Consider the following 72,089-nt stretch of genomic DNA (forward strand, 5'->3'; position numbering starts at 1 on the left):
ACTTGAGGCATGGCCATAAGATGGTGACGGTTTGGAGCAAGTAAATTACCTCAGGGACCAGACAATGTGTTAAGCACACTGTTATGAATTTCTTACAAACTATATCAAAGTCCTGCTTAGCCAAATCCTTCCCTCAGGTGGCGTCCTATTGAGATGCATTAAAATGTAAGAGCCCACATTTAGGGGTGAAACGAACATCTCAAAGGAAGATATCAATAATTTCTGACTGCTGATGGTTCGCAGAATTCATGCAGCTGTCACATATGGCTGAAATATGCCTTGCATGGCATATGACAGCTCGCATGTAAAGCTGATTTAAGTGGAAATCCACCTTAAATCAGAATTAACATTTGATGTTTTTAAAGCCTATGAACCAGGCTGCTGTAGTAGAAAAATGTTGTTTTAGGGTGGATTCCTCCTTTACTGTTGGCATAAGAGAGCAGATTGCAACTTTTGACATTTATCTGACATTTAAACCTGGAAGTAAAAACTAACTGACAGCACTTTGCTGCACAAATACATCTTTACAGAACAGACTATGGATATTTTTTTAACCAGTGACATCTGAAGTCTTACAAATAGCTGGTTAAGCAAATTTTACAGCATCCTGTAGTTTTATCGTGTACCTTTCATGTAGTTTGAGCTCCTTTGTGCTAAGATCCTTCAAACAGTTTCGCACCAGTGAAGCTCACAAAAATTTGCAGTGAGGTATCATTTATGAAGCCTTTATAAGTTTTAACAGCTTTATAAAAATTTTAAACCTGCATTTATTCTTCTCCTTCTTTTGCTTGCTCCTTTTAGGTGTACACATAAACCCGTTATTAATGTGTTATAAATCTTTTTATAACAGGTTTTTCTTCTGCCTACACTTCCTTGGCTACACTTGTTTAAAAAAAATAATATTTATAGTATTGGTGACTAAATTATTAGCAAATATAAACCAAAAGCACAAATGAGAGGATACTTTTCACAACCTGGCAACCCCAAACTACATCTTATCAATGTCTCCTAATTCGGTTATTCAATAAATCTGTTTTGAGCTTTAATAAAGCTATGCAGTGTCTTAATTGGTCATCATCTCATGATAAGTTGAAAACAAAGTGTGATTTTAGAGGATCAACGGTTGGGGCGATTTTAAAGTGACACATTAAAAGTAAATAGCACCATTTTTTAGTACTGCTTGTTCAGATTTATAATTTCATGAAATCTGCGAGGTGATTTTCAAGCTTGTTGTCTTAAAACCTTCCTGATTGCCACATTTTTTGCATATTTTGAAGCAGCATCGAGCTCTGTGGCTGCCACAGCTTGATGTAAACAAGGTTAACAGTGTGACTACACCACTCACTCCTGTAGCCACTCTTGTAGTTTAGCATGGCTCCAGTGAAGCCCAGCAGGACTCCCCCTTTCCCTCATGACTGTGTGTAAAGCCGTGGGAGAGAACTGGGAACATTAATCCCTTCAAAGGAACAGATCTAATTCAAAATCTGCCGCTCCAAACTAGTTGAGAGGACAGTGATTGTTTCTGCAGGGAAGCCAGATAAAGATCAGAGAGTTGAACTACAACTTCCATTTTTTTCCAGCTCGGCAAAACATTTAAAAAGAAGTTCCGGATGTTATCTTATGAAAACTGCATACTTTTGCCTTCATTAAATGCTCTGAAACAAAAAGGATGCAGTATTACAGGATGTGTTAGCTCAGGTTTCTTTTTTTTTTCTTTTCGAGAAGCTGCAGTGGATGGGATCATTAGTTTCTTTCTGGTTTTCGGGACCTGTTCAGTCATAAAGACATAAGAAGAAAACATAATTGAGATGTCCACATTTTAAGTGCTACCTTTGTCACCTCACTTATCTAACAAGTTAAAAACGTTCATTTAAATTACCTGCTGGGAGTTTTTTTTTTTTTTTTTTTCCTTCAGGCTTTTAGTTTGGGTTGGGAAAGAATGAACTGGATTGAGGTTCTGATAAAACAACTGATTGAAATGAGTGAAGGGGAAATAAGTATTTAAATAATTCAGAGAGGGCATAATTAAGTGTTTCAGTTCAAAGGCACAACAAAGATTTTTTTTTTTTTTTTTTTTTTTTGTAATTTAAGCTTGAAATGTAAAAGAGACGCAGATTCTTCAGAGATGAGAACTTTGTGTTGAGTCACTTGATTTGGTCTCTTTCCTCCATCAAACAGTGAGGCAACGCTCTTGGAGATCTCCAGAGATAACAATGTCACATTGTCACATAGGGTTCTGCTACAAATCCTTAATTACAAAAAAGAGGATCAGATGACTACAGCATCCAATACTGGGGTCTCCAGGCGGCATGGGGGTCTTTGATCAAGAAAATCCAATTATTTGTGTATATACATTTCCCACATAGTGATTACTTCATTAATTGTCCCGCCTTTATCTCCTCCCTTCCCAGCCCCCCTAATAATCAGCTCCTTTATCCAGACCAACAAACACACCATAGGAGCTTTGTGGATTCAAAGGATTTGCTTTCCCCTCTCAAAGAGCCGCTATTCTTTGATGATTGGGCAGCGGCAAACTTCAAAGTAATAAATCTTATTTCTGACTGGCTGGCGGCCCACCAAAGTCCTTATCAAATTCTAAGAAGTGATCCCTCACTCTTCAGATAGACCAAGGATATATCGGAGAGAGGAAGCACTGGAGAGTGACGCCCTGCTCGACAAGATATATTTTTTGTGTACCGCGAATGAGCATATTTGTCTAAATTAGTGCTTTTATTTTTTATTCGTCTTTATCGAGCGGAGGAGGACGTTTACCATGGCAGCAGTGGCTGTACTGCGGAATGAAACACTTCAGGCTTTTCTTCAGGTTTGTGCGCAAGTTTCTCTTCACTTTTCACCACTTTTAAGAACTTGTGAAGTTGCTAAATCCAGTTTATGCTCAAAATACGTGTCTTCTCATTTCCGACGCTAATTGTTTGGGGGCTTAATGAGTCCTGCTGCAACATGCCACCAACTTTTGTGTCGCATCATCACGATTGACTTCATCATTTAGATTCAGATTTCAGACCGACCATTTCGTCATAATTAAAAGTGGCATAAATGTGTCATAAATGTGTTAAACTGAGATCATAACGTTAAAAAAATGTGTGTCTCGGTTATCCAGGATCGCACTCCAAACTCTTCCCCAGAGAACTGTAAGCACTCTCCGCTGGCTCTCCTGGCTGCCACTTGCAACAGGATCGGGCATAACCACGGATCAAATCCCGCTGATTTCCTCCAGGTCCCCTACGATCCCACGCTGGGTTCTCCTTCGCGTTTATTTCACCCGTGGACTAACGAGGGAAACCCTCAGAGCAGCCTGGCCAACAACTCTACTTTCGGACTATCCTCCAAGCCCCAGCTCTCTGCGCACATCCAGAGCCCCTTCAGCTCCCACCACGAACTGCCCCTCACCCCTCCGGCGGACCCCTCGTACCCCTATGACTTCTCCCCCGTGAAGATGCTGCCTTGCTCCATGCAGTCCACCTGCCCTCCAACCTACGTCCCCGCCGTCAGCTACGCGGCTCCAGCGCCCATTCCGCCCGCGATGCCAAGTTTTGTCACGGGACCCTCCGGCCTTGTGCACCAGCAGCAGAGACAGTTGTCCCCAAACCCTGGAGAGGATATTCCGTGGTGGAGCCTCCAGCAGGGGAACCACGTAAGCCACTCTTCCTCACTCGGTCCTCACCGCTTCCAGCTGCAGAGAGGCTTGGTTCTGGGACACACGGACTTTGCGCAATACCAGACGCAAATCGCCGCTCTGCTGCACACAAAGTCCCCCCTCGCGACTGCGCGGCGGTGCAGGAGGTGCAGGTGTCCGAACTGCCAGTCCTCCACGTCCAGCGACGAGCCCGGGAAGAAGAAGCAGCACATTTGCCACATACCGGGTTGCGGGAAAGTTTATGGGAAAACTTCTCACCTCAAAGCGCACCTGAGGTGGCACTCGGGGGAGCGGCCGTTTGTGTGCAACTGGCTGTTCTGTGGCAAGAGTTTCACCAGGTCGGATGAGCTGCAGAGACACCTGAGGACTCACACAGGGGAGAAGCGCTTTGTTTGCCCGGACTGCTGCAAAAGGTTCATGAGGAGTGACCACTTGGCAAAACACGTCAAAACTCACCAGAACAAAAAGAGCAAATGCCACGACAAGACATTAGATCACGTGAAAAGAGAGGACACCAGGATGTTGTAACACACCTTATAGTCATCTTAAACAGTAGACTTTAAAATAGTGCAATACAGTCAGTGCTACACTAGTTACAAGTTCACAGTGAGCTGCATTTTTGTAGGGTACTTGATTAATTTTGTTGGTCGATTTCTTACATCCTGACAATAGTTTCTAACATTGCTGGTCTGTGTAGCACATTTGTGTGTGTGTGTGTATATATATATATATATATATAAAGTTTCATAAGTTAATTTGGGACCATGGAGGAGCTCATAAGTTTGAATTCACTGTCTATATCATATCAAGGAAGACAAGTTTTCAACTTGTGTTTTGATCAATGTCTTCGGTGGAAGATTTCACTCCCCTGTAAATGATATTTAATAGCTTTTGTTGAATGAAAGTGTCTGTTTTTGCTCCATATGGGGTGTTTATAAAAGCATGCTCTCCAGAAGATCTGCTATTGTTAATATGACCTAAATGCTGTGTGAGAATAAAAGTTATGACGTTTTCCTCATCTCAGAACAATTCATTTAATATCCCTCAGTTATATGAGTGATGATGAGGCATCCAGGCGGTATATATATTTTTTATTCATATCACCTGGAATAATGTGTGTGCTTTGTAAAATGTTGCAGACTTAATGTTGTCAAAGTTTCCTGCCAGTAAAATCCAGTCATTAATTTTAGACTATATATTTTTAAATACTCGTTATTCTAAATGTAAATGTTTCCATCTTTTGATTACGGTAAAAAAAGAAAAAGTAGCAGGACAGTGATTTTTTTATGACTATTATTAGTATTATCATTACTTTTGAGGCTGTTCTGAAAATTTGCTGCTGTTTTTTAAAACAAAAGCCCAGAAAATTTTAGGCGAAGAGGCGACAGAATTTGATTTGGCGGGGAGTGAATTTTGAAAATCGCCACAGAAATAATGGAAAAATGTGCAGCCACCTTGTCAAGATGTACCTGTGAGTGCTGAAATTAGGCCACCAACTGGGTAAAAAGATGGATAAATAAATATTAAACATCCGTCTTCGTAAAAGGAATGAAAAGGACCGCTTCAAATATTTAATTAAGCTCCAAATTTCTGTATCAGAAGTGTTTTCCAGACCTGTAACACTGTCATGTTTGGGCTATTGCACATAAGCTCATATTATCATGGTTTCTTATTCTCAGACATTCAATTGCAGGAACGCTCTTCAGTATTTATGCACTCTGATAGGTGGTGGATTTGTTTTGTGCCACTGTGTTGGACATTTCCTGTATTGCAGTGTCATTGTAATTGGAAATGTGACCAATCAACAGAAAAACTCTTACTCTGAACATGTGATAGAATAGGTGACCCCGGGATATGCAGCAGCTGGATTTTTATGGCACTTGTGGCATACTAGATGTCACATTTACCACTGTGGTAATGCCTTGCTCAAAAGCATTTCTCTGTTTTACGACTGCATGCTCATGTGCTGCTTTCTCATCAGTTATTTCAAGTGTTTCACTTTGACTTCCTCCGCCCACGTCATCTCTTGGTTGTTGGGGAGTAAAAGTGTCGACCTTCGGAGAAAAAAAAAATCCTGGGTTTCGAACCTTGAGGCTCTTCCTTTTCATACAACTTATCAACACAACAAAAAGTATTGAACTTTTTACAGATCAGATAGTGATACAGATCCAGTCATCTGATTTACTCATTCAGTAAGTAAAGCAGAGCAGCATCACTGCCTGCCAGCAGTCACTCTGTTTGCCTCTATGTGGGATCTCTGAGAATGTCAGCATGAAAAGGAGGGCTGCCATTCAGAGGAGTTTTCAGAAAGAGTTTTCTGCCTCAACAGCGCCCTCTTTTGTAAGTTGCTGTTATCCATAAAAGCAGGCAAATATTATTCTTAGAATTGTAACAATAACATTTGCTCTCACAGATCTTTTTCCCTGTTTTTCTAACGCTCAGAGTGTAGTCACGGACAATTTAGAAAACACGACCTACTGAGCCAATGTTTCAGTCACTTTGTCGAACTTTATCCACCAGTGCACATGCAGCTTTAGCTCTTGTTTAGTTTACTTAATTATTCTGTTGCAAACTATTTTATGTGTTGATTTAAATTCAAGTATTGTTCCTTCACCAGAATTGAAAATTCAGGATGCAAACATGCCGTCATTCTTTAAACTTTAAATTCTTTAAAAGGACAAACCACAAACGGGCTGAATCCAGGTGGAATAAACTTGAAAAAGTTTATTAAGTGGCAGGAATTCATCCCATTAGTTTTAATGAATAATCACATGAAAAATGCTAAATATAGTATGGTCATCACTACTTGAAATGTTCAGGTATATTCAGTACGCCACCAATAATTGTAAACTGGGCCTTAAATACCCAACAGATGATCACAACTGTTGCAGTTCTATGTTGAATTAAATGTTTTAAAAGTGGTATTTAGACCGGTTTTTGTCACTCCCTTATGACGTGTTGTTCGTGTGAGGCTGTGAGTTTCATTAGCCTGCTTCTAGTTTTCCAAAGAATCTGCAGGATATGAACGTATCACATTCGGCCAAAGAAGAAGAATAAAGTAGAAAAAATATCAAAAGCTACCATATAAAGTGTGATTTGACCACTTGAACTGTAAAAGTCTTTATCCAAATTTCATGATCCTATTATAAAACGAAGCCTATGGATGGATGTGTTGATTGCACCCAACCCGGCTCCTCACAATGGCTGCGATTTGGCTGCTATTCTTCGACTCTGCTGGAGGCCATAACGCTTAACCGTTTGTAGTGAGGATATCATATGTTGTGGCTTAAGTTTATCTTCTGAAAGTTGAATGAAAGATTTATGAAGTTTTTAAATTCCATATCACAAATACCTCCTTAAATATGACTGACAGAAAAGCTTCATTAGCTTTGCTGGGATAGGTATAATCACAGGTTAAATGTTCATTCCCATCATTATACTCAGTGTGATTCCCCTTCTTTAACCCACTTTAAGACTGTCTATAAGTGGTTTATAAATATATAAATTAATCATCCAGACAGAAGGATGTTTTTACCCAGTGATATATATTTTTTTATTCTTAAATGGACTGCTTACTTTAACAAATAGACTAAGACGGTAAGCTAAAGATGTGTGTAAAACCTTTTAAAGTACTGGGTCCAAATAACAAGTAATAGTATAAAATTATAAACAGTATATAGTTACATGGTATAGTTAACCCAATCTCAAGCCAAGTAGGGTACAGTTTTAAACTACTGATTGTTGTTGCAACCATAATGAATGACTGACTATAAAGCAGCCGTTACCATATGAGAACATTAGTGAATTTGCCTTGAAAATATTTATAACTGTGTCTGTTTATTCATTAAGTATTTATTCATAAAAGTCCATTTTCACTCTCAGTGACTATTTCACAGGCAAGATCCACTAAAGCTCCAGATACGTTTTGTAAGTGAAACTTCTGCTGATTATGAGTGCACATGTGACCAGATTTATATTTGTGATTGAATCTTTTTTAGCTTTCTAAAAGTTCACTTACTTAACAGCTCTTGACAAATACATCTGTATCTGCATGTTGTGAGTGGTTACATCTTCGTATGCCGCTCCGCAAATGTGAAGCTGCTGTAACTGCAGCGTTAATACAAAAGCTGGGTAAATGATCAAAGAACATTGCTAATACTTTAGTGTAACATTAGGATATTCAAAGCCATCATAGCAGTTCAGCCAGTGATCCTTCCTCACTCTGCAGACGTTCAGAATAAAATGACTGACGAGCAAAAACCTGATACCAGCAACTCTGCTGCAGTCAGTGGAGGACACACATGTACAGCCGATAATCTTACAGCCTTGGAGCTGATGCTACGTTTTAGTTCAGCAAGAAGAGAAAAGGTTTGTGTAGACATTTTATAGGTACTGAGTCTGTAAGCTGAAATCAAGACAGCTATATTTGTCAATAACGCTGGGTTTCCTAGGCAACCGGATTGGCTGAATTGTCCTTGCATCCAGTCTACAGCTACAGAGTGATGCATGATGAGGGAATCACTTCCTATGTGGATGACCCATTAAGCATAAATTATTTTATAGCTATGATTTAAAACAGTTTTCACAGTCAAATAAAAACATTGTCAACATTTTGAAGATTGATGGCTATTGTTTGTTTTTGTTTGTGTTTTTTTAAGAACAGAGAGTAGTGTGCTTTTAGACAGTGGCCTAAAAAAGCTGGAGCCACCGTGATGTCATCTCTCGGTTTTAGACTCCACAGTTTAAAGCTTTAGATCTAACTATCTGTCTGCTGCCATGTTGGCTTCTTTAAGACAGAAGTTAACTGTCATCTTTCAGGGTCTGTGACCACCCAAGTTTAGTATTTAAGTTTTGTTTATTTTGATATTTTCTGTTATTTATATTTTCATATTCAGGCCTTATTGTCTTTTTTTTTCTTTTGGCTTTTTCATGATATTTCCAGGTTGTGTTTTCTTAGTACTTTTAGTAACTATTTATTCCACGAAGTCATTTTTCCTCTCCTTCTGTGTTTGCATTTATGCGTCCTGTGTTTAATCACTTCCTGTTTTAATTTGTTAACTGCTAATTTAGTGTTTTCTTTAGTTTTGTTTCCCCTTGACTTCTTAGCTAGATTCTGTGCACCTGTGTTTTGTTTTACACAGCTGTGTCCCCTCTCCCCAATAACCTAGTGTGTATCTATTTAAGCCCTTAGTTTTCCTCAGCTCTTCATCACATTGTATCGCTCATACTGTTCTCCTGCTGTCTGGTTTCCCTTGTTTGGATTTATGGACATTTGGTTTCTGCTGCTTACCTGAATATAGATTAGTTTTTTCATTAAGTTTGGCCTCAAGTCTTTATTCTGAGTCAAAATTATTCACCAAATATGCCATTAACTTAGCTACATTATAATCAGTGGGTGGAGCACTAAGTTATCAGCTAACACTCGTTAGCTTGGGTAGCAAACAGTAATCACAAACTGTACTACTAAAGCACAAGTAAATGCTGGAATTTCTCTCACTAAAACAGAAGCAAGCCATAAATTAGCTGGGCTCCCGCATCACACACACAGAGCGAAGAGGTCCAATTTAATCACTCAAAGTAGTGGATGAAGCCTAGCAGACACCAGCTGGCTCCAGATACCAATATTGGGATGTCTGTCAATCAAAACAGCCACACCCTTCAGTCAAATATTCATGTGGATGAGTTATAAATACATCCAGCACACTCAGAGTTCATATAATGGGGGGAAAATATCCATAGAAGGTAAAAATGTTTTGTACCAGGATCTAAACATGACTCTTTTTTTTAATGAGGTAAAGTTTTAACGTTTTACATGGGCGTCTAAAGGGATTGACTCCATGTTTGAGCCAGTGGAGGAACTACCACTTTTGTGTTAGCTTAATTTTTAGCTCGGAAGGTTGCCAAGCTAGTCAGTGCTAGCAAGCTACATCCATCCATCAAGTCCTAAGCAAGAAAAGTTTCACTAACAAAAACAGGAGCATATATGGGCTGTACCACACAGCGGGCCAGATCATTTGTTTGTCAGATAATTTCATCAAGATGCTCCAATAAGAAACCAGCACCCCCCAAACACTGTCAAGAGATCCAGTTTAGCGGCCTCCATTGGAAGAACTGCAGTTTTTGGTGCTTCGGTGCTGGAGACAGAAGACTGCAGAGGTTTGTGTTTTCCTCTTTATTGGTGATGTCTTGCAAAGACTGGAGCCAGTAAAAGGCTTTCTGTCCTGTTTATCATTATCCGCATGAATAACACATTTGTGACTGAGCTTAGCTGCTGTTTGTCATTATTAGATGGAAAATATTAAACCTCCTTATTTTAAATCTGAATGCTAGCCTGCCAGCTGAAACGAGGGGCCTTACCTTGTGGTTTCCTTGCTTGGCTAATTTCTGAATACTTGGCGCTTCCCTTTTTGTGAAAAGCAATAGTTTCACATACTGTGAATTTGCGAGGCTTGGATAAAAGTGAGCAAACAAATCATTGAAAACAAATAGTCAGCAAATTGATTTGTAATTTCCGCCCTTATCCTGAAACTGTCTTCATAGGAATGAAAGATGCTTTCTGACACTTTAATCGCTGAGGAAATGCATCACACGAGAAACTCGATTTCAGCTCTTCTATGCATTCACAGCCGAGTGTCCCTAACTGCGAGAAGGAGATTGTGATTTTCATGTCTCACAGGAGGCCCGTTTAAACCGTATTCAGTGGTTAAAAAACGGACTCGATCAGGCGACGGTAGTAAACCTCATATTGTAGTTTAATCAGGATGACCTCATCCCATTTGTAAAGCAAAACAGTGAGAAAGAGAATCAGAAACACGAAAGAAATATAATCCCTATGTTGTACTTCTCCTACATCGCAGATGTCATTGCTGTATGATTATATGGAGACGCTGAGATTTATTTTCCAGTGTGAAATAATTCCTCTGATTGCTACCAGTCATTTTGAGCCATTTACATTTTTATGAGAAAATTAAAGGATTGTACTTTTGTACGTTTTAATTGGCTCTTAAGGGGGAAAAAAGGCTATTGGGTATTTAAACCATGAAAAATTGTTAAATTGGATTCTAACTTTGACTTCTTGCATCGAGACATATAAAAGTGTTTTGATAAAGAGAAAATTTCATGCTAGTTGTGATTAAAAAGGGGGACTCGTGAATGGAGATTTATGTGTAAGAGGTCAGACAGACTGAGTCTCACGCTGGGCCCCATGTTTTATACATCAGTACACAGTGATTAAAATGTAATTAAAACATGTCATTTTCTTTATAACTAATTCCCTTTTCTCCTTTATTGATTACATAAATATGTTTAAATGCTGATAAGCATTTACTCAGCTGCTCAGTGTATGCCCCAGTAACACAATGCAGTGCAGTGACTGGAACCAGCAGCTCCCCTTGGACATGTTTTATTCCCTAAGGAGTCAGGATCTAACAGTGTTTATATTCTGTCCTTGACCCTGTTTAAATTTGACCCACACTGAGGAATTATTTTTCTGTGAACTTCAACTAAAGAAGTAAAAAGCCGTTTTTATTCCTAACAGCTTAAACAGTTTGTTTGTATTGTTTTCTGTATAGTGACTAAAGATGCCACTCTTATGTCTGTACATTAAATGTGTACACTCATTAGACACTTTATATGTACACCTTGCTTAAAAAAGGGTAGTAGCCCCTTTAGCCTTCAGAACTGCCTTAATTCTTTGTGGCATTGATTCAACAATGTGCTGCAAACATTTAGATTTTGGTCCATGTTGACATGATAGCGTTGCAGATTTGCAATAGATTTATCACGTGCACATTCATGATGTGAATCTCCTTTGCCACCACATCCCAAATACGTTTTGGTTTGAGATTCATTTATTTTTTAACCGTCGAGGCCTTTGAGTACAATGAAGTCATTGTTATGAGCAAGAAAGCAGTTTTAGATGATGACAGGAGTGGGAAACAGTGTGGTCTTCTGCTGCCGTAACCCGTCTGCTCCAAGGTTTGACGTGTGGAGATGCTCTCGGAGATGCTCTTCTGTTGTATTGATGTCAGCTTGAAGCGGTCTGGGCATTCTCCCTGACAGCAACAAGGCATTTATCTTTTTTTGTTTTTTTATTTTTTGCCTTTAACGTTCATTGGCAGGATAGTAGAGCAGACAGGAAAGCGGGAAATGATATGTGGGAAATGGCTTTGGCCAAATGCAAATCTGGGCCTCTGCAGTAGCCAACATGTTTTTTTGGCCCAGAGAACTGCAACTCATTGGATATTTTCACTTTTTCAGGTTATTCCCTGTAAACTCTAGGGATGGTTGCTTGGGAAAATCCAAGTACATCAGCAGTTTCTGAAATACTCAAACCAGCCTTTCTTGATGTTTCCATTTTCAGAGTTTCAGAGTTGATACAAACACCTGAAATATTTATGCTTTTTTAACTTAAATTAGATTAAAATGTACAAAATAAACCTCATGTCCTGTTAAATAAGACTTGAAACCATCGACTCAGACCATGAACTAATCAGAAACGTGTTTATTGATGTTTTAAAGCAAGTTAGCAAGTGTGCCCCTCTCCGATGGTATATTTATTTGTGAAAACAGAGAATATGCCCCCTGCTGGCTGGTATAGTGAATTAGGGCATTTTTGCACTGACTTCCTTTTTCAGATGCAGGCTGAATCTGAGCATCATCCTAAATGAACAAAACTCTACTGGGTGCACTTATGGCGCATGCTTAGTTATCATGTTGTCATGTGGTGTAAAGGTAATCATGAATGACTGAGCAAGCAGCATACAGTAGTATGTAAATTTACAGATATCTATCATTTAATCATTAACAGAAGATGTCTTTAAAGTGGATCTGTTGTTTTTTTCCTTCTTTTTTGTCAGAGATTATTATTGTTATTATTATAAAGATCACAAGTTTCAGATAATGAGGTTAGTGCAGATATAACCAATACCTGTGAGCCACAAGCTTGGGCTTCAGTTTCCCTGATGAGAGCTGATTATCTTTAGCAGTAAGCCCCACCCACAGTCTGTCCAAACCTTCTGTTTTCACAGGACAGCCAATCAGGTCAAAGATGGCTTAAATATAGAGGGCTGCACAAAGGCCTTCTATAAGTTAATTTTTGATTAAGCTGTTCCTCATTGATTCCAAGATAACTACTTAGTATTTTATTTTACATGCTGCATTGTAAACAACTAGCAATTAAATGCTTAATTGAATAATTCTATTTGTGAAAGAAATAAAAGCAGTTTTAAACACTTTCGTTTTGGTTTTGGAGAAGAGGAGAAACTCTGGGATTTGGACTGATAGCTTGAGGTCTTCTAAACATCCTGGCTACGGCCCTGAAAGTTTTATGATTGCTGTTGATGGTGTCATAGTTTCACCTGCTTTAATAAGATCAAACGATGATTTTCACACAGTGCAGTGTTAGCCCATTTTACCCTTAATCCACAGCGCTGAGCTCCAGGTTAAGAGCTGAACGTCACCTTGCTTCGTCTCTCAGCAGGGGTCTGTTCGCTGCAGGCAAAAGAAGAGTTGTTTTTCTGGGTTTAACTGTTAGCAAAAGATGTGACCGTAATGGCAAATGATTAATCTGTGCTGTTTAAATGTAATTTCGTCTCTTGTCTGCATATTGTTATGTGAGAACTTTATAATGTACGACTTGGTAAAGTCATTGATTATAAAGTGGCACTTGAGATCTGTGCAGCCTTGACTCAGAGATGGAAAGACTAAAGTCAGGATCAAAGGAGATTCACTTCCAGCTCCAAGCTCAGGGGGAAGCAACTGGACCCCGCACGGTCTCCTTCTTACTGCCACAAAAACAGAAATGGATAAACAGTTTTCCTCCTTGAAAGCTCCTTCATTCCTCCTTCTCACTTAGCTATATATAGTAGACGCTTGAATTCTGCCCCCTCTTGTGGACAGTTTAAACAGCTTCTGGTGGAGATCAACTTTAACTCTTATTCCTTCTGGTTTTTAATCATTTGTTGTTGTTGTTGTTTTATAATTCCTCCTTTTCAGGTTACACTCTCCCTGTTTAACACTTCAGCAGCTGCTTCTTAGTAAAGACCTCCTGGAAGCAGATAGGTGTATAAAGATGTGACTGAGAAGAAATGCATAAAGCTGGAAGTGAAGTGAAATGATAGCAAATTACTGAATGCTGTACATTTTTTTTAAATAATTATACATTTGCTAAAGCTTGTTTGCTTTTGATATTTGCAAAATATCAATTTTCTTCTGCTTATCCAATTTAGGGTGACAGAGGTGCTGGGGCATATCACAGGACAAGTTTTCAGTCAGTCTCTTGAGGCACCTGTTCTTTTCATTTGGAGCTATATAAATAAATTAAACTGAAATTGAATTGTTTTAGCCCTAACCCAGAGATACAGACAAAGACTCACGTGCATGTCTTTGGTCTTTGAGAGGAAGCCAGAGTGCCCAGAGGGTATCAATGCAGGCACGAGGAGAAAATACAAACTCTACACAGAAAGGACCCCAGCCAATCGGTAGATTCAGAACCAGGAACCTTAAATTATTTGCACATTAGCTATAATTTGTATATAGAAGATTAAAAGTAGCAGCAGCCAAGGCTTCTAAAGCCTTTGTTTTAGCATTTCTGAGTTATGAAACATATCTGGATGAGAGGCTGAAGTGCCAAGTTATGAGTTAATATTAGCAAGCTTGGTTAGCAAAGTGCATCCTCAGAAACTAATTAGTGCTGAGTAGGACACAAAAAAATGCTGCATTTTCCCTCAGAACAAAATGGGACCACTTACAATCTGTTAGTATAATTAAGTACACAGCAGCATCTCAATGAGTGAATCTTGGATATACAAATTATTGCATGTCCCACAGTTTATTGGAGTTATACAGGTCCAAAACTGAGGTCATATTTTTTGGCCTTCCAGTATTAATTGATGGACTGAAGGATAACTTGGGCTCTTTAAGTTCTTTTATTGAAGCACAGATTAAAAACAGATTTTCCCACTTTGGGATGCTCTTGCACACTAATTTGAAATTCGACAGATGAATTAATACTGCGATCAAAAGCTGGTTCTTTGAGCTCAGAACCATCTCCAGACTAAAATCTTTCTTAAAACAATGAGATCTGGAAATGGTTGTATGTGATTTTGTTACATCCAGACTGAACTGCTGTAATGCACCACACTGTGGAGTTAATCAGTCAGCTCTTGCTTGTCTACAATACTCCAAAATCCAAAAGAAAAAGAGAGAGAGATTACATTACTTCAGTGTTGGCAGCCTTGTATTGGCTCTGCGTTACACAATCCAGTATAAAGGGAGACTGTTTGTGTTCATAGCCTTAAATGTTTCCACACCTGCATATGTGGTAGATACACTTCATCCATGCACTCCCTCAAGATCATTAAGGCCTGCTTCCCAGTCACTCTGTCCCATTCTTCAGTCAAAGCTTCTTTTAAAAAAGGGGGTTGTGCCTTTGCTGTCGCTGTACCAAGAATCTGGAATGATCCTCAGAAATGCGTCAACTGTGACTGTCTTTGAACCCAAGCTAAATACATGCCTTTTTGTGTTTCAAGGTCTTGGAAACAGCTGATCTGAACTGTGGTTGGCAGATAAGTTGTTACTGCACTGAACCATTTATTTAACCATAAAGCACTTTGGTTTTAAATATCCTACATAAATAAAATGTACCTACTTACTTATATTCTTGATGTTTATTAGATAATTGCCTTTAACCACAACCACACAGCCACAATCCAAGTTTATCCAATAAATCCAATTATTAGTTTGGCAGAAAGCTTAGTAATAATTTGAAATTCTTAAATGTCATATTTTTTCATAGTATGAGGACTTTAAATTGTACCTTGTAAATCTTCTTCTTTCTTTAAGTCTTGCCACAGATCATCTGCTTCCATCTCACCCAGTCCCTATTACCCCTTCTGCCACACCAGCCCTCTGCATGTCCTCCTCCACTACATCCATGAACCTTTTAGCATTAGCATGATGTAGAGTTAAAGTGGTCAATGATGCTTTAGACATGGACATGTGGATATTGTTAAAGTTCAAGCAATTCAACTTCCCCTGCCTGTAGTTGTAGGTTATTCCGGCCCTGACTGTCTTCAGGGAAGTCAGAGCTGGGCAGCTGTAGGCTTCTTAAAGCCTTTTCCACAGACTGTAATGGAGCTGTCCAGTGCTGAAAACACCACAGTCTCAAAAACAGTTTTTATAGATCGTGACACAGCGTGTGATGTGACCTTTAATCGGTTTCAAGATGATCCATCATCAGAAGAACAAGGATAACAAATCTCCCAGAATCCAGGAGTGGGTGATCTTTGCTCCTGATTGGCCGCCTCGTGCGTGTCCACTCATGTCCCGTGCCTTCACGTATGACGGTGACGTGTTCCAGATTAATGGGCCAGTTTATAATTAGATTCATGGAGTATTTCTGGAAATAGACCACTTGTGCTGGGCTCCTGGAGTACCCATTCTTGGTTTCTCACTGCCACCTTGTGGATTTTTCGCCCGTGTCAGCGCGCCGCTGGTGTCGTAGGTTACATCTTCACCGCTCAGCACCGATCTGTCTGCACAGAAAGTGTGGAAATAAGATGTTTGTGACAGCTCTATGTTCTGCATTTAATCACACGTGGCGTTGGGACTGCTCGGCGTGGCTTCTTATTGATTCCCCGTTCGATGTGCTGAAATAGAAGAATCCCTCGTGGTGTTCGTGGGGTTCTAACAAATAAATAAATAAACAAGAGCAACAAAATGAGTGTTTCAGGCTCGTGATTGTGTCGCTTTGTGTGATGCCCTCTTGTTTTTTTCCACAAGAGCAAAAAAAAAAAAAAAGCAGCGCTCCCCCCTCCTCCCCCCTTTAAAGATCCTGATCCCTCCTCATGCTCACGGAATCAAACTTCAACTCCATGTTCGTGACTAGGATTCAGACCAGAGCTGTATAGATCCGGAGACAAGCAACCCCCCCACAGACCCCAAAAAAGTGGCTCTTTAGGGGGCCGAAAGCGGCGCCATTCAGTGTCACACCTGCAGACTGCTCTGCTGCCTCACAGATATGCTGCACCACTGGAGGTAGCACCGTGAGTCATCCGTGCGCAGTGACAAAAGAAAGACAAAGCTCGCTTTAAATGTCAGCAAATCAAAGTCTCATCAACACAAGCAAGGTCACCTTGTGTCGGATCTAACGGAGAGCCGGGACTCGGGTCTATTGTTTCTTCTTCGTCTTGTTTGAGTGGAAGAGCGCGGCAGGCTCTCGTCCAGGATTCAGTTTAGTCACAAAAAATTTTTCTTTTTCTTTTTTGTTTTTTGGACTGTACCTGTTCACCTGGACACACATAGGCGCGGTAAGTAGCTTCATTCTTCATTTTCAGGGTTTACTGTAGGAAGCCAGCACGCAACAAAAGTCTCCTTTATTGCCATCGATGCTCTAACAGGTGTTTTTATAAAGCGGGAGAAGTTCCTTTGACACTTCTAGGTTTAAATTACACGTTGGCCCAGTTTGCACGCAAATTGCACGTATTTGTATTTGTTATTTTTGAAAAGGTTTCGAATATAAAAATAATATTTGAATATTTAATAACCGCATGGGGGGAGGGAATGAAGATGCACGTCGTCTATTTCCGTGGGTTGACTTTAACCTGGGCCGGTGAGAGGAATGATCACCTTGAACTAATATTTGTCATTGATATTAGTGTGGCTCAAGCTAATGACTGATTACCAATAAGGCCATGATATTAATTGGAGAAAGTATAAATAAATAAATAATAGTATTAATATTATTATTATTATATTATTTGCATTTTTTTTTTACTTTCGGCCTAACATCCAGAAACAATATGGTTAAATGTTTTACATTTTTAATAGCTTTGCCAGAATAATTAGGGTTATTAATAAGCTCTGTTGTGGTAAAAAATAACCATCATTCAGATCTCCTGAGCAGTGAGCGATGTTACTGAAATGATGTGATTCTGTCAGAAAGGGTTTAATTAAATAGTTAACTGTTAGTTGTGCGTAAACGTAAAGTGGTAATGTTTTAGTTATACATTTATTTTTGTAGCTTGGGCTGAGAATTTGAAGCCCCAAATCAACTTGTTAGAGAGACTGTGCCCTTGTCGTCCAGAGTCTCCAAGTTGAGCATCTCTTTCAGTGTTAAAGAGGAAGAGGCACATTTTTGTTTTTTAAGTCATACACGCGGTATTGTTTCTGTTCCCCTGTCATTGGATAGCCCAGAGACAGCTTTGGGAGGGGAATAAAGGAGAAAAAAAAAGTGACCAGGCTTTTTGAGGTGAGGACTTTGGCACAGGGTCTCGGGAGTGATGGCGGCGTCTGCACCCTCCTCTTCTGGCGGCGATCCGGATCCCAACTCGACAAATTTACGGCCACCGGGCTCAAGTAGGTCCATTACAGATAAAATGCTATTTCACGTGTGCTATTTACTTTGTGGGCAATGCCATTAATCATTTTCATCGAGGGAGGGAGAGAAAGAGAGAGTGCGGGTGGTGGTGGTGGAGGAGGGGGGGGGGGGGGGGGGGGTGGAGAAAGAAAGAGAAAAATTCCGCTGCCATTTGCGAGAGAGAGAGAGCTTCCTTCGCCACAAATCACCGCTGCATTTCATTCACCATACGGTCCCCTCACCCCCACCCTCCACCCCTCCCGGCATCTGCGTGGCAGACCAGTGCTGCTGTCAGAAAATGATGTCCTCTACTAACATCACACTGCAGGCGATTAGCCTGGAAGACAAGCCCAGAGGAGCACCACCGGAGAGAGAGAGAGAGAGGATTTATTATTATTATTATTATTATTATTATTATTAATTTTATGTTTTTACTCATTTCTAAATTAAAGTGCCTTCATGGAATAATAGAAATTGCGTCTGAAGTTGCTGTTAAAAGCCTGCCCTAATAAATTGCTCCTAATGGCACACTTGAGCGCTGTAGCCTTCGATAAAGGGCACTGTGCAGTCATTTCACTGGCAGCGGTTATACAAGCACGAGTCTGGGGTCTAAAATCATGTAACAGGTGTAGACGTGAAATAAGCACAGATGCTGGTGAATTTAAGGTTTTGCTGTGTTTCTTCCAGTCCTGTGTGATCTTGGATAACCTGTAGGAATGGCTTTGCGCGTGCAGTATATGTGTCTCTAATGCACTGCGCTGGTTGCTTCACATTAGGCCCATGCATTGCCTGGCTTTTCTATATATCTGCACGTCTGCAAATGTATTGTGTGCTTTTAATCCTATATGAAAATGCTTGTTCAGCCTGTTTTTATTTATTTATTTATTTATTTTTCATTTTTCTATTTTTCTTTTCTCTGTCTCATTTCTACTGGCTTGGGGGGGGGTCTGTTAAAGTGCGTCCAGTGAGCTGAGCCCAGCGATGATTTATCTAATGAGCCAAAGCAAGGGTTAAATTGGGATGTGGGAATGGGACCGATCACCACCTCCTCCTCCTATCTCCCCACTCCTACCACCCCACCCCTGCACTCCCTCCTCCCCTAAATTGCTGTGTTTTTCTTTTTTTTTTCTCGAGGATTTCGCCTTTGCTTCCCATCCAAGGTGCCCCATCCCCTCTCTGGCTGGAAGCACTTGATAACACAGTAATTCTCTATCTGTCACTGGCCGGCAGGCTCATGTCTACCCACGCTTGCATTTTTAACCAGCATCTTTTCACTCAATCAGGCTGGCATGGGATCAAAGAGCTAATTAATTTTAAGTCCTTGCCCAGGTCATGAACGGTGACAGGCGCTGAAAATACAGCACTGCCCACCAGAGTGCGGCTAAATGTTAAAATACTCCAAAGAAACTATTTCTTTTGCTTTAACATTCTTCATCATTCTCATTTTCTTCTCATCATTTATTTTCATGTGTAACTGTTCAAGCTAAAAAATAAATAAATGCATTCAAAATGAAAGAGTGCATTTCTTTCTGTGAGGCCGTCTCTAATAGTTTTCCCTCCTTTAAATGTCAGGTTATGATGCTTGGTGTGGAGTTGCGCATGGCTGTACTAGAAAATTGGGGATGAAAATATGTGGTAAGTTCGCCCTTTTTTTCCAATATTATATTTTTTTCTGAATAAATCTGCATCTCTCAATGATCGAAGCTAATATTCTACAAACATGACTGTAGGCTTCACGGCCTGCATCGTTTTACTCGCGGCTCGTTTGGAAACAGCGCTGATTGCTGCTCTAATTAGATTTTTAATTCCCTTCCTCGCGAAAAAAAACCCCCGCAAGACTAACCAGCATTATGCAGTTTATTAAATTACCCCCACCCCCCAATATCATCTCGCCATTTTACACAAAATGGGAAAAAATGCTTCAGCTGCCAAAAACCCATCAATTGATGCCCGAGTCAGAGCTGATGAAATTAAAGAGGGAATTATGCGGGATGGATTTTCCGATTTCCATCTTCAGAGTCCATTTGAGCCTGACACTAACTAACCAAGGACAGTTACCATACTGGTGAATGACACGCACCAGTGCGCGCTACAATTATTTTTTTGGTATCTTTCACCGACACGTTTTACTGGTTTTTGTTATGGTCATTAAATAGAATCCACAACTACGCGCCAAAATAGAGAAAGAAACACAAAAACAACGATTTCTTATTTAGAATTAAAGTAAGACTGTAAATGTCAGAGGTTTTTAGCTGTATTATTTTATTTGTATTCATATATTCGTATGAATGTATGACTACTTGTGTTCTCCGCTGCACAGTAAAGTGCACAACGTGTCTTAATAAGAATGTACATCCACTAAACGACAGCCATTTGTTTTTGCCTGGCTGGAGTTTGGTGCTGATGTCACTGGCTTCAACCTCCCAGAGAGGTATCAAACCCCACCCGTCCGTGAATAGGACAGAATGGGAGCCTCTTCTCATTCAAAATAAAGGCAGAGAAAGGACAGAGCGAGAGAGAAAGCGGGAGAGACGAGATAAACTGGAGAAACACGAAAACAGAAGTACTCGTTATTGTGCATGTTATAGTGGGGAAAGCTGCAGCTCTCATCATGTTTGGGAAGTGTTTTCATCCTCCGGACTCCCCTTCTTCATATTTAGGATTCCTGCAGAAGAACAACAATCTGGAGGAGAGGAGCAGGATTGTGAGTTCCTTCAAGGAGCGCACAGCCAAGAACCTGCTGTCCTGCGATAACAGCGGCGGAGAGGCGCGTTTCAGGCGAACAGAGTCCGACTTCTCCAATCTGTACGCCAGAGGTAGGCTTAAAATACAAAGAAAACCCGTATGTTCGTTATATTTTAACATCATCATTATATATTAGGCCTAAATTCACCCATAAACCTGTGGGAAATTCTTGGATTCTTGTGCAAGAATAATTTTCTCAAAAATGTCTTTATTGAATTTGATGGTTTAAGAAAATGAAAACATAAAAGTAATAAGTTGTAGGGAGATCCTGAGGTTTCCAAAAAATAAAAATAAAATTGTAAAACATGTAAAAATCAGAAAGAATAATTAAAAAAAACAAACAAAACACAAATGAATGCAGATGACCTTTGTCATTTTTTAGAGCTGCTACCTGCCAAAAATGGAGAGGAGCCAACCATGCAGTTCTTGCTGGAGGTCGTGGAAATCCTCACCAGCTACATCCGGAAGACCTTTGACAGGTCTACCAAGGTCCTGGACTTCCACCATCCCCACCAGCTGCTAGAGGGCATCGAGGGCTTCAACCTGGAGCTCTCTGACCAGCCTGAGTCTCTGGAGCAGATCCTAGTGGATTGCAGAGACACGCTAAAATATGGAGTGAGAACAGGTATGAGGCCTGCAGGCTGTAGTGCTAATCAATAACTTTCATTAACTCACACAAATTCTTAGATAATAAAGTGTTTTCTGAGTATCTTTATTGCATCTTCATCAATCGCAGGTCACCCCAGGTTCTTTAACCAGCTCTCCACCGGATTAGATATTGTGGGGTTGGCAGGAGAGTGGCTTACATCTACAGCCAACACTAATATGTGAGTACTCCAATACAGCCGGGATCAGCGCAATAAAAATGTGATGTTTTTGAAGTTATTAGGTTCATTAGATTCAGCCTATTTTAAAGCTCTTTTTTTGTACTCACTGTTTTTAATGGCCCATGAAGAGAGAGGCTCCCAGTAAGAGGAATACTTCAAGGGACATACAGTAATTACTGTGTTTGGCAGAGGAATGCCCAGCATGCTCTAATAGATTGTCAGTCAAGCAAGAAAATAAAGAGCACAAAAGAAGACATTCAGATGGCTACTCACTGGCAGTATTGTCGATGTTGTCCTGCGCTTAGGCTGTGGTCACATAATTCAGCCCTGCAGGCAAACTAAATTGCATATTGATTTGCATTCACAGTTTACATGTTGTCTTTGTTCCATGTGCTGCTGGTTCCTGTGACATAACAATGCCGGGAGAGAAAAATGAGTCTTTTCCCTTCACAGGATCGGTACAGCAGCCATTATTGGGGCTCTGCTCAGTTTTGCTATAGTGCAATCAATCCTGAACGTGAGTTCTAAATGACTCTTTGTCAGAGAAGACTGTGCAGGTGGTCGCAGTCAGGGCTGTAGTCTGTGGACATGTTGGACTGCATTACGTCATACTTTATAGACTGAGAAGAATGAGTGGTGTTTTGCCACCTAATGCGTTCAAAGGGGAAGGAACAAAACATACCATACATAGCAATAGTGCTGCATTTGCATGCATCAGCGTAAAATAAAAAAGATGAGCGATTAGTTTTGTTGGTAATTTCTGCAAAATCTAGCCGATGAATAAAATAACAGGTGGAAATACTTAAACATTGCAGGTCTGTTTATCAGAGCTGGAAGGTCTGAGGGATGTCTGATCAAATCAGTATTGTACATTGTACCAATGTAACAGGGCGAGCTGTATCACTGAGCACCCCAACAAACAGGACTCACAAATCAGTGTCATACTGAAAATGTTACCAAGCTTAGTGAATATGTTCATATAGAGCACGGTTAGATTTCTGTCCACAAATGAAGTTATGCAAGAAAACAAATTTTTATAAAGCAAACATCACAAATTTCTCAGTCCCATTCCAGATATTTATATTTACTGACATCTTCAATACACTCAACGTTAATGGATACATGTCAGTGCACCTGTTTGATCTGCAGTCAAATATCATTTATTTATATAGGAGAAAAAGGACACCTTTATTATTCCTAAGGGGAAATTTATTGTAAAAAAAACAACAAAAACAAAACATCAAACGGGTATTAAATATTCAAAAAAGCAACAGTATGAAATTACTTTTTCCAGTCTATTTTTCCTGCATGTTGGAATACAGAGACATAAACAAGTTAAACTCCTTTGATAGAGGGAGGCTAGGATCAGCCGGGAGGTCATTCGGGGTCACAGTGTAATGATACCTTAAAGTCTCTTATTGGTTTTTTTTTTAGGTTTAGTGACCCGAACGAGCTGAGAATATAATAAAACATTCTCATAAAAGTGCTATCGACATGAAAACGACAAAGCTTGTGATAAAACTACATGTGCTGGTGATTTTTGAACTTCAGGTAGACATCATCCACCTGAACGTCAAAGGTCAGCTTATGTAGAAATCTGTCATGATCCCGAGAAGTGCCGAAGATGAGACGTGCAGAAGCGTCGGATGCCTGGTTTGATTTTAGCCATGGACCTTGTTTCCTGTCTCCTATTAGAAATTAAATGATCTTTAAAAACAAAAAGAAAAAGTGCTTTTACATTACATTACAATCTCACTGTTAAATGGCAATACATGCATCTATCAGCTAAAACCACTTATATACTAAACAGACGAGGAAGGTTGGCAGCATGGACAAGTCATCTGTGAATCACACTGCTTGCACTCCAGATGAAAATTGGACTTTGCTTGTGATTAAGCTACATAAAAAAGCCGACAGAGGGTTGTAAAAAATGGCTGTTGACATAACTTAATTGTTCATTAAGGTCTTATAGATCAGTCCATTGTTAAGAACAAATTATGGGTTGCCAAACTGAAAAATCCCTTTGCCTCATTGGTCAGCTTAGTTATTCTCCTTCAGCACAATAAATGACGGCAATTTTCTTTTTTTTTAAAGTTTATAACCGATCTGTCATCATTTCTGAGCGGAGCTCATCCTTCACAACAGATTATCTAGAGATTAGTGGAGCTTTTAGAGGGTAATAGATGTGAAGGTTTATAGTAGACTAATGCTTTTCAAAGTCTTCTTCCCTCTCATTGGTTGAGACATCAGTCCATCATGTGGCTTTTAAAAAGTACCCTCACCTTTTGTGTTGCTAACAACACCCCTGTGGAGGAGTTGAACCCACGGGTGGAGGTTGCTTACACACCAATTTACCTTTATTAATTACTCTATCAACCCTAATTACCCCTGGCAGATATTGACTGACACTAATAGACTGACAATCACATCCTGGTCTTACATAATCAGAATGAGTGAGCCTCGTCTGCATGAACGAATCTGACTTGTTTATGTTTTTCCCCCTTCATGTTGCCATGGGTCTATACATGTTGAAGATGCTGTGAGTTACAGTGTGACATACTGCAATGTTCCTAATGATTTAGTTACTGTCTTTACATGAATGGATAGATGTTTGTGCAAGCAGAAGAATACTGGTTTGGAGAATTTGGATGAGTCTTTTTGTGCTGCAATTCCAAATTGGCTGTGTGCTTCTTTGAGGTTGTTGGTTTTCATCTTGTTTCGTTATATGACAAATCTTATACAGTCAGGGTGAAGAGAAAGTACACCTTCTTTCAGTTACAAAATTTTAATAACTTCAATTTCAACATAAGGTCTGGACTTTGACCGGTCCTTTGCAGCATCTTGATTCTTTTCTTTTTTACCCATTCTGTTGTAACTTGTCAATTTAGGCCAAACCTTAGGTGCTGGAGCGATAGCCTCACATTTGTCTTTAGAATACTTTGGAGGAGTTTGTGTTGGACTATGTTTGACAAACCTAAATCCTTACCCCTCCACATCCATGCTTGACAGTTGGTATGAGGCGTTTGTGTTGAAGTCTTGTGATTTGTTCAAATCGAACTTTGCAAACCTAGGACACATTGCCATGTTCTTTGGTCACCAGGAGAGGCTTTTTCTTGGCAACCCTTCCAAACCATACTTGTTCAGTCTTTTCCTAATTGTACTATCATGAAGTTTAACATTTAACATGCTACCCATAGCCTGTAGAGTCTGAGATGTAGCTCTCTGTGGGGGGTTTTAAGTTTGTCTGAGCATTGTGTGGTCTGACCTCTGGGTGAATTCGTCCACTCCTTATAACCCCTGATGGGCACATATTGGTCTTATCCTTCCAGAGCTGCAAAATTTCCGCTTAAGATGATCTGCTGTGGTGACCCCTAAAGGCTAAAAGAAGAAGAAGAGCTTTATGGCATACAAAAATAAGATGAATTTCATATTGTTTTTAAGCAGCAGCCAAGTGCTGGCATCTCCAACAACCGTTTTTTCACCCCATGAGTATAACAGATGACTACTTTCCTTTAAAAAATACTCTTTGTTCTGACCAAGACTGGCCCTTTCAGTGTCACCAAAAATTAACTTACTGCTCATGCTGTATACAATTAAAGTATCCAAATGCACTTCATGCTGCCCCTCACCTCACAACTGAGCTGATGTTTTGTTTTTTAATCTAATACTGTCCATCTCTAAAACATTAATTAGAGTTAAAGACTGTGCTACATTTTTAAGTGGAAATCAAACAGCCGGGTTTCATTTACATGTAGCTCTTCAAGTTCTCTGCTTTTGGTTTGGTTCAGGTTCACCTACGAGATCGCCCCCGTTTTTGTGCTAATGGAGCAGCTGACTCTGAAAAAAATGAGAGAGATTGTTGGCTGGCCAGATGGAGAGGGTGATGGGATATTTTCTCCAGGTAAAATCTCAACCAATGATCAACCTCCAATGGAAGCACATGTGCATGAAAACAGTAAAAATGCAATCATCAAACTATACTCATGATGCAAAGTGTCCCATTTTAAAGACAAAAGAAACAGACATTGGGATTATAAAATTACAAATGTGTAAAAAAATAAAAGGTGAGGTTAGTATTAACTGCTTCATATACAGCTGGCTGCTTTACCATTATCAATGTATCATAATTATTTTTAAGTATGTGAATCTACAAAGTTATTAGTAACTGTCAGGGACAAATAAAGAAAGTAGTAGAAGAAGTTTTGCCTTTGAAATATCCATATTATCACATATGTAGCAAATTTTTAAGCCATGTTTTGATTCTGCAGGTGGAGCAATTTCCAACATGTACAGTGTGATGATTGCCAGATACAAGTTCTTCCCAGAAGTGAAGACCAAAGGCATGGCAGCTGCACCCAGACTGGTCCTCTTCACCTCAGAGCATGTTAGTCAAACACTAACGGTGTCACTGAATATTAACATCTCACCACCGGAGCATATTTACATTAGGTGGGCAAATAAATATCAGCATCATAGTGATGAGTGATGAACTCCTGTCCCTGCAGAGCCACTACTCCATCAAGAAAGCAAGCGCAGCTCTGGGCTTCGGAACAGAGAACCTGATCCTTTTGAACACAGATGAAAGGTTTGTTTTGTTATTTAACCTACCTGCACATAGTTTAGGAAAAATATTTAACATCTAGATGAGATACTACTGCATATCCTCTTCTTTTCCAGAGGGAGAGTCATTCCTGATGACTTAGAAGCCAAAGTAATAGAGGCCAAGCGAAAGGTAAATGTCTGCAGCAATGACTCAGATATCGCCCTGCTAACATTTTTATTCCCTCTGTTCAGCTACTGCTTAAAATAAGAAACACTTACATGAGCTGCAGAATTTGCTTGTAGCAAAGAAAACACTCGGTATGCTGGAGCAGTGAGGCTATTTCAATAAAGTTAAGGCTTCTGTCTGTTCACATACGACGCTCCCTCTGCTTTTAAGTATCTCTTTCCTTCAAAGGCAAAGTGATGCGTAGACTAGAAGAAATGGGGAAGCAATTTTGCCCCAACAATAGGTGCAGATGGAAAGAGAGCGTCATTTGAGCAACGTGTTTTAGCCGATCTCTTTGATGTCAACAATCAGGCAGAAAGAAAAGAACATAACAACCTGAATTCAACCAAGAATTGTCTTTTTTTGTTGTTGTGTGTGCTGTGCCTTTGCATCGTAGGGGTATGTTCCACTGTTTGTGACTGCCACCGCTGGTACCACCGTCTACGGAGCCTTTGATCCCATCAATGAAATTGCCGACATCTGTGAAAAGTACAATATGTGGCTTCATGTGGATGTAAGAGAATATTGATCTCCAAGGAAAAAATGAACACAAAGCTGTACAAATCAGCAGTCTGCTGTGGCATTATGATCAATATCAATATGTTCAGTGTTATTACCATGTTGTGACCCGTGCAGGGTGCGTGGGGAGGAGGTTTGCTGATGTCCAGGAAACACAGACACAAGCTGAATGGAGTGGAGAGGTAAATGAACACATCGCCTGAACTTGCAAACACGGGTTTAGACGAATTTCTTGCACATCTGCTTCACTACTCAGCCTGTAAAAAGCAGCATCTTTTCTATATTATTTAAGACAGTCATTTTGTCTAATGAGCACAAATCAAGAGCTTGCCTACCAGGCGTTTTCAAGCTGCATATAATGAGAAAAAAATCTCAACACTCTAATTTAACAAAGGAAGCACACTTTACTCAAAACACACAAAGAGAAAGACAAGAGTCAGGCGATAAGAGGGCCAAAACAAGAATCTGAATGCCTTGTGAAGCACGACAAGCAAAAAAAAAAACCCAAAAGTTCTGGATAGCTGTTTCATGACGATCTCAGCTATGTCGTGTTAGTGAAAAGAGGCATTCTTGGTGACCTCATTTATTCTTTCAGCCACTTAAAAAATTTAGGTGCTGGAAATTATGTAACTTTGAGCTTTTCAGAGAAGACCAGCAGGCCAGAATATACAGGCACATACAGATGAGTAGCATATATTGTGATAAATGTGATCAAATTTACAGAGAGAGAAAATAATGAGGTGCAGAGCCTTAAGACAGCCCATATGTCTTTTTCTTTCTTTCTTTGAGTATTATATGTTCTGTCATTGAGAATTTTAAACATTCCTGTCTCAATAAGATGTAAGAAGAGTGCAAGTCCTAAAAAAAACAGGCAAAGATTTTGAAAAATGTTTCAAAACTTGTCAAAAGAGGCACTGTCTGGCATTCAAGAAGTATTTTTTATTTGCTTTTTGGGAAAGTTTGACAATAGTTGCATCGAACATAAATAGGCAAACCCAGAGAGACACATCAGTAATTTCAAAGATACTAAGAGACACCATTTGATTGAAATCAGTGTCTTTAGTAGAGTGTGTTTCTTTGGCCAGAGAGGAAACTGGAAAATCTGTATTTTAGTCTTAAGCCAAGAGTGCAATCTGTTCTCAGCTCCAGCTACAGATTGCAGACTCCATATTTCAAAATGCAAACATGCAAAATTATTACATTCAAATCTTGAGAGGGTCGGTGTCGTTTTACCTTTCACTACCAGACTCCATAAGCACACACACACACACATTTCCACACCCTCACAGAGCTGTGTTTACTGTTTCAATATCTCTGCAGGGCCAACTCAGTCACCTGGAACCCTCACAAGATGATGGGAGTGCCACTGCAGTGCTCTGCCATTCTAGTCAGAGAGCGGGTGAGTATGTGTTTGTTTCACTTTCCTGCTCCGCACCATACCACCTCTGCACACACAAACGAATCTGTGCACTTTCACCAAAACCATCTTGTTCATGTCTCATCACGATCGCTTCCGTTGCAGGGACTGTTACAAGGCTGCAACTCTATGTGTGCTGGATACCTCTTCCAGCCAGACAAACAGTACGACGTTACATACGACACCGGTGACAAAGCCATTCAGTGTGGGCGGCATGTCGATATCTTCAAGTTCTGGCTGATGTGGAAGGCAAAGGTGTGCTTTAATCTGCAGGGCTTCTGTCAGCTTTGCTGCCATATGCAGAAGCAGATGGTAACAGCTTCTTTTTTTCCCCTTACAGGGAACAGTAGGATTTGAGCAGCATATTGATAAGTGCCTGGATCTGTCAGCCTACCTCTACAATAAAATCAAAAACAGAGAGGGATTCAAGATGGTGTTCAAAGGAGAGGTGAGATGACTGTTTCCACAGCAAACATTTTAAAAATGAACATCCAGAGATTCCCTGCAGCGCTAACTCGAACAGATGAAAAATGTCTGTGCTTTATTTTATCCGAGTTTTCTGCTCCACAAAAGATATTTTTCATTTGTGATGAATAACCGCAATAATTCAGCACTTGATGCCTTAATTTGGTTTTGGGATTGATTGGGTCGCTTTGCTTTGCTGACATGTTGACAAGAAACGCTGAAAATACAGAAGGCAGCTTTTTATCAGCACTCATTACAAATGTTGTTCCCATTTTCTCTTATCAGCCGCAGCACACTAATGTCTGCTTCTGGTACATTCCACCGAGCCTGCGCAGTTTACCTGATGGTGAAGAGAGACGTCAGAGGTTGCACAAGGTAATTACTCCTCAATCTGCAGCTCCCCTGCTCTCTTAGATTGATTTACGCACCACTTTTCTGCCAGGTTTTATGGATTCATAAAGTCAAATATGAATATGTATACATATACATTTGCTTTGAATGTATTCTCTCATTGACCACTTTGTTAGGTACACCTTGCCAGTACCAAGTTGGTCAGTCTTTTACTTTCAGAACTGGATTAATTAATTGTAGTGTAGATTCAACAGGGTGCTGGAAACATTCCTCAGTGATCTTGGTCCATATTGATGAGAACACACGGTCGACTTTTCAGCTGAACATCATTGATGTGATTGAGATCTGGTGACTGTGGAGTGAACTCGTTGTCATGTTCAAGAAGCCAGCTTGAGATGATTTGATGACTTTGACTGTTCTTTAGCAACAACAGCCTGAACCAGCCATACGAGACAGAATGGATCTATGCTTTAATTTTATTTACACAAGATTCTGACTCTACCGTCTGAATGCTGCAGCACAAATTCATCCTAGTGTGGTCTTCTGCTGCTGTAGCCCATGTGCTTTGTGGTTCAACATGCTGTGTATTCAGAAATGCTCTTCTGCATACCTTGGTTGTAATGAGTGGTTATTTATTTTAGTGGTCACTGTTGCTTTCCTACCATCTTGAAGCAGTCTGGTCATTCTCCTCTGACGTTTGGCCTCAAGAAGATATTTTCACTCACTGGATATTTTTGGTGTTTTTGACCATTCCCGGTGAATTCTGGAGATCGTTATGTGGGAACATTATTTGTTTCTGAAATACTCAGATTAGCCCATGTGGCACCAAGAAACATGCAACATTTAAAGTCACTTAAATCGCCTTTGTTTGTCATTCTGATGCTCGGTTTGAAAATTCAGCATGTCGTCGTGACAATGTCTACATGCCTAATGCACTGAGTAGCTGCAATGTGATTGGCTGATTATATAGGTGGTGTGGCAGGTTAGTGTTTTGATCATTCTGAACTTTTTTTTTTTTTTTTTTTTTTTTTTGCAACAGGTGGCTCCGAAGATCAAAGCAATGATGATGGAGTCTGGCACTACGATGGTGGGTTACCAGCCACAAGGAGATAAGGTCAACTTCTTTCGCATGGTCATCTCCAACCCTGCCGCCACCAGGTCAGACATCGATTTCCTGGTCGAGGAGATTGAGCGACTGGGGCATGACTTGTAAGAGTCATACCTGTATTTTTTTTCTTAACATTTTGTCTTTTCCAACTCTGGAGAGACTCAGGCTTGGCTTCGTATCCCGTCTATCTCCTCAAGACATATAGAGATGTTGCTTATGGGTCTTTTCTGCTAATGCACAACAAATAATAACGCCATGCCCTGTGTGTTTCTGTCTCTTGTCTTTTGCAACCGTGACATATACTTAACATATTTGCACAACAGGTTCTCTGAGTGAAAAGGTTTAAGAACAGTGGTATTCTTGATAAAAACATACATGAAGAGGAGATGAAGCTGAGTTTAACATGGGTTACTTTTTCAATGAAATATGCAATAGCAAGAATGTCTGAACACTTGATGATTCTGTATATAGCTGCTATGAAAAATGAAAGACTGGTCAGGATCTAAAATTTAAATATTTTTTTCACAGATGACAGTTCGGGGCGCTATATAGTATATATGTACTATATGTGATAATTATCATTCGATAAAAGGTAAATATTAAGACAGTTGCACCATGACATTTTAGCTAATATTTCCCTTTGATATACACAAGTGGGAATATATATAACACAGTCACTGTAACAGGTTCTGTACTTGGTTGCTGTGTTTTTAGAATTTTTTGTGTAGATTGTGTAAAGTACTGTTACATTGCCTTTGTGCCAAATGTGTCCTAGTTTTACAGTGAGAAAATCCTATATGTAAATCAACCATATGTTATGTGGTAGCTACATGACTTTATTTATATTGAGAGATTATAATTGTGAATAGGTTGTCTGCTATTTGTAACCTGCCTTCCTTCCTTTTTGGGAAACGCTGCTGTATTATATCGCAATGTTTTGAATAACAGTCATGTCTTTTAGTGTATTTGTGAACCAAAGAAGAGTTATGAATATGTACATGTTCCTTGTTCTCCCTTACAGAGAGACTCAGATGTTTATATAAGAGTACTTCATTTAATGCCTTTAACTTTAGTGCAATCAGTGTTGTGTAACCGTGCAATGTCATTGTGATTCACTGACTGGCAGTGTGGCCACTACTGCCGGTGCTTTGTTAATGATAAAAAAGCACAATGCTAAACCTTGATCGTGGGGCAGCTTTGATTCGAGGGACACATGATTGTCTGTATTATAATGTGTGGAGTGGAGTAAAAGTATAATATGCAAACTTTTGTCTGTCTGAACGTCGTCGCCATAGGAATGTTTTTGTGTTGAGAAATGGGGATTGTTTATCATAGTATGTTTTGCCTGAACAATGAAGTGCACAGTGTTTGCTACTATAACAAGCCATATTAAACAACTGTACACTCCCGAATTAGAGGGACGCAATGTCTCTTGTCATATTCAATGTAAGTACTTTGGCAAATCATTTGCAAAGTATTACTGGTGTATCTACAAGGCTAATAAAAACACAAGCTTTAGGGTGTCTGTGATCACAGTTCTTTGTCAGAATGGCTTTTTTAGGTTAACAAAACTGGTGTTACATCTTTATTCCTTTAGGTTGAACAGAGCCCACTGTTGTACATACAATAATAGTTATAATTATTATTATTATAAAGTAAGCATTTTTCTTCTATAACAATCCAGTTATATTCAACAAACATCCAATCCCTTTACCAGAAACTGGGCTTCCACATTGTGCACATTGAGGGAGAAAAAAATACAGAAATGATCTCAAAGTATTACAAATACATCAAATAAAGAAAAGTTGTGTGTTTTATGGTTATGTGAATTGACTATATGTAATATACACTGCATAACTGAGACATCCCAGTGATAATAGAAGTCCAAAGTGGTCCCAGTGGGTAATAAATTGATTAAGAGCTGTAACCCCCTTTACCTGGAAGACTGGCTCCACCAGATTCCAAACTCAACATCAGAGGTCTCTGTTCAGAAAATGCAGTGCTGGGAAAGCTACGGTGCTTCTAGATAACCCAAGCTTGAGGAAGACACCCATACACCACCAGGTTTTTTTGATAGAATATGCAGTAATGTGCCTTATTGTGTGAATGCAGTTGTAGTCAAAATGTCAAAAATGTAGTTTGTGTAGTTTTGTCTCCGTACACCATCACAGGAGATTTTTAATGAAACAATTAAGATATGATTGAAGTGCAGACTTTCTGCTTTATTTCAAATTCTCACGAATAATGGGACAAATGACTGACAAGCATTCTCATGGCCAGGTGAGGTGTTCTTGCTTGTACAACTGAAATGTATGTTGACATTATTGTAAAAGTCTACAATCAAGAGAATCCTTCATGAATGGAAATATAGAGGGTTTACAACAAAGTGCAAGCCAGTGGTTACACGCAAGAACAGAACGACCAGAATATAGACTTTGCATCTACATCTAAAAGATCCTGCAAGGCTCTGAAAAAGAATCTTTGGACCGATGAAATCAAGATTCATTTGAGCCAGAATGATGGGAAACAGCTCATGATATGAAATTATACCACATAATCTGTTAAACATGACGGAGACATGAGCATGTAGGGCTGCCAACAGTATTGGGTCACTAGTGTTCATTGATGATGTAACTGCTGATAGAAGTCAGTGACTAAATGGGATTTTCATCCAAGTATAAAAAACAATCCTTCTGTTAGTTTGTTCAGTCAATTTGAATGATGTGTATAAAAATCTCTGTGATTCCCAAACATCTAGAAAGATAATTGTCCAACAACTTATGGACCTATTGGTGTCGCCATAAAGATGCACTTTAAAGTAATAAACAGTTTATGGACACAGTAGGAACACTAAAATAAATGATTGAAACAGATGATAATATTATACAGTAAAGCTTAATTTAACAACACTGTAAAATGACGGTTTAATGCTGGACAGTCCAGCTGCCAGTATTTTGCTGTAATTTAATAGGATATTTTTACTGTGTATAGTGCTGTAACTTTATTGTCACTTAGATGACAGACAGGTTTCTAGGATATCTCATCAGTTCATCATCATAATGATTTTTCATCATGTTTTCACAAAAGAAAAAAAAGGCCTCCAGGATATTCACGGTCCAAAGATTTATTGAATGCATCAAAATGGGTAAGACGTAAAGGATCACTGATAACTAAACTGAACATATGAAAAAAAATGTAGCAGAATATTTGGAGAAAAGAAAGAGAAGCTGACATGATTTTCCCCTTTATTTCTTCTGGTACATCTTTCCAGTCCACTTAGCTGTCACCAGTCGCCGGTCAGATTAATCACCCTGGAGGGACTTTTTATTGGCTGACCATCTCACAGCTGAGATTTCCTGAGCGACCCCTGCCAATCCTTTCACTTCTCTCATCACTCACACTTTTATCATAAAATGCATTAGACTGTGGTTTCTTAACATTTCCCCCCCGCAGAGCCCATTTCGAGGATCTGCCTGGCTGTGTTTTATTTCGACTGTTTTAGCGGCTCTCCTCCCTTCCTCCACCCGGCAGACGCTGGTTCTTCGTTTCACGCTTCAGTGCAGCGATCATTACAGAGCTGATGTCAGGGGTTGCTTTGTAAAGTTACAGAGAGCAGAGAATTAAAGGAATAATCATGTATTTCAAAAGAAATAATCACTTCTTGCCACATCTACAAGGGGGAGAGCTTTTTCTTTTGGCTTGCAGCTCTATGGATGGGGGCATTGTTGAAGGTTAAATGTGCCAAAGGATAATAACATGGCTAATTTGGGAGCAGGTGCTGGAGAATGTTATAATGATTAAATGCAAATGAAACCCAATCTTCAGCTACTATAGGCTGTTACAGTCTAGTAACTCCGGACTGGATGCTCCTCATCATCAGACAAGTAAGACTATCCCATTAATACATGTAATGTGGAAAGAGGAGGTTTATGGTTGATTTACACTATAGAAACAATATTTGAAGGACTTTGATCCAATATCAGTAACTCCATCAGTTTTAATTATAGGCATAATTAAACATTGGTGAAAAGAAGATTAGGGGGAGTGAAATAAAAGGAGGATGTAGCAGCTCTGTTTTCGCAGTAATCTGTGCAGTGTGGCCAGCCCGCCTCTCTAAACACCAGACCGTGAAACACTTAATGTCTGTCTCTGAACTAGTCTGTTCACCCTCCATTTCACACCTGGCACACACGCGCTGAGGATTCAGCACTCGTTATGAGACTGCAAGTGAAGTGAAATAAAAGGCTGTGATCATTCTCTCTGCGTTTTTGTTTCCGTGGTTTTGTTTTGTTTTCTTCATTTCCACAGCGGACACATTTTTAGTTTAGTTGAATATTTTGTGGTTAATGCAGAAGTTTCCTCCTACACCCACTTTACCCATCCAGCCCCCCTCAGCTGCTGCTCCCCTCTCTTATATATCTATGATTCTTGTCAGTGGTTTCCCAATGTGCCAAATATATCTCCCACCCCTGGGAATCACTGCCACATTAGCTTCCTGATAGATACTGACAGTCCCATTGTGTGAGGCAAGTCTAATGAAATGATGATGATGATGATATTGACTGCAGGCTGCTTGCCAGCCCTCACCCTCCCCCTCCCACTTCTTTTTTCTCCACACAACATCAATACACACATGCAGCAAACAATTTATGTTTTATTATCAAAAGTAAAAATGTTCCTGCTTCTATTCTTTTTGGTTAAGGGCGATAATCCTGTGCTCCTCTCTCCTTTAAAAGGTGTTTATGTGCTAATGAAATCCGTGCATGCTCTCAAATTCAAGCCAAACGGCAGCCTCGCTTGACAACAGGGTGATAAGAGAATCAATTATCAAACCTTGGCGCCTTTCACTTCTAAAGTAATTATAATGGGTTAAACTTATCTAAATAGCTTGCTCTTATTGACTGCGCGCCCCCAGCTTGATTAATCCTGGCAGAAAGTAGAAAATTAATAGTGCAGAGACTGTAACTTGCTCGTCTCCATAGCTGGGGAGTGTAAACCTAATGTGGTGCTTGTTAAAATTGAAAGGCTGCTAGTAAATGTCTCTGCTGGACATTTTCTAAAGGAATAAGCGCAAGCCCTGGAGCAATTACAAAGCAGCTTACCAAGTTTCCCCATGTTGATTGCTACCACGCATGCTAGATGAACTAAAAAAACCCTCGGCAAAAGTGTTGGCGCTGTTTTCTGCACAATACCACACAGTGAACCATCATAGTTTTCCTCTTTTGAACAGGAACAATAGTGCGGGAAACGTGTGTCTGGCCATGCTGCTTAAATTAAAATGATAAACAGCAACAATAATAATAATAACGCAACAAAGGCCTGTCCAGGTATTTGGCTCCACTGCTTTGTCATCTTAACGCAGGTCTTTCTAATTCACTTAGCATTTTATCTCTACCTCCCAGAACAGCAGAGTACATTATGTCAGCAGAGAGCATGTATTTATTAGATGCTTTCATGCTACAAAAACTGACCTCTCGCAGATGCTCGGCATTAAGCAAGTAACCCTGACAGTAATGGCTTTTTATGTTTGTAGCTCTGGCTTTGCTTTCTGTGTCGAAATGCAGTGTACGTGTTCATGTGTGCATGTTTGTGTGTGTGTGTGGACACCAGAGAGGGGCCATTAATGTCTTCCTCACCAGCTCAAACTAGGAATCTGTGGTAAAAACGCCTGAACAAAAGGACGGTGCATTTCTTTGCAGCTTTAGCTGTAAATTCGTTGAGGGACTGAAGAAGTATAAATCTGAGAACCAGATCCAGATCAGTGATTGTGCAGTTTTCAGGCGTCAGCAAGCTGCTGCTGAAATACAGCGTTTATTTATCTGCTTCTGGAAGGAGCAAGCGTCAACATGTAAAGTATATTTCTAACTGGCATACAAGGTGACACGAGGAATCGCTGTGTACAATGAAAGGTTTAAGTGTGAATGAATGGTTTATTAGCATGCTGTTGATCACAGTGCATGATAAATGAAAGGGACATGAAGCCAAAGGCCTTCAACTTCATAAATAGCATAAAATAAGAAAATAACATAAAATAATGATAAGTAATCATAATAATAATGAGAATAAGTAATGCAAATAGTCAATACATTACAATTTGGCCAGTGATAAAAATGGTAATCACCAGGGAGTTTTTAAATCAAAGAATTTATTGTGCTTTTATCTGAAAAGTTGTTCCAGCTACTGATATCATATTGCTTTTAAATGGAATTTGAAATAAAATGCTTATTTACTTAGAAGATTGAACACATGAGTTGTTTACATTTTTCTTGAAGCAATGATGAAGTCTTATATTCTAGCAGCAGCTATATTTGCATAAACTCCTCATGGCCACTTAAAGGACAAGCGGCTGCCATCTCTTCATCCATCCGGACCTTGATTATTTGGGCCGAAGTACTCATACACACGCCCGCACTCAGTGCCATACACTCTCTTTATTTTGCTGGCCAGCTAATACCATTGTTTTTTTTTGTTTGTTTTGTTTTGTTTGCATTCACAAAGACTATCCAAAGACATTTTGGTTATTGTCAAATAGACACTCTCTGATTACGGACTGAGGAGGTTGTGGTGTTACAACCCCAGGACTGAGAAAAAGGACTCTACATAATATATTCACTTGTCTCCTGGTTAGAAGTGACTATTGATGGAAATATTTTTCTTCTTCTTGTCTTTGTTTACATTGTATCCCAGAGAAGTTTTAAGTTGTTCAGGTTGAAACATTTGCACTTAAAGTCGGTTAAGTTTCCTTTGATATATCAGTGTCAAGCTGATGTTTAAGAGGGTATGTTAAGGACAGATGTGCTCCAGTCCATCAATCCTTTAAAGTGCTGGACACCGATGGTAAATTGCCATCAGGCCCTAAATAAATTGTCCTCTGCTGTTATCCATATTGCTTCTCTCATTCTTTGGTGAGTAGACGTATTGGTTACATAGGCATCAGGAAATAGATATTTTTTATTTTGCTTCTTTTTATTCAGATTCAAGCTGAGTACGATTAAAAGTTGTTGGGGTTTGTTTTTATTTAGACTGAAGTTTGTATTCCTATCTACTGATATTAATTCATTGTTATCTTAATATAGCTTAAGGTGGGGTGCATGCATACCCATATGGAAACGATATATACATAAATCTTATAAAGTCTGTATCTGTCTTGTGTGAAACTTGTATGAAAAGCATACAAGAGTGAAAAACAGATATAAGATCTAATCTGATATTCCATTCTAGGCAAATTGACAGCAAATAAAACTAAGTACACTTTTAAAACTTTTTTCTTTTATTCATTTTTATTTGAATTCAATTCAATTTTATTTATATAGCGCCTAATCACAACAACAGTTGCCTCAAGGCGCTTTCTATTGTAAGGTAGACCCTACAATAGTACAGAACCCAACAATCATATGACCCCCTGTGAGCAAGCACTTTGGCGACAGTGGGAAGGAAAAACTCCCTTTTAACAGGAAGAAACCTCCAGCAGAACCAGGCTCAGGGAGGGGCGGCCATCTGCTGCGACCGGTTGGGGTGAGAGAAGGAAGACGGAATAAAGGACAGAAAAATGTTATAATGTAATGTGGTGAAATTATTATCAACCAGGTGGTTCATGAGACAATTATTTTAAAGTAGTCTGGTTTTAACATTAACAATGAAGAATTATAATAAAAATGTAATGCATCTAGGCTACGTCCACATGTACCCAGGTATTTTTGAAAACGCAGCTTTTTAGATGCAGGTGTCAGGTAAACTTTAACGTGCTCGTGAGAAAACCCTAGAGAAGAAATTAGGTCTCTTCAATGGGGCATTTCTTTTGAAACTTTTGACAATCACGTTTTCAATATTGTCTTGGCCATTAAACATTAACTCCAGGACAGTGTTTGGATTTTTCCACTTTTGCCGGAGTTCATTGTACACTTTCACACTGACTTCTTCAGTGTTCTCTAAGGACATTTTAAGCTTTTGGGACAAAATTTTAGCCCAAATCCTGTGGGTAAACCTGTTCATGATGGCTTTATCTGCCCCTGGAGGCAATTTCCTTGCCTCATTTGCGTTGCTTATAGCGTGCAGAACCAAATCTTTAGTGAAGCTTTCAACAACTTTTACGTACTCTTCTCGGTTTTTATATATAGTGAGTACTCTTTTTGGTAAGGCCAACAGGTGTTTTGTAAATGTTGGGACAGTAATATCGTCAAGCCGTTCGCTCAGATATAAAATCAAATACTTCTCCCTGCAGTTATGTGCTTTGCAAAGATTGGTGAAAATGTCCTTGTTGATATTGGTCAGCCTTTTTGGAGATAGATCCAAATCCCTCTCGTCAATCTGAGGCCAGATTTTTTCAAGCAGGCGATCGCTGATAGAGTCGGAGTTGTGGCACCGTGTGAAGTCCTTGTATTTAGACGAGGCTTTGCCTGCGGCTTCTGAAACTACCAACTGAATAACTTTGTAAACACACATCTTTTCTTCAGACAGATAATCAGATGCCAGAGTGACATCATAAGAACCAAAATCTGAATCAGACTTACGGACTGACCTATGTAGTGTTTTCTTCACAGGCTTTTCCAGGGGGGAAGCTTCTATGTTGTCCAAGTCTTTTGTATCAGCTGAGTAGTTTTTCTTCGGTTCTACTGTGGCTGCGGTGAGGGTTTGAGGAGGAAACCTCTGGGATGACACAGACGCTTCTTCCTCAGATGACTCACAGCTGAAACCTATTAAAATATCTGGATATATGCAAGGTGGTGCAGGTACACGATGCAGTGTTAGAATTTCTCTGTTTTCACTGTCATCTGTGGATGTTTCATCAAGACTGCTCTCCTCTGCAGTCAAATGCAGCTTGAGGTTTTTTGACTCTGAAGAGTCCTCCAGTCCTGGAGTTTCTGTTTCTTCATTATCACCGTGGTCATCTACAGAAATTTCTTTCAGGATGCTGTCCTTTGCTCCTGTTTCTTCTGTTTTCTCAGGGGACTCTGTGTGCACTGAGTGAAGAGAAGGCTCATTATTCTGCGTGGACACTGCATCTCCCTTCTCCACGGTTGTGTCCATTGCATCCACTAACATGGAACAAAGTTTCAACATGTCTTTCAGCAAAGTGGAAGGCAGCTCAGTGTTGCAGTACTCTGGGTTGAACTGCAGAGATTGCCACTGTGGTACAATTGTACCAAAAAAGTGGTCACTTAAGGACTTCCATGTTTCAACTGAGGTGTTACTGTGTGGAGTTGTCATGTTTAAGTTTGTATTACTATTTCTCTGACTCTGAAATGTAGAAGAGGAAATAAATTGTTGGCTGGTTGGAGTTGGACTAGGCATGTGTGCTCTTTGTAAACCAAATGCTTGAGAGTCTGGACGGCTCCTTTATATAGGTTTAAGCCCCGCCCACGTTCGGCTGCAGCCACTGTGACGTCATCCACTTTCCTTTGACGTTGAACCTTCAAAGGTTTGGGGGCGGGGTTTAAGCTAATCTCTGACACAGCTGCATGACATTTAAATGGCATAAACTATTAATTTAAATTACCCATTGTAAATGTTGTTCTTAAAGCAGACTGGTTAATAATAATTTCACCACATGATATTTTCAAATTATTTTGTATTTGCTTAAATAAATGCATAATTCAAAGACTGTAATTTTTCATTGTATATCAAATTACAATTGGACATTTTAGGTGTTCCCTAAATTTTAATGTAGGCATCAGGACATAGATATTTTTTATTTTGCTTCTTTTTATTCAGATTCAAGCTGAGTACGATTAAAAGTTGTTGGGGTTTGTTTTTACTTAGACTGAAGTTTGTATTCCTATCTACTGATATTAATTCATTGTTATCTTAATATAGCTTAAGGTGGGGTGCATGCATACCCATATGGAAACGATATATACATAAATCTTATAAAGTCTGTATCTGTCTTGTGTGAAACTTGTATGAAAAGCATACAAGAGTGAAAACAGATATAAGATCCCTTGAAAAATTATATACATGAAACTTGTATATTTTGGATACTTACTAAAACAATATATGAAAGTAATGAGAAAGTGGCCACCTTCATGAGTGAATCGCATAAGCCTTATATGATTCACTATATGAAGTAGGCCACATCTTATGCAAGTCTTTTATAAGTTTTTTCTATTTCTTTTCCATATGGGTATACTTGAGCTTGTATGTATACTTTTTACCCTGTGTGAATAAATTCAAACTTCTGCACCCAATTCTTCCTTTTTAAAGTCATTAAAATGTATACTGTAAAGTTAGAGAAATCATTAAAAGCCCCAAACTACAATATAATATTCATAATCATTATAAGAGCCTCTAAACTTCTCACCACATCTGTATGAAACTCCTGGCACTATTTTTGGTGATCCCAGCATCTGTTGACAAATTTGGGGCGGACATCATAGTAATTTAACCTTAGTTATGGTTCATACTAGGTTTTGCAATATTATTTTATAATTTTACACATTTGACTTTCTTATATATTTCATTATTTTACTATCACTTACCACACTTTATATTTTATCAAAACATTTCTTTCTTATAGCATTTTGTGAGCTGATTTTGGTCCAACTGTAATTATTACAAAAGGACATCTTAACTGTATAATCAGTGTGTTGTTTATACAGTTAAGATGTCCACAACCAACAATGAAAAGAATAAAAATAAACCTTTGAACCTCTCAAGGCGCACCCTTGTAGTTTGATCAGGTGCTTGTCGGTTTACAGAACTTCTCTGAATGGCTGACACCCTTACCAAACGCCGGGTAACTTTACAGTTCTTAATCATACTTGCCCCTTAAAAACCCTCAATAAAATCTGAAATTCAAGTTGGTCTCAGCTGCTCTCCACTCTGGATTCTTTAATAATTGAGATTTCAGCGGTGACTCTGTCTGATCTCAGTTGCCACGCACTCGCCTTCTCCATACTTTGCTCAGACATAAGCGCTCTTTCAGACTCATTGAGTCTACCTGCAGGTTTCCTGGAATCAAAATGAAAGTAGAGAACAAAAATCACTCAAGAAATCTCATCCTCGTCACCAAGATTGTTGTGGAAAAATACACTGAGCATCGACCCAAACTGACTCAGATTTATCGAAAGAAACTTCAAACCTCTGCAAAAGGATCAACACAGCACCAACGGGGTTCGTACCAGCACTGACAAACAGGCAAAATAATAACAGCTCCTCTATAGCCATACAGATACAGTGAAAATGAAAGTGTTTTTGAATTTTATTTTCTGTAAATCATTTGATTTATTTAATAAATTAAATATTATATTTTAGAGGCCGTTCTAATCTGATATTCCATTCTAGGCAAATTGACAGCAAATAAAACTAAGTACACTTTTAAAACTTTTTTTTAAATTCATTTTTATTTGAATTCAATTCAATTTTATTTATATAGCGCCTAATCACAACAACAGTTGCCTCAAGGCGCTTTCTATTGTAAGGTAGACCCTACAATAGTACAGAACCCAACAATCATATGACCCCCTGTGAGCAAGCACTTTGGCGACAGTGGGAAGGAAAAACTCCCTTTTAACAGGAAGAAACCTCCAGCAGAACCAGGCTCAGGGAGGGGCGGCCATCTGCTGCGACCGGTTGGGGTGAGAGAAGGAAGACGGAATAAAGGACAGAAAAATGCTATAATGTAATGTGGTGAAATTATTATCAACCAGGTGGTTCATGAGACAATTATTTTAAAGTAGTCTGGTTTTAACATTAACAATGAAGAATTATAATAAAAATGTAATGCATCTAGGCTACGTCCACATGTACCCAGGTATTTTTGAAAACGCAGCTTTTTAGATGCAGGTGTCAGGTAAACTTTAACGTGTTCGTGAGAAAACCCTAGAGAAGAAATTAGGTCTCTTCAATGGGGCATTTCTTTTGAAACTTTTGACAATCACGTTTTCAATATTGTCTTGGCCATTAAACATTAACTCCAGGACAGTGTTTGGATTTTTCCACTTTTGCCGGAGTTCATTGTACACTTTCACACTGACTTCTTCAGTGTTCTCTAAGGACATTTTAAGCTTTTGGGACAAAATTTTAGCCCAAATCCTGTGGGTAAACCTGTTCATGATGGCTTTATCTGCCCCTGGAGGCAATTTCCTTGCCTCATTTGCGTTGCTTATAGCGTGCAGAACCAAATCTTTAGTGAAGCTTTCAACAACTTTTACGTACTCTTCTCGGTTTTTATATATAGTGAGTACTCTTTTTGGTAAGGCCAACAGGTGTTTTGTAAATGTTGGGACAGTAATATCGTCAAGCCGTTCGCTCAGATATAAAATCAAATACTTCTCCCTGCAGTTATGTGCTTTGCAAAGATTGGTGAAAATGTCCTTGTTGATATTGGTCAGCCTTTTTGGAGATAGATCCAAATCCCTCTCGTCAATCTGAGGCCAGATTTTTTCAAGCAGACGATCGCTGATAGAGTCGGAGTTGTGGCACCGTGTGAAGTCCTTGTATTTAGACGAGGCTTTGCCTGTGGCTTCTGAAACTACCAACTGAATAACTTTGTAAACACACATCTTTTCTTCAGACAGATAATCAGATGCCAGAGTGACATCATAAGAACCAAAATCTGAATCAGACTTACGGACTGACCTATGTAGTGTTTTCTTCACAGGCTTTTCCAGGGGGGAAGCTTCTATGTTGTCCAAGTCTTTTGTATCAGCTGAGTAGTTTTTCTTCGGTTCTACTGTGGCTGCGGTGAGGGTTTGAGGAGGAAACCTCTGGGATGACACAGACGCTTCTTCCTCAGATGACTCACAGCTGAAACCTATTAAAATATCTGGATATATGCAAGGTGGTGCAGGTACACGATGCAGTGTTAGAATTTCTCTGTTTTCACTGTCATCTGTGGATGTTTCATCAAGACTGCTCTCCTCTGCAGTCAAATGCAGCTTGAGGTTTTTTGAGTCTGAAGAGTCCTCCAGTCCTGGAGTTTCTGTTTCTTCATTATCACCGTGGTCATCTACAGAAATTTCTTTCAGGATGCTGTCCTTTGCTCCTGTTTCTTCTGTTTTCTCAGGGGACTCTGTGTGCACTGAGTGAAGAGAAGGCTCATTATTCTGCGTGGACACTGCATCTCCCTTCTCCACGGTTGTGTCCATTGCATCCACTAACATGGAACAAAGTTTCAACATGTCTTTCAGCAAAGTGGAAGGCAGCTCAGTGTTGCAGTACTCTGGGTTGAACTGCAGAGATTGCCACTGTGGTACAATTGTACCAAAAAAGTGGTCACTTAAGGACTTCCATGTTTCCACTGAGGTGTTACTGTGTGGAGTTGTCATGTTTAAGTTTGTATTACTATTTCTCTGACTCTGAAATGTAGAAGAGGAAATAAATTGTTGGCTGGTTGGAGTTGGACTAGGCATGTGTGCTCTTTGTAAACCAAATGCTTGAGAGTCTGGACGGCTCCTTTATATAGGTTTAAGCCCCGCCCACGTTCGGCTGCAGCCACTGTGACGTCATCCACTTTCCTTTGAAGTTGAACCTTCAAAGGTTTGGGGGCGGGGTTTAAGCTAATCTCTGACACAGCTGCATGACATTTAAATGGCATAAACTATTAATTTAAATTACCCATTGTAAATGTTGTTCTTAAAGCAGACTGGTTAATAATAATTTCACCACATGATATTTTCAAATTATTTTGTATTTGCTTAAATAAATGCATAATTCAAAGACTGTAATTTTTCATTGTATATCAAATTACAATTGGACATTTTAGGTGTTCCCTAAATTTTAATGTAGGCATCAGGACATAGATATTTTTTATTTTGCTTCTTTTTATTCAGATTCAAGCTGAGTACGATTAAAAGTTGTTGGGGTTTGTTTTTACTTAGACTGAAGTTTGTATTCCTATCTACTGATATTAATTCATTGTTATCTTAATATAGCTTAAGGTGGGGTGCATGCATACCCATATGGAAACGATATATACATAAATCTTATAAAGTCTGTATCTGTCTTGTGTGAAACTTGTATGAAAAGCATACAAGAGTGAAAACAGATATAAGATCCCTTGAAAAATTATATACATGAAACTTGTATATTTTGGATACTTACTAAAACAATATATGAAAGTAATGAGAAAGTGGCCACCTTCATGAGTGAATCGCATAAGCCTTATATGATTCACTATATGAAGTAGGCCACATCTTATGCAAGTCTTTTATACGTTTTTTCTATTTCTTTTCCATATGGGTATACTTGAGCTTGTATGTATACTTTTTACCCTGTGTGAATAAATTCAAACTTCTGCACCCAATTCTTCCTTTTTAAAGTCATTAAAATGTATACTGTAAAGTTAGAGAAATCATTAAAAGCCCCAAACTACAATATAATATTCATAATCATTATAAGAGCCTCTAAACTTCTCACCACATCTGTATGAAACTCCTGGCACTATTTTTGGTGATCCCAGCATCTGTTGACAAATTTGGGGCGGACATCATAGTAATTTAACCTTAGTTATGGTTCATACTAGGTTTTGCAATATTATTTTATAATTTTACACATTTGACTTTCTTATATATTTCATTATTTTACTATCACTTACCACACTTTATATTTTATCAAAACATTTCTTTCTTATAGCATTTTGTGAGCTGATTTTGGTCCAACTGTAATTATTACAAAAGGACATCTTAACTGTATAATCAGTGTGTTGTTTATACAGTTAAGATGTCCACAACCAACAATGAAAAGAATAAAAATAAACCTTTGAACCTCTCAAGGCGCACCCTTGTAGTTTGATCAGGTGCTTGTCGGTTTACAGAACTTCTCTGAATGGCTGACACCCTTACCAAACGCCGGGTAACTTTACAGTTCTTAATCATACTTGCCCCTTAAAAACCCTCAATAAACTCTGAAATTCAAGTTGGTCTCAGCTGCTCTCCACTCTGGATTCTTTAATAATTGAGATTTCAGCGGTGACTCTGTCTGATCTCAGTTGCCACGCACTCGCCTTCTCCATACTTTGCTCAGACATAAGCGCTCTTTCAGACTCATTGAGTCTACCTGCAGGTTTCCTGGAATCAAAATGAAAGTAGAGAACAAAAATCACTCAAGAAATCTCATCCTCGTCACCAAGATTGTTGTGGAAAAATACACTGAGCATCGACCCAAACTGACTCAGATTTATCGAAAGAAACTTCAAACCTCTGCAAAAGGATCAACACAGCACCAACGGGGTTCGTACCAGCACTGACAAACAGGCAAAATAATAACAGCTCCTCTATAGCCATACAGATACAGTGAAAATGAAAGTGTTTTTGAATTTTATTTTCTGTAAATCATTTGATTTATTTAATAAATTAAATATTATATTTTAGAGGCCGTTCTAATCTGATATTCCATTCTAGGCAAATTGACAGCAAATAAAACTAAGTACACTTTTAAAACTTTTTTTTAAATTCATTTTTATTTGAATTCAATTCAATTTTATTTATATAGCGCCTAATCACAACAACAGTTGCCTCAAGGCGCTTTCTATTGTAAGGTAGACCCTACAATAGTACAGAACCCAACAATCATATGACCCCCTGTGAGCAAGCACTTTGGCGACAGTGGGAAGGAAAAACTCCCTTTTAACAGGAAGAAACCTCCAGCAGAACCAGGCTCAGGGAGGGGCGGCCATCTGCTGCGACCGGTTGGGGTGAGAGAAGGAAGACGGAATAAAGGACAGAAAAATGTTATAATGTAATGTGGTGAAATTATTATCAACCAGGTGGTTCATGAGACAATTATTTTAAAGTAGTCTGGTTTTAACATTAACAATGAAGAATTATAATAAAAATGTAATGCATCTAGGCTACGTCCACATGTACCCAGGTATTTTTGAAAACGCAGCTTTTTAGATGCAGGTGTCAGGTAAACTTTAACGTGTTCGTGAGAAAACCCTAGAGAAGAAATTAGGTCTCTTCAATGGGGCATTTCTTTTGAAACTTTTGACAATCACGTTTTCAATATTGTCTTGGCCATTAAACATTAACTCCAGGACAGTGTTTGGATTTTTCCACTTTTGCCGGAGTTCATTGTACACTTTCACACTGACTTCTTCAGTGTTCTCTAAGGACATTTTAAGCTTTTGGGACAAAATTTTAGCCCAAATCCTGTGGGTAAACCTGTTCATGATGGCTTTATCTGCCCCTGGAGGCAATTTCCTTGCCTCATTTGCGTTGCTTATAGCGTGCAGAACCAAATCTTTAGTGAAGCTTTCAACAACTTTTACGTACTCTTCTCGGTTTTTATATATAGTGAGTACTCTTTTTGGTAAGGCCAACAGGTGTTTTGTAAATGTTGGGACAGTAATATCGTCAAGCCGTTCGCTCAGATATAAAATCAAATACTTCTCCCTGCAGTTATGTGCTTTGCAAAGATTGGTGAAAATGTCCTTGTTGATATTGGTCAGCCTTTTTGGAGATAGATCCAAATCCCTCTCGTCAATCTGAGGCCAGATTTTTTCAAGCAGACGATCGCTGATAGAGTCGGAGTTGTGGCACCGTGTGAAGTCCTTGTATTTAGACGAAGCTTTGCCTGCGGCTTCTGAAACTACCAACTGAATAACTTTGTAAACACACATCTTTTCTTCAGACAGATAATCAGATGCCAGAGTGACATCATAAGAACCAAAATCTGAATCAGACTTACGGACTGACCTATGTAGTGTTTTCTTCACAGGCTTTTCCAGGGGGGAAGCTTCTATGTTGTCCAAGTCTTTTGTATCAGCTGAGTAGTTTTTCTTCGGTTCTACTGTGGCTGCGGTGAGGGTTTGAGGAGGAAACCTCTGGGATGACACAGACGCTTCTTCCTCAGATGACTCACAGCTGAAACCTATTAAAATATCTGGATATATGCAAGGTGGTGCAGGTACACGATGCAGTGTTAGAATTTCTCTGTTTTCACTGTCATCTGTGGATGTTTCATCAAGACTGCTCTCCTCTGCAGTCAAATGCAGCTTGAGGTTTTTTGAGTCTGAAGAGTCCTCCAGTCCTGGAGTTTCTGTTTCTTCATTATCACCGTGGTCATCTACAGAAATTTCTTTCAGGATGCTGTCCTTTGCTCCTGTTTCTTCTGTTTTCTCAGGGGACTCTGTGTGCACTGAGTGAAGAGAAGGCTCATTATTCTGCGTGGACACTGCATCTCCCTTCTCCACGGTTGTGTCCATTGCATCCACTAACATGGAACAAAGTTTCAACATGTCTTTCAGCAAAGTGGAAGGCAGCTCAGTGTTGCAGTACTCTGGGTTGAACTGCAGAGATTGCCACTGTGGTACAATTGTACCAAAAAAGTGGTCACTTAAGGACTTCCATGTTTCCACTGAGGTGTTACTGTGTGGAGTTGTCATGTTTAAGTTTGTATTACTATTTCTCTGACTCTGAAATGTAGAAGAGGAAATAAATTGTTGGCTGGTTGGAGTTGGACTAGGCATGTGTGCTCTTTGTAAACCAAATGCTTGAGAGTCTGGACGGCTCCTTTATATAGGTTTAAGCCCCGCCCACGTTCGGCTGCAGCCACTGTGACGTCATCCACTTTCCTTTGAAGTTGAACCTTCAAAGGTTTGGGGGCGGGGTTTAAGCTAATCTCTGACACAGCTGCATGACATTTAAATGGCATAAACTATTAATTTAAATTACCCATTGTAAATGTTGTTCTTAAAGCAGACTGGTTAATAATAATTTCACCACATGATATTTTCAAATTATTTTGTATTTGCTTAAATAAATGCATAATTCAAAGACTGTAATTTTTCATTGTATATCAAATTACAATTGGACATTTTAGGTGTTCCCTAAATTTTAATGTAGGCATCAGGACATAGATATTTTTTATTTTGCTTCTTTTTATTCAGATTCAAGCTGAGTACGATTAAAAGTTGTTGGGGTTTGTTTTTACTTAGACTGAAGTTTGTATTCCTATCTACTGATATTAATTCATTGTTATCTTAATATAGCTTAAGGTGGGGTGCATGCATACCCATATGGAAACGATATATACATAAATCTTTTAAAGTCTGTATCTGTCTTGTGTGAAACTTGTATGAAAAGCATACAAGAGTGAAAACAGATATAAGATCCCTTGAAAAATTATATACATGAAACTTGTATATTTTGGATACTTACTAAAACAATATATGAAAGTAATGAGAAAGTGGCCACCTTCATGAGTGAATCGCATAAGCCTTATATGATTCACTATATGAAGTAGGCCACATCTTATGCAAGTCTTTTATACGTTTTTTCTATTTCTTTTCCATATGGGTATACTTGAGCTTGTATGTATACTTTTTACCCTGTGTGAATAAATTCAAACTTCTGCACCCAATTCTTCCTTTTTAAAGTCATTAAAATGTATACTGTAAAGTTAGAGAAATCATTAAAAGCCCCAAACTACAATATAATATTCATAATCATTATAAGAGCCTCTAAACTTCTCACCACATCTGTATGAAACTCCTGGCACTATTTTTGGTGATCCCAGCATCTGTTGACAAATTTGGGGCGGACATCATAGTAATTTAACCTTAGTTATGGTTCATACTAGGTTTTGCAATATTATTTTATAATTTTACACATTTGACTTTCTTATATATTTCATTATTTTACTATCACTTACCACACTTTATATTTTATCAAAACATTTCTTTCTTATAGCATTTTGTGAGCTGATTTTGGTCCAACTGTAATTATTACAAAAGGACATCTTAACTGTATAATCAGTGTGTTGTTTATACAGTTAAGATGTCCACAACCAACAATGAAAAGAATAAAAATAAACCTTTGAACCTCTCAAGGCGCACCCTTGTAGTTTGATCAGGTGCTTGTCGGTTTACAGAACTTCTCTGAATGGCTGACACCCTTACCAAACGCCGGGTAACTTTACAGTTCTTAATCATACTTGCCCCTTAAAAACCCTCAATAAAATCTGAAATTCAAGTTGGTCTCAGCTGCTCTCCACTCTGGATTCTTTAATAATTGAGATTTCAGCGGTGACTCTGTCTGATCTCAGTTGCCACGCACTCGCCTTCTCCATACTTTGCTCAGACATAAGCGCTCTTTCAGACTCATTGAGTCTACCTGCAGGTTTCCTGGAATCAAAATGAAAGTAGAGAACAAAAATCACTCAAGAAATCTCATCCTCGTCACCAAGATTGTTGTGGAAAAATACACTGAGCATCGACCCAAACTGACTCAGATTTATCGAAAGAAACTTCAAACCTCTGCAAAAGGATCAACACAGCACCAACGGGGTTCGTACCAGCACTGACAAACAGGCAAAATAATAACAGCTCCTCTATAGCCATACAGATACAGTGAAAATGAAAGTGTTTTTGAATTTTATTTTCTGTAAATCATTTGATTTATTTAATAAATTAAATATTATATTTTAGAGGCCGTTCTAATCTGATATTCCATTCTAGGCAAATTGACAGCAAATAAAACTAAGTACACTTTTAAAACTTTTTTTTAAATTCATTTTTATTTGAATTCAATTCAATTTTATTTATATAGCGCCTAATCACAACAACAGTTGCCTCAAGGCGCTTTCTATTGTAAGGTAGACCCTACAATAGTACAGAACCCAACAATCATATGACCCCCTGTGAGCAAGCACTTTGGCGACAGTGGGAAGGAAAAACTCCCTTTTAACAGGAAGAAACCTCCAGCAGAACCAGGCTCAGGGAGGGGCGGCCATCTGCTGCGACCGGTTGGGGTGAGAGAAGGAAGACGGAATAAAGGACAGAAAAATGTTATAATGTAATGTGGTGAAATTATTATCAACCAGGTGGTTCATGAGACAATTATTTTAAAGTAGTCTGGTTTTAACATTAACAATGAAGAATTATAATAAAAATGTAATGCATCTAGGCTACGTCCACATGTACCCAGGTATTTTTGAAAACGCAGCTTTTTAGATGCAGGTGTCAGGTAAACTTTAACGTGTTCGTGAGAAAACCCTAGAGAAGAAATTAGGTCTCTTCAATGGGGCATTTCTTTTGAAACTTTTGACAATCACGTTTTCAATATTGTCTTGGCCATTAAACATTAACTCCAGGACAGTGTTTGGATTTTTCCACTTTTGCCGGAGTTCATTGTACACTTTCACACTGACTTCTTCAGTGTTCTCTAAGGACATTTTAAGCTTTTGGGACAAAATTTTAGCCCAAATCCTGTGGGTAAACCTGTTCATGATGGCTTTATCTGCCCCTGGAGGCAATTTCCTTGCCTCATTTGCGTTGCTTATAGCGTGCAGAACCAAATCTTTAGTGAAGCTTTCAACAACTTTTACGTACTCTTCTCGGTTTTTATATATAGTGAGTACTCTTTTTGGTAAGGCCAACAGGTGTTTTGTAAATGTTGGGACAGTAATATCGTCAAGCCGTTCGCTCAGATATAAAATCAAATACTTCTCCCTGCAGTTATGTGCTTTGCAAAGATTGGTGAAAATGTCCTTGTTGATATTGGTCAGCCTTTTTGGAGATAGATCCAAATCCCTCTCGTCAATCTGAGGCCAGATTTTTTCAAGCAGACGATCGCTGATAGAGTCGGAGTTGTGGCACCGTGTGAAGTCCTTGTATTTAGACGAAGCTTTGCCTGCGGCCTCTGAAACTACCAACTGAATAACTTTGTAAACACACATCTTTTCTTCAGACAGATAATCAGATGCCAGAGTGACATCATAAGAACCAAAATCTGAATCAGACTTACGGACTGACCTATGTAGTGTTTTCTTCACAGGCTTTTCCAGGGGGGAAGCTTCTATGTTGTCCAAGTCTTTTGTATCAGCTGAGTAGTTTTTCTTCGGTTCTACTGTGGCTGCGGTGAGGGTTTGAGGAGGAAACCTCTGGGATGACACAGACGCTTCTTCCTCAGATGACTCACAGCTGAAACCTATTAAAATATCTGGATATATGCAAGGTGGTGCAGGTACACGATGCAGTGTTAGAATTTCTCTGTTTTCACTGTCAGCTGTGGATGTTTTATCAAGACTGCTCTCCTCTGCAGTCAAATGCAGCTTGAGGTTTTTTGAGTCTGAAGAGTCCTCCAGTCCTGGAGTTTCTGTTTCTTCATTATCACCGTGGTCATCTACAGAAATTTCTTTCAGGATGCTGTCCTTTGCTCCTGTTTCTTCTGTTTTCTCAGGGGACTCTGTGTGCACTGAGTGAAGAGAAGGCTCATTATTCTGCGTGGACACTGCATCTCCCTTCTCCACGGTTGTGTCCATTGCATCCACTAACATGGAACAAAGTTTCAACATGTCTTTCAGCAAAGTGGAAGGCAGCTCAGTGTTGCAGTACTCTGGGTTGAACTGCAGAGATTGCCACTGTGGTACAATTGTACCAAAAAAGTGGTCACTTAAGGACTTCCATGTTTCCACTGAGGTGTTACTGTGTGGAGTTGTCATGTTTAAGTTTGTATTACTATTTCTCTGACTCTGAAATGTAGAAGAGGAAATAAATTGTTGGCTGGTTGGAGTTGGACTAGGCATGTGTGCTCTTTGTAAACCAAATGCTTGAGAGTCTGGACGGCTCCTTTATATAGGTTTAAGCCCCGCCCACGTTCGGCTGCAGCCACTGTGACGTCATCCACTTTCCTTTGAAGTTGAACCTTCAAAGGTTTGGGGGCGGGGTTTAAGCTAATCTCTGACACAGCTGCATGACATTTAAATGGCATAAACTATTAATTTAAATTACCCATTGTAAATGTTGTTCTTAAAGCAGACTGGTTAATAATAATTTCACCACATGATATTTTCAAATTATTTTGTATTTGCTTAAATAAATGCATAATTCAAAGACTGTAATTTTTCATTGTATATCAAATTACAATTGGACATTTTAGGTGTTCCCTAAATTTTAATGTAGGCATCAGGACATAGATATTTTTTATTTTGCTTCTTTTTATTCAGATTCAAGCTGAGTACGATTAAAAGTTGTTGGGGTTTGTTTTTACTTAGACTGAAGTTTGTATTCCTATCTACTGATATTAATTCATTGTTATCTTAATATAGCTTAAGGTGGGGTGCATGCATACCCATATGGAAACGATATATACATAAATCTTATAAAGTCTGTATCTGTCTTGTGTGAAACTTGTATGAAAAGCATACAAGAGTGAAAACAGATATAAGATCCCTTGAAAAATTATATACATGAAACTTGTATATTTTGGATACTTACTAAAACAATATATGAAAGTAATGAGAAAGTGGCCACCTTCATGAGTGAATCGCATAAGCCTTATATGATTCACTATATGAAGTAGGCCACATCTTATGCAAGTCTTTTATACGTTTTTTCTATTTCTTTTCCATATGGGTATACTTGAGCTTGTATGTATACTTTTTACCCTGTGTGAATAAATTCAAACTTCTGCACCCAATTCTTCCTTTTTAAAGTCATTAAAATGTATACTGTAAAGTTAGAGAAATCATTAAAAGCCCCAAACTACAATATAATATTCATAATCATTATAAGAGCCTCTAAACTTCTCACCACATCTGTATGAAACTCCTGGCACTATTTTTGGTGATCCCAGCATCTGTTGACAAATTTGGGGCGGACATCATAGTAATTTAACCTTAGTTATGGTTCATACTAGGTTTTGCAATATTATTTTATAATTTTACACATTTGACTTTCTTATATATTTCATTATTTTACTATCACTTACCACACTTTATATTTTATCAAAACATTTCTTTCTTATAGCATTTTGTGAGCTGATTTTGGTCCAACTGTAATTATTACAAAAGGACATCTTAACTGTATAATCAGTGTGTTGTTTATACAGTTAAGATGTCCACAACCAACAATGAAAAGAATAAAAATAAACCTTTGAACCTCTCAAGGCGCACCCTTGTAGTTTGATCAGGTGCTTGTCGGTTTACAGAACTTCTCTGAATGGCTGACACCCTTACCAAACGCCGGGTAACTTTACAGTTCTTAATCATACTTGCCCCTTAAAAACCCTCAATAAAATCTGAAATTCAAGTTGGTCTCAGCTGCTCTCCACTCTGGATTCTTTAATAATTGAGATTTCAGCGGTGACTCTGTCTGATCTCAGTTGCCACGCACTCGCCTTCTCCATACTTTGCTCAGACATAAGCGCTCTTTCAGACTCATTGAGTCTACCTGCAGGTTTCCTGGAATCAAAATGAAAGTAGAGAACAAAAATCACTCAAGAAATCTCATCCTCGTCACCAAGATTGTTGTGGAAAAATACACTGAGCATCGACCCAAACTGACTCAGATTTATCGAAAGAAACTTCAAACCTCTGCAAAAGGATCAACACAGCACCAACGGGGTTCGTACCAGCACTGACAAACAGGCAAAATAATAACAGCTCCTCTATAGCCATACAGATACAGTGAAAATGAAAGTGTTTTTGAATTTTATTTTCTGTAAATCATTTGATTTATTTAATAAATTAAATATTATATTTTAGAGGCCGTTCTAATCTGATATTCCATTCTAGGCAAATTGACAGCAAATAAAACTAAGTACACTTTTAAAACTTTTTTTTAAATTCATTTTTATTTGAATTCAATTCAATTTTATTTATATAGCGCCTAATCACAACAACAGTTGCCTCAAGGCGCTTTCTATTGTAAGGTAGACCCTACAATAGTACAGAACCCAACAATCATATGACCCCCTGTGAGCAAGCACTTTGGCGACAGTGGGAAGGAAAAACTCCCTTTTAACAGGAAGAAACCTCCAGCAGAACCAGGCTCAGGGAGGGGCGGCCATCTGCTGCGACCGGTTGGGGTGAGAGAAGGAAGACGGAATAAAGGACAGAAAAATGTTATAATGTAATGTGGTGAAATTATTATCAACCAGGTGGTTCATGAGACAATTATTTTAAAGTAGTCTGGTTTTAACATTAACAATGAAGAATTATAATAAAAATGTAATGCATCTAGGCTACGTCCACATGTACCCAGGTATTTTTGAAAACGCAGCTTTTTAGATGCAGGTGTCAGGTAAACTTTAACGTGTTCGTGAGAAAACCCTAGAGAAGAAATTAGGTCTCTTCAATGGGGCATTTCTTTTGAAACTTTTGACAATCACGTTTTCAATATTGTCTTGGCCATTAAACATTAACTCCAGGACAGTGTTTGGATTTTTCCACTTTTGCCGGAGTTCATTGTACACTTTCACACTGACTTCTTCAGTGTTCTCTAAGGACATTTTAAGCTTTTGGGACAAAATTTTAGCCCAAATCCTGTGGGTAAACCTGTTCATGATGGCTTTATCTGCCCCTGGAGGCAATTTCCTTGCCTCATTTGCGTTGCTTATAGCGTGCAGAACCAAATCTTTAGTGAAGCTTTCAACAACTTTTACGTACTCTTCTCGGTTTTTATATATAGTGAGTACTCTTTTTGGTAAGGCCAACAGGTGTTTTGTAAATGTTGGGACAGTAATATCGTCAAGCCGTTCGCTCAGATATAAAATCAAATACTTCTCCCTGCAGTTATGTGCTTTGCAAAGATTGGTGAAAATGTCCTTGTTGATATTGGTCAGCCTTTTTGGAGATAGATCCAAATCCCTCTCGTCAATCTGAGGCCAGATTTTTTCAAGCAGACGATCGCTGATAGAGTCGGAGTTGTGGCACCGTGTGAAGTCCTTGTATTTAGACGAGGCTTTGCCTGTGGCTTCTGAAACTACCAACTGAATAACTTTGTAAACACACATCTTTTCTTCAGACAGATAATCAGATGCCAGAGTGACATCATAAGAACCAAAATCTGAATCAGACTTACGGACTGACCTATGTAGTGTTTTCTTCACAGGCTTTTCCAGGGGGGAAGCTTCTATGTTGTCCAAGTCTTTTGTATCAGCTGAGTAGTTTTTCTTCGGTTCTACTGTGGCTGCGGTGAGGGTTTGAGGAGGAAACCTCTGGGATGACACAGACGCTTCTTCCTCAGATGACTCACAGCTGAAACCTATTAAAATATCTGGATATATGCAAGGTGGTGCAGGTACACGATGCAGTGTTAGAATTTCTCTGTTTTCACTGTCATCTGTGGATGTTTCATCAAGACTGCTCTCCTCTGCAGTCAAATGCAGCTTGAGGTTTTTTGAGTCTGAAGAGTCCTCCAGTCCTGGAGTTTCTGTTTCTTCATTATCACCGTGGTCATCTACAGAAATTTCTTTCAGGATGCTGTCCTTTGCTCCTGTTTCTTCTGTTTTCTCAGGGGACTCTGTGTGCACTGAGTGAAGAGAAGGCTCATTATTCTGCGTGGACACTGCATCTCCCTTCTCCACGGTTGTGTCCATTGCATCCACTAACATGGAACAAAGTTTCAACATGTCTTTCAGCAAAGTGGAAGGCAGCTCAGTGTTGCAGTACTCTGGGTTGAACTGCAGAGATTGCCACTGTGGTACAATTGTACCAAAAAAGTGGTCACTTAAGGACTTCCATGTTTCCACTGAGGTGTTACTGTGTGGAGTTGTCATGTTTAAGTTTGTATTACTATTTCTCTGACTCTGAAATGTAGAAGAGGAAATAAATTGTTGGCTGGTTGGAGTTGGACTAGGCATGTGTGCTCTTTGTAAACCAAATGCTTGAGAGTCTGGACGGCTCCTTTATATAGGTTTAAGCCCCGCCCACGTTCGGCTGCAGCCACTGTGACGTCATCCACTTTCCTTTGAAGTTGAACCTTCAAAGGTTTGGGGGCGGGGTTTAAGCTAATCTCTGACACAGCTGCATGACATTTAAATGGCATAAACTATTAATTTAAATTACCCATTGTAAATGTTGTTCTTAAAGCAGACTGGTTAATAATAATTTCACCACATGATATTTTCAAATTATTTTGTATTTGCTTAAATAAATGCATAATTCAAAGACTGTAATTTTTCATTGTATATCAAATTACAATTGGACATTTTAGGTGTTCCCTAAATTTTAATGTAGGCATCAGGACATAGATATTTTTTATTTTGCTTCTTTTTATTCAGATTCAAGCTGAGTACGATTAAAAGTTGTTGGGGTTTGTTTTTACTTAGACTGAAGTTTGTATTCCTATCTACTGATATTAATTCATTGTTATCTTAATATAGCTTAAGGTGGGGTGCATGCATACCCATATGGAAACGATATATACATAAATCTTATAAAGTCTGTATCTGTCTTGTGTGAAACTTGTATGAAAAGCATACAAGAGTGAAAACAGATATAAGATCCCTTGAAAAATTATATACATGAAACTTGTATATTTTGGATACTTACTAAAACAATATATGAAAGTAATGAGAAAGTGGCCACCTTCATGAGTGAATCGCATAAGCCTTATATGATTCACTATATGAAGTAGGCCACATCTTATGCAAGTCTTTTATACGTTTTTTCTATTTCTTTTCCATATGGGTATACTTGAGCTTGTATGTATACTTTTTACCCTGTGTGAATAAATTCAAACTTCTGCACCCAATTCTTCCTTTTTAAAGTCATTAAAATGTATACTGTAAAGTTAGAGAAATCATTAAAAGCCCCAAACTACAATATAATATTCATAATCATTATAAGAGCCTCTAAACTTCTCACCACATCTGTATGAAACTCCTGGCACTATTTTTGGTGATCCCAGCATCTGTTGACAAATTTGGGGCGGACATCATAGTAATTTAACCTTAGTTATGGTTCATACTAGGTTTTGCAATATTATTTTATAATTTTACACATTTGACTTTCTTATATATTTCATTATTTTACTATCACTTACCACACTTTATATTTTATCAAAACATTTCTTTCTTATAGCATTTTGTGAGCTGATTTTGGTCCAACTGTAATTATTACAAAAGGACATCTTAACTGTATAATCAGTGTGTTGTTTATACAGTTAAGATGTCCACAACCAACAATGAAAAGAATAAAAATAAACCTTTGAACCTCTCAAGGCGCACCCTTGTAGTTTGATCAGGTGCTTGTCGGTTTACAGAACTTCTCTGAATGGCTGACACCCTTACCAAACGCCGGGTAACTTTACAGTTCTTAATCATACTTGCCCCTTAAAAACCCTCAATAAAATCTGAAATTCAAGTTGGTCTCAGCTGCTCTCCACTCTGGATTCTTTAATAATTGAGATTTCAGCGGTGACTCTGTCTGATCTCAGTTGCCACGCACTCGCCTTCTCCATACTTTGCTCAGACATAAGCGCTCTTTCAGACTCATTGAGTCTACCTGCAGGTTTCCTGGAATCAAAATGAAAGTAGAGAACAAAAATCACTCAAGAAATCTCATCCTCGTCACCAAGATTGTTGTGGAAAAATACACTGAGCATCGACCCAAACTGACTCAGATTTATCGAAAGAAACTTCAAACCTCTGCAAAAGGATCAACACAGCACCAACGGGGTTCGTACCAGCACTGACAAACAGGCAAAATAATAACAGCTCCTCTATAGCCATACAGATACAGTGAAAATGAAAGTGTTTTTGAATTTTATTTTCTGTAAATCATTTGATTTATTTAATAAATTAAATATTATATTTTAGAGGCCGTTCTAATCTGATATTCCATTCTAGGCAAATTGACAGCAAATAAAACTAAGTACACTTTTAAAACTTTTTTTTAAATTCATTTTTATTTGAATTCAATTCAATTTTAGTTATATAGCGCCTAATCACAACAACAGTTGCCTCAAGGCGCTTTCTATTGTAAGGTAGACCCTACAATAGTACAGAACCCAACAATCATATGACCCCCTGTGAGCAAGCACTTTGGCGACAGTGGGAAGGAAAAACTCCCTTTTAACAGGAAGAAACCTCCAGCAGAACCAGGCTCAGGGAGGGGCGGCCATCTGCTGCGACCGGTTGGGGTGAGAGAAGGAAGACGGAATAAAGGACAGAAAAATGTTATAATGTAATGTGGTGAAATTATTATCAACCAGGTGGTTCATGAGACAATTATTTTAAAGTAGTCTGGTTTTAACATTAACAATGAAGAATTATAATAAAAATGTAATGCATCTAGGCTACGTCCACATGTACCCAGGTATTTTTGAAAACGCAGCTTTTTAGATGCAGGTGTCAGGTAAACTTTAACGTGTTCGTGAGAAAACCCTAGAGAAGAAATTAGGTCTCTTCAATGGGGCATTTCTTTTGAAACTTTTGACAATCACGTTTTCAATATTGTCTTGGCCATTAAACATTAACTCCAGGACAGTGTTTGGATTTTTCCACTTTTGCCGGAGTTCATTGTACACTTTCACACTGACTTCTTCAGTGTTCTCTAAGGACATTTTAAGCTTTTGGGACAAAATTTTAGCCCAAATCCTGTGGGTAAACCTGTTCATGATGGCTTTATCTGCCCCTGGAGGCAATTTCCTTGCCTCATTTGCGTTGCTTATAGCGTGCAGAACCAAATCTTTAGTGAAGCTTTCAACAACTTTTACGTACTCTTCTCGGTTTTTATATATAGTGAGTACTCTTTTTGGTAAGGCCAACAGGTGTTTTGTAAATGTTGGGACAGTAATATCGTCAAGCCGTTCGCTCAGATATAAAATCAAATACTTCTCCCTGCAGTTATGTGCTTTGCAAAGATTGGTGAAAATGTCCTTGTTGATATTGGTCAGCCTTTTTGGAGATAGATCCAAATCCCTCTCGTCAATCTGAGGCCAGATTTTTTCAAGCAGACGATCGCTGATAGAGTCGGAGTTGTGGCACCGTGTGAAGTCCTTGTATTTAGACGAAGCTTTGCCTGCGGCCTCTGAAACTACCAACTGAATAACTTTGTAAACACACATCTTTTCTTCAGACAGATAATCAGATGCCAGAGTGACATCATAAGAACCAAAATCTGAATCAGACTTACGGACTGACCTATGTAGTGTTTTCTTCACAGGCTTTTCCAGGGGGGAAGCTTCTATGTTGTCCAAGTCTTTTGTATCAGCTGAGTAGTTTTTCTTCGGTTCTACTGTGGCTGCGGTGAGGGTTTGAGGAGGAAACCTCTGGGATGACACAGACGCTTCTTCCTCAGATGACTCACAGCTGAAACCTATTAAAATATCTGGATATATGCAAGGTGGTGCAGGTACACGATGCAGTGTTAGAATTTCTCTGTTTTCACTGTCAGCTGTGGATGTTTTATCAAGACTGCTCTCCTCTGCAGTCAAATGCAGCTTGAGGTTTTTTGACTCTGAAGAGTCCTCCAGTCCTGGAGTTTCTGTTTCTTCATTATCACCGTGGTCATCTACAGAAATTTCTTTCAGGATGCTGTCCTTTGCTCCTGTTTCTTCTGTTTTCTCAGGGGACTCTGTGTGCACTGAGTGAAGAGAAGGCTCATTATTCTGCGTGGACACTGCATCTCCCTTCTCCACGGTTGTGTCCATTGCATCCACTAACATGGAACAAAGTTTCAACATGTCTTTCAGCAAAGTGGAAGGCAGCTCAGTGTTGCAGTACTCTGGGTTGAACTGCAGAGATTGCCACTGTGGTACAATTGTACCAAAAAAGTGGTCACTTAAGGACTTCCATGTTTCCACTGAGGTGTTACTGTGTGGAGTTGTCATGTTTAAGTTTGTATTACTATTTCTCTGACTCTGAAATGTAGAAGAGGAAATAAATTGTTGGCTGGTTGGAGTTGGACTAGGCATGTGTGCTCTTTGTAAACCAAATGCTTGAGAGTCTGGACGGCTCCTTTATATAGGTTTAAGCCCCGCCCACGTTCGGCTGCAGCCACTGTGACGTCATCCACTTTCCTTTGAAGTTGAACCTTCAAAGGTTTGGGGGCGGGGTTTAAGCTAATCTCTGACACAGCTGCATGACATTTAAATGGCATAAACTATTAATTTAAATTACCCATTGTAAATGTTGTTCTTAAAGCAGACTGGTTAATAATAATTTCACCACATGATATTTTCAAATTATTTTGTATTTGCTTAAATAAATGCATAATTCAAAGACTGTAATTTTTCATTGTATATCAAATTACAATTGGACATTTTAGGTGTTCCCTAAATTTTAATGTAGGCATCAGGACATAGATATTTTTTATTTTGCTTCTTTTTATTCAGATTCAAGCTGAGTACGATTAAAAGTTGTTGGGGTTTGTTTTTACTTAGACTGAAGTTTGTATTCCTATCTACTGATATTAATTCATTGTTATCTTAATATAGCTTAAGGTGGGGTGCATGCATACCCATATGGAAACGATATATACATAAATCTTATAAAGTCTGTATCTGTCTTGTGTGAAACTTGTATGAAAAGCATACAAGAGTGAAAACAGATATAAGATCCCTTGAAAAATTATATACATGAAACTTGTATATTTTGGATACTTACTAAAACAATATATGAAAGTAATGAGAAAGTGGCCACCTTCATGAGTGAATCGCATAAGCCTTATATGATTCACTATATGAAGTAGGCCACATCTTATGCAAGTCTTTTATACGTTTTTTCTATTTCTTTTCCATATGGGTATACTTGAGCTTGTATGTATACTTTTTACCCTGTGTGAATAAATTCAAACTTCTGCACCCAATTCTTCCTTTTTAAAGTCATTAAAATGTATACTGTAAAGTTAGAGAAATCATTAAAAGCCCCAAACTACAATATAATATTCATAATCATTATAAGAGCCTCTAAACTTCTCACCACATCTGTATGAAACTCCTGGCACTATTTTTGGTGATCCCAGCATCTGTTGACAAATTTGGGGCGGACATCATAGTAATTTAACCTTAGTTATGGTTCATACTAGGTTTTGCAATATTATTTTATAATTTTACACATTTGACTTTCTTATATATTTCATTATTTTACTATCACTTACCACACTTTATATTTTATCAAAACATTTCTTTCTTATAGCATTTTGTGAGCTGATTTTGGTCCAACTGTAATTATTACAAAAGGACATCTTAACTGTATAATCAGTGTGTTGTTTATACAGTTAAGATGTCCACAACCAACAATGAAAAGAATAAAAATAAACCTTTGAACCTCTCAAGGCGCACCCTTGTAGTTTGATCAGGTGCTTGTCGGTTTACAGAACTTCTCTGAATGGCTGACACCCTTACCAAACGCCGGGTAACTTTACAGTTCTTAATCATACTTGCCCCTTAAAAACCCTCAATAAAATCTGAAATTCAAGTTGGTCTCAGCTGCTCTCCACTCTGGATTCTTTAATAATTGAGATTTCAGCGGTGACTCTGTCTGATCTCAGTTGCCACGCACTCGCCTTCTCCATACTTTGCTCAGACATAAGCGCTCTTTCAGACTCATTGAGTCTACCTGCAGGTTTCCTGGAATCAAAATGAAAGTAGAGAACAAAAATCACTCAAGAAATCTCATCCTCGTCACCAAGATTGTTGTGGAAAAATACACTGAGCATCGACCCAAACTGACTCAGATTTATCGAAAGAAACTTCAAACCTCTGCAAAAGGATCAACACAGCACCAACGGGGTTCGTACCAGCACTGACAAACAGGCAAAATAATAACAGCTCCTCTATAGCCATACAGATACAGTGAAAATGAAAGTGTTTTTGAATTTTATTTTCTGTAAATCATTTGATTTATTTAATAAATTAAATATTATATTTTAGAGGCCGTTCTAATCTGATATTCCATTCTAGGCAAATTGACAGCAAATAAAACTAAGTACACTTTTAAAACTTTTTTTTAAATTCATTTTTATTTGAATTCAATTCAATTTTAGTTATATAGCGCCTAATCACAACAACAGTTGCCTCAAGGCGCTTTCTATTGTAAGGTAGACCCTACAATAGTACAGAACCCAACAATCATATGACCCCCTGTGAGCAAGCACTTTGGCGACAGTGGGAAGGAAAAACTCCCTTTTAACAGGAAGAAACCTCCAGCAGAACCAGGCTCAGGGAGGGGCGGCCATCTGCTGCGACCGGTTGGGGTGAGAGAAGGAAGACGGAATAAAGGACAGAAAAATGTTATAATGTAATGTGGTGAAATTATTATCAACCAGGTGGTTCATGAGACAATTATTTTAAAGTAGTCTGGTTTTAACATTAACAATGAAGAATTATAATAAAAATGTAATGCATCTAGGCTACGTCCACATGTACCCAGGTATTTTTGAAAACGCAGCTTTTTAGATGCAGGTGTCAGGTAAACTTTAACGTGTTCGTGAGAAAACCCTAGAGAAGAAATTAGGTCTCTTCAATGGGGCATTTCTTTTGAAACTTTTGACAATCACGTTTTCAATATTGTCTTGGCCATTAAACATTAACTCCAGGACAGTGTTTGGATTTTTCCACTTTTGCCGGAGTTCATTGTACACTTTCACACTGACTTCTTCAGTGTTCTCTAAGGACATTTTAAGCTTTTGGGACAAAATTTTAGCCCAAATCCTGTGGGTAAACCTGTTCATGATGGCTTTATCTGCCCCTGGAGGCAATTTCCTTGCCTCATTTGCGTTGCTTATAGCGTGCAGAACCAAATCTTTAGTGAAGCTTTCAACAACTTTTACGTACTCTTCTCGGTTTTTATATATAGTGAGTACTCTTTTTGGTAAGGCCAACAGGTGTTTTGTAAATGTTGGGACAGTAATATCGTCAAGCCGTTCGCTCAGATATAAAATCAAATACTTCTCCCTGCAGTTATGTGCTTTGCAAAGATTGGTGAAAATGTCCTTGTTGATATTGGTCAGCCTTTTTGGAGATAGATCCAAATCCCTCTCGTCAATCTGAGGCCAGATTTTTTCAAGCAGACGATCGCTGATAGAGTCGGAGTTGTGGCACCGTGTGAAGTCCTTGTATTTAGACGAAGCTTTGCCTGCGGCCTCTGAAACTACCAACTGAATAACTTTGTAAACACACATCTTTTCTTCAGACAGATAATCAGATGCCAGAGTGACATCATAAGAACCAAAATCTGAATCAGACTTACGGACTGACCTATGTAGTGTTTTCTTCACAGGCTTTTCCAGGGGGGAAGCTTCTATGTTGTCCAAGTCTTTTGTATCAGCTGAGTAGTTTTTCTTCGGTTCTACTGTGGCTGCGGTGAGGGTTTGAGGAGGAAACCTCTGGGATGACACAGACGCTTCTTCCTCAGATGACTCACAGCTGAAACCTATTAAAATATCTGGATATATGCAAGGTGGTGCAGGTACACGATGCAGTGTTAGAATTTCTCTGTTTTCACTGTCAGCTGTGGATGTTTTATCAAGACTGCTCTCCTCTGCAGTCAAATGCAGCTTGAGGTTTTTTGACTCTGAAGAGTCCTCCAGTCCTGGAGTTTCTGTTTCTTCATTATCACCGTGGTCATCTACAGAAATTTCTTTCAGGATGCTGTCCTTTGCTCCTGTTTCTTCTGTTTTCTCAGGGGACTCTGTGTGCACTGAGTGAAGAGAAGGCTCATTATTCTGCGTGGACACTGCATCTCCCTTCTCCACGGTTGTGTCCATTGCATCCACTAACATGGAACAAAGTTTCAACATGTCTTTCAGCAAAGTGGAAGGCAGCTCAGTGTTGCAGTACTCTGGGTTGAACTGCAGAGATTGCCACTGTGGTACAATTGTACCAAAAAAGTGGTCACTTAAGGACTTCCATGTTTCCACTGAGGTGTTACTGTGTGGAGTTGTCATGTTTAAGTTTGTATTACTATTTCTCTGACTCTGAAATGTAGAAGAGGAAATAAATTGTTGGCTGGTTGGAGTTGGACTAGGCATGTGTGCTCTTTGTAAACCAAATGCTTGAGAGTCTGGACGGCTCCTTTATATAGGTTTAAGCCCCGCCCACGTTCGGCTGCAGCCACTGTGACGTCATCCACTTTCCTTTGAAGTTGAACCTTCAAAGGTTTGGGGGCGGGGTTTAAGCTAATCTCTGACACAGCTGCATGACATTTAAATGGCATAAACTATTAATTTAAATTACCCATTGTAAATGTTGTTCTTAAAGCAGACTGGTTAATAATAATTTCACCACATGATATTTTCAAATTATTTTGTATTTGCTTAAATAAATGCATAATTCAAAGACTGTAATTTTTCATTGTATATCAAATTACAATTGGACATTTTAGGTGTTCCCTAAATTTTAATGTAGGCATCAGGACATAGATATTTTTTATTTTGCTTCTTTTTATTCAGATTCAAGCTGAGTACGATTAAAAGTTGTTGGGGTTTGTTTTTACTTAGACTGAAGTTTGTATTCCTATCTACTGATATTAATTCATTGTTATCTTAATATAGCTTAAGGTGGGGTGCATGCATACCCATATGGAAACGATATATACATAAATCTTATAAAGTCTGTATCTGTCTTGTGTGAAACTTGTATGAAAAGCATACAAGAGTGAAAACAGATATAAGATCCCTTGAAAAATTATATACATGAAACTTGTATATTTTGGATACTTACTAAAACAATATATGAAAGTAATGAGAAAGTGGCCACCTTCATGAGTGAATCGCATAAGCCTTATATGATTCACTATATGAAGTAGGCCACATCTTATGCAAGTCTTTTATAAGTTTTTTCTATTTCTTTTCCATATGGGTATACTTGAGCTTGTATGTATACTTTTTACCCTGTGTGAATAAATTCAAACTTCTGCACCCAATTCTTCCTTTTTAAAGTCATTAAAATGTATACTGTAAAGTTAGAGAAATCATTAAAAGCCCCAAACTACAATATAATATTCATAATCATTATAAGAGCCTCTAAACTTCTCACCACATCTGTATGAAACTCCTGGCACTATTTTTGGTGATCCCAGCATCTGTTGACAAATTTGGGGCGGACATCATAGTAATTTAACCTTAGTTATGGTTCATACTAGGTTTTGCAATATTATTTTATAATTTTACACATTTGACTTTCTTATATATTTCATTATTTTACTATCACTTACCACACTTTATATTTTATCAAAACATTTCTTTCTTATAGCATTTTGTGAGCTGATTTTGGTCCAACTGTAATTATTACAAAAGGACATCTTAACTGTATAATCAGTGTGTTGTTTATACAGTTAAGATGTCCACAACCAACAATGAAAAGAATAAAAATAAACCTTTGAACCTCTCAAGGCGCACCCTTGTAGTTTGATCAGGTGCTTGTCGGTTTACAGAACTTCTCTGAATGGCTGACACCCTTACCAAACGCCGGGTAACTTTACAGTTCTTAATCATACTTGCCCCTTAAAAACCCTCAATAAAATCTGAAATTCAAGTTGGTCTCAGCTGCTCTCCACTCTGGATTCTTTAATAATTGAGATTTCAGCGGCGACTCTGTCTGATCTCAGTTGCCACGCACTCGCCTTCTCCATACTTTGCTCAGACATAAGCGCTCTTTCAGACTCATTGAGTCTACCTGCAGGTTTCCTGGAATCAAAATGAAAGTAGAGAACAAAAATCACTCAAGAAATCTCATCCTCGTCACCAAGATTGTTGTGGAAAAATACACTGAGCATCGACCCAAACTGACTCAGATTTATCGAAAGAAACTTCAAACCTCTGCAAAAGGATCAACACAGCACCAACGGGGTTCGTACCAGCACTGACAAACAGGCAAAATAATAACAGCTCCGCTATAGCCATACAGATACAGTGAAAATGAAAGTGTTTTTGAATTTTATTTTCTGTAAATCATTTGATTTATTTAATAAATTAAATATTATATTTTAGAGGCCGTTCTAATCTGATATTCCATTCTAGGCAAATTGACAGCAAATAAAACTAAGTACACTTTTAAAACTTTTTTTTAAATTCATTTTTATTTGAATTCAATTCAATTTTATTTATATAGCGCCTAATCACAACAACAGTTGCCTCAAGGCGCTTTCTATTGTAAGGTAGACCCTACAATAGTACAGAACCCAACAATCATATGACCCCCTGTGAGCAAGCACTTTGGCGACAGTGGGAAGGAAAAACTCCCTTTTAACAGGAAGAAACCTCCAGCAGAACCAGGCTCAGGGAGGGGCGGCCATCTGCTGCGACCGGTTGGGGTGAGAGAAGGAAGACGGAATAAAGGACAGAAAAATGTTATAATGTAATGTGGTGAAATTATTATCAACCAGGTGGTTCATGAGACAATTATTTTAAAGTAGTCTGGTTTTAACATTAACAATGAAGAATTATAATAAAAATGTAATGCATCTAGGCTACGTCCACATGTACCCAGGTATTTTTGAAAACGCAGCTTTTTAGATGCAGGTGTCAGGTAAACTTTAACGTGTTCGTGAGAAAACCCTAGAGAAGAAATTAGGTCTCTTCAATGGGGCATTTCTTTTGAAACTTTTGACAATCACGTTTTCAATATTGTCTTGGCCATTAAACATTAACTCCAGGACAGTGTTTGGATTTTTCCACTTTTGCCGGAGTTCATTGTACACTTTCACACTGACTTCTTCAGTGTTCTCTAAGGACATTTTAAGCTTTTGGGACAAAATTTTAGCCCAAATCCTGTGGGTAAACCTGTTCATGATGGCTTTATCTGCCCCTGGAGGCAATTTCCTTGCCTCATTTGCGTTGCTTATAGCGTGCAGAACCAAATCTTTAGTGAAGCTTTCAACAACTTTTACGTACTCTTCTCGGTTTTTATATATAGTGAGTACTCTTTTTGGTAAGGCCAACAGGTGTTTTGTAAATGTTGGGACAGTAATATCGTCAAGCTGTTCCCTCAGACATAAAATCAAATACTTCTCCTTGCAGTTATGTGCTTTGCAAAGATTGGTGAAAATGTCCTTGTTGATATTGGTCAGCCTTTTTGGAGATAGATCCAAATCCCTCTCGTCAATCTGAGGCCAGATTTTTTCAAGCAGGCGATCGCTGATAGAGTCGGAGTTGTGGCACCGTGTGAAGTCCTTGTATTTAGACGAGGCTTTGCCTGCGGCCTCTGAAACTACCAACTGAATAACTTTATAAACACAAATCTTTTCTTCAGACAGATAATCAGATGCCAGAGTGACATCATAAGAACCAAAATCTGAATCAGACTTATGGACTGACCTATGTAGTGTTTTCTTCACAGGCTTTTCCAGGGGGGAAGCTTCTATGTTGTCCAAGTCTTTTGAGTAGTTTTTCTTCAAAAAGCTCTTCTTCGGTTCCACTGTGGCTGCGGTGAGGGTTTGAGGAAGAAACATCTGGGACGACACAGATGCTTCTTCCTCAGATGAATCACTAAAACCAATAAAAACATTTAGATATATGTTAGGTGGCGTTGGTGCACGATGCAGTGATATTTCACTGTCAGCTGTGGATGTTTTATCAAGACTGCTCTCCTCTGCAGTCAAATGCAGCTTGAGGTTTTTTGAGTCTGAAGAGTCCTCCAGTCCTGGAGTTTCTGTTTCTTCATTATCACCGTGGTCATCTACAGAAATTTCTTTCAGGATGCTGTCCTTTGCTCCTGTTTCTTCTGTTTTCTCAGGGGACTCTGTGTCCACTGAGTGAAGAGAAGGCCTCATCAGTCTGCGTGGACACTGGATCTCCCTTCTCCACGGTTGTGTCCATTGCGTCCTCTAACATGGAACAAAGTTTCAACATGTCTTTCAGCAAAGTGGAAGGCAGCTCAGTGTTGCAGTACTCTGGGTTGAACTGCAGAGATTGCCACTGTGGTACAATTGTACCAAAAAAGTGGTCACTTAAGGACTTCCATGTTTCCACTGAGGTGTTACTGTGTGGAGTTGTCATGTTTAAGTTTGTATTACTATTTCTCTGACTCTGAAATGTAGAAGAGGAAATAAATTGTTGGCTGGTTGGAGTTGGACTAGGCATGTGTGCTCTTTGTAAACCAAATGCTTGGGAGTCTGGACGGCTCCTTTATATAGGTTTAAGCCCCGCCCACGTTCGGCTGCAGCCACTGTGACGTCATCCACTTTTCTTTGACGTTGAACCTTCAAAGGTTTGGGGGCGGGGTTTAACTAATACCTTATAAGTTTAAAGTCACAGTCATCTAACAACAGAAAAAATACTGATTGTCTAAGAGAAAAAAATGCATAACTAAAAATGTTTTCCATCTTTTACATCAGCAAACAGAATTCTTACTGAGCATCTTATTGTTTGGTTTAATTACTAATGCAGGAATGTTGCTCTTGCAGCCCTGTGATGCGGTTCTTATAGTCTGCTTGGAGCTGAATGCTTTCTAATATGACATGCTGATGTTTAGCAGGTTGAATGCTTACCATCCCTAAAATGCAAAGACTGAGCAGGATTTTAAGAAGTTTTTGTATCATTAAAAAAATATACATGTGAATGTTGACAGCTTACGACAATTACTGCTACATCCCATAGCTTGCCTTTTAGTCCTAAACATAAAGCATAGCAGAACCTACTGGGAACATTAGTAATATTTGCATTTGCGTATGTGTTAAACTTTTCTGTTGTTTCCTTGGAAACGTGTGATTTTTTTAAAAACTTGTTATACACATTTCAGTATTTTCATAATTAAGAAAACTGAATTTCTTTTCCATTTTCACTGTTTCCTAATTTTTTTTTTACATGAAATAAACTGTAAAATCAGAATTAAATTGCAATCCTTATTTGTATTTTTATTATTTCAGTATAAAGAATAAAACATTATTCTCAGAATTTATTAGAGTAAAGCCTGACTTCCTGTCTTACATCACAATCCAGCTTACAGCCTGCATAGACACACAATCAGGGTGAGCTCTTGTGGATCTGGAGACTGACAGGATAACTGATGACTGATGAGGGGAATAACAGCGCCGAGCAAGTTTATTTCAAATTATTTGATAAGAGCTGCTGCACTACAGAGATATTCAAATTTATATGCATTAATCTACTCGGTGAGCTCATGCTCTTTATAGAGCTGATGATCTCTCCCATCACAGTTTGATCATAGAGATAGTTTTTTTCATCTTCGGTCTCTCCTATCTGCTCTGGCAGAGCTATACTGAAATGAAATCAGCCATGATGTGAATAAACTAAGAATTCTACAGACATTTCTCAGTCAAGTTGATGTTACAGAAGGTGACAGGACAGGATCTTAAACTGTAGCACCGTGCTCTTTGGCAAAGCATGACAACTGATACTGTGTTTGCAGAAGGCAGTAATGCAGCAATTCTCCAATTTTTGTAATTTTAAGCCACAAAATGTATATAATATGTAATTGAAATACAAATTATCCACAATTCAAAATCCTCAGCATTAGTCAAACAGCACTGCAAACTAAATCCCTCTATCTTCATGGTGCATGGGTTGGTCATTTGCAAAAGAAGCCTTAACTGGACTACAGCACATTTTTTTAAATTACGATTGTCAAAATGTGACCTCACGCTTAATTTGGTGAATCTCAGCATGAATAAAACATCCCCAGACAAACTTTGAAAGGCCACAAACCTTAAATATCACAAGTCACTTTATTTAAGAACAGCAAACAACAAGTGCAAACAACGACACCAGACATGATTTGAAAATGACAACCCAAGAGATTCAAATGATTTCAACTAAATGAAACTATCACTAAAAACAATTAAGCAAACACACGGCACGTGACAAGCTTGAAACTGGGTGTGACGTCCTGTCTTATTTCAGTCTTTCCTGTTCTCCACACTGTCTGGTTTCCTAATCTGAAAATGTCAGTGAGAAAGAGGACATTTTTAGTCATGAGTCAAGTCCTGCTGGTGAGGTAGACTACGTGATCTGGAGGTGGAAGAGGCTGTTTCCGACTTTCAACTGTGCACACAGAGCAGAATCCCTTGTTTTCACAACCAGCTGGCTCATGGAGGTGTTACCAGTCACACTGCTCATGTTGAGACATGACCTGGGCTTCTCTTGTTTGACTTGCCTCACAAGAAAGTGGCTAGATTAAGTTAAAAGTATATATCTGCTGGGAGACTTTTCCCCCTTCATGTGCTTAACCTGCTTCCCCACAATGCATCGCATATGTCATGATTTATATTTTATAACCACCATGGATTCAGACTACTTGCCCCTGGGTTTTGCGCCCTTAATAAACCCGGTTATTTAAGAATATTTAATATTATGCTAAAATAATGAAGGCCAACAAACATATTTTGCAAAAGCTCACAGGCAGGAAACATCTTATTTGAAATTACACCAAAATATCGTCCTCATTAGGTCCCCCTGCCCTGAAGCACCCAGATTTAAAGCTTAAAGCCTCTCCGCCCATAATCTTATTACTTTACAAATAATCAGACCTCAAAAGACACAGATGATGAAACCCTGCTACCACAGAGGGATGCACCTCCCGCTCCTCCTCCTCTTCACTATCATCATCATCCTCATGAGCGGAAGTCCTGGGAAACCAAAGCCACAGGAAACGCGGCATGATCCGAGCCGCCTGCTAACTAATCACCTAACTAACCAGCACAGGTGTCAGTCCCACCCTGACTGTCGCACTCGGGGAAGCATGGGAGGCTCTCCGAGCGTCGAGATACCAGGTGGAGGCAAAGAGGGATACCACGTCCTCAGGGTAAGAGAACATTTTAATGTGGACGTACGGACTGTGACCTCCTGTTAGCCCGCGGAGGAGCAGCTAACGATAGGATAGAAGGGTTATTTTTCCTTTAGAGGAAGCGACCTCTACTACTGGCTAAATGCTGATGCTAGTAGAGACTTGTGTTTGACACAGACCCCGAGGAGGACTCAGACACACCCAGAAATCTCTTCACATAGCTCGTTGTCTTTATTGTAAACGGCTAGCTGTCCCCGCCTTTGAATGGAAGCTCCTGCTACGCCCACTCTCTAGCACCAACCGCTGATGTGTGAGCTTGCTAATAGCCTCTCGGTCTACACTGTTTAAATGATATATATCCATATTAGAAACTGGACACGGTTAATTGTCATTCAGACGTGCAGTTTGTGAGACAATCAGCAGATGTCCCCCCTCACTCCCCAGCAGACTGGATGATGCCAGAATAACCGGTGTGGCTGCTATACGTGATTTATGGAAATGGGTGTGTGTGACTGTTTTCATTTGAAAACGTTATACTCCACCAGTCAGTCCAAGCTTTTAAAGAGTTTCATCACCAGATTACACGCAGGGAAAATGGGCCACACTAAAAGTAAAATGCTAAATGTTTGCATTTTGTGCTTCAAAGATCTGTGTCCAATCAGACCCACTGATCAAGGATCATTAAGAAAAAAGGATCACTTTGAACATAATTCATTCACAGTGGGTCATTAGCTCAGTTTGTTTTAGAAAAGCCTTTAAAAATTCTTAAAAAGATACTTTAAATACAATTCAGGGACACGAAGTTGCAATAAGACAACAACAACTCATAAAAACACTTGCCCCAACAAACAGGTGATCAGCTCTAGGCGTACCTAGATGATGGTGGGAAGGATACTAAGAAAGGGAGGAAGGAAAATAAACACCTGGGGAGTGGAGATAAGAAAGAGTGCATCACAGGCAGTCCCACACCAGCCCTGAACCTATAGCGGCATAGCAAAGGGATGGTTTTAGTGGTTTTATCAAAAAAAGGCCAGTTTGAAGCTAATGTTAAATGTAGAGAGGATGCCTGTCTCCTAAATCCAAACCGTGAAAAGAAAGCGAGCGGCCTGATACCTGAAGGCTTGGCCTCCTATTCTACTTTGGAAACTTTTGGTATCAGAAGTAACCCAGCCATCTGAGAGTGAAGTGCTCTGTTAGGTTATTATGGTAATATGAGGTCCTTAAAAGACAATATGCCCTGAAGATTCAAGACTTTGTATGTGAGAAGGAGTAAAATAACCAGTTAAGGCTAGTTTCCAAGAAGGAGACTAATGAGTCTTCTTGGAAACCTCACTTGACACACTAGTCTTAAACCAGTGAGAGGAATGTTAAACTACACAGGAGTGTTTGCCAAAACAGAGATGTACAGGTTTTCATTGAATGCTGCTCGTCCTTTGTGACAAGGACCTGTGTGCAGATATTTAAAAGACTGGCATTAACCTGCTTTACTTGAAAACCTTCTGACCGCCTTCTAATCTGTAG

At 38.9% G+C, this 72,089-nt stretch overlaps 3 protein-coding genes across 5 annotated transcripts in view; all 3 read left to right on the forward strand.

The window, feature by feature from the left end:
* Positions 1–1,388: 1,388 nt before the first annotated feature.
* On the forward strand, positions 1,389–6,491 carry sp5a (Sp5 transcription factor a). The gene is made up of 2 exons (XM_080902681.1): positions 1,389–2,824; positions 3,122–6,491. The coding sequence occupies exons 1-2, from the start codon at positions 2,774–2,776 to the stop codon at positions 4,184–4,186; spliced, it is 1,116 nt and encodes a 371-aa protein (XP_080758807.1). The 5' UTR covers positions 1,389–2,773; the 3' UTR covers positions 4,187–6,491.
* An 8,619-nt stretch (positions 6,492–15,110) lies between these two features.
* On the forward strand, positions 15,111–31,724 carry LOC308410339 (glutamate decarboxylase 1-like). 2 transcript variants are annotated; one of them, XM_080903604.1, is made up of 17 exons: positions 15,111–16,968; positions 17,928–18,016; positions 19,590–19,652; positions 20,678–20,833; positions 21,145–21,387; positions 21,499–21,589; positions 25,378–25,490; positions 25,858–25,973; positions 26,095–26,174; positions 26,267–26,321; positions 26,755–26,871; positions 26,994–27,058; positions 28,197–28,275; positions 28,399–28,548; positions 28,634–28,741; positions 29,044–29,133; positions 30,149–31,724. In XM_080903604.1, the coding sequence occupies exons 2-17, from the start codon at positions 17,941–17,943 to the stop codon at positions 30,320–30,322; spliced, it is 1,776 nt and encodes a 591-aa protein (XP_080759730.1). In that variant the 5' UTR covers positions 15,111–16,968; positions 17,928–17,940; the 3' UTR covers positions 30,323–31,724. The 2 variants fall into 2 exon arrangements, with proteins under 2 accessions (XP_080759730.1, XP_080759729.1); XM_080903603.1 differs by having other exon boundaries at positions 15,112–16,968; positions 17,850–18,016.
* Positions 31,725–70,310: 38,586 nt separating this feature from the next.
* Positions 70,311–72,089, forward strand: part of LOC308410226 (Golgi reassembly-stacking protein 2-like) — a 7,261-nt gene continuing 5,482 nt past the window's right edge. For both annotated transcript variants that reach the window (XM_080903415.1, XM_080903416.1), the window contains exon 1: positions 70,311–70,586. In XM_080903415.1, coding sequence (XP_080759541.1) covers positions 70,326–70,586 — 261 coding nt within the window. In that variant the 5' untranslated portion in view covers positions 70,311–70,325. The remainder of the gene's footprint in view (positions 70,587–72,089) is intronic.

This window comes from Rhamphochromis sp. 'chilingali' (assembly GCF_963969265.1).
Source record: "Rhamphochromis sp. 'chilingali' genome assembly, chromosome: 14".
NCBI classification, from domain to species: Eukaryota; Metazoa; Chordata; class Actinopteri; order Cichliformes; family Cichlidae; genus Rhamphochromis; species Rhamphochromis sp. 'chilingali'.

What these genes read in the sequence shown, in the direction of transcription:
- sp5a (XM_080902681.1), top strand. Translation starts at nt 2,774, where the DNA reads ATGGCAGCAGTGGCTGTACTGCGGAATGAAACACTTCAGGCTTTTCTT. An exon ending in CACTTCAGGCTTTTCTTCAG is followed by an intron (nt 2,825 to 3,121) that starts GTTTGTGCGCAA and finishes TCGGTTATCCAG; the next exon opens with GATCGCACTCCAAACTCTTC.
- LOC308410339 (XM_080903604.1), top strand. Translation starts at nt 17,941, where the DNA reads ATGGCGGCGTCTGCACCCTCCTCTTCTGGCGGCGATCCGGATCCCAAC. An exon ending in AAAATATGGAGTGAGAACAG is followed by an intron (nt 21,388 to 21,498) that starts GTATGAGGCCTG and finishes CATCAATCGCAG; the next exon opens with GTCACCCCAGGTTCTTTAAC. An exon ending in TAATAGAGGCCAAGCGAAAG is followed by an intron (nt 26,322 to 26,754) that starts GTAAATGTCTGC and finishes TTTGCATCGTAG; the next exon opens with GGGTATGTTCCACTGTTTGT.